A 72,089-nucleotide genomic window follows, 5' to 3' on the forward strand; every position below is an offset into this window, starting at 1 on the left:
ACAAAAAATAATGACATTTGAGCAAAATAATAACATTTCAGCATAATATATGACATTTCAGCAATAATTTATGACATTTCAACATAAATTTGTGACCTTTAAGCAAGAATAAACCAAAAAAATACAAACGAAAAAAAAAGTGAAACAAGAATTCAGCAAGATTCTAACAACATATAATCAAGATTCAACAATAAAAATAAAGAAGAACTCGATTCAACAATAATAAAAGAAAAAAAAAGAACTTACCTGAAGTCGATTGACTAGACAAGGAAGGAGGCTGCGCTGGTGAATGAGGTGGCGACGGCGAGCAAGATGCGACAGGGGATTCCATCAGAGAGGAAGCAATCGAGTCGATGGGAGAGTGCAATGTTTTTTTTTTTAGTGTCGGCCTAATTTTTCATTTTAGGTTTTAGGTTTGAAGAGGTTGGAAAAGGCAATACAAGTGGTGCCCCAAACAAAACACGCGCAATGTTTTTTACTCCAAAGATGTCCAAAAACAAACAACTACGATATGAAAAATGTTGCGCATATGCTGCGCCGCACAGCAATAAGTGGTCTGAAGAAGGGTTTATATATACGAACTACTTAAATGTTCAAAAAAACATATGTAAATTAATAATATATATATATATATATATATATATATATATATATATATATATATATGAGTTCAATTGAGAAAATAAAAAAGGTTAAGAATGGGGGAATCATTCTCAGCCACTTATTTAATCTAAGCATAAAAGACACAGTGGCAAACTTGTAAATATCGTAATAACCTTCAATCTCAAATACGTAACTATAGAGAATTCGATAACTGTTCGTTCATCATCAAAAATTTTCCTCCAACCTTCAATAATCATCCAGATTTCTTCAACTAAACCGGAATTTCTTCGCTGTTCATGAAATTGGAATCAGAGTTCTGGACTTGCAGTCATAGTCGACATTGGGGGACTTAGAATCGGTAATCACAGGTTCTGAATCGGATTTTCGGAAATCAAAATCAAATTGAGAAATCAATCAGAGATAGGATGTCGCATCTAAAGTCGAAATCGGAAGTATATGATGATTTGGAACTGATAACTTGATGTTTTTAACATTTTTAAAATAGTTAACTTGTTTGCACTCCAACTATTTGATGAAATGCATAAACTAAATTACCATGTTATATTCACATATGAATATGTTTTCTCACCTGAATCAGTATATGATTATTAAAAACACAAAACAAATATGCAAGTCTGTATTTTATTCATATGTGAATAACATATAAGAATTATATATATATATATATATATATATATATATATATATATATATATATATATATATATATATTTGTCAAAATACCTTCAATATTCATAAGTGAATATACCTTGTAATATTCATATGTGAATATATTGTGTAATATTCATAAGTGAATATATCATCTAATATTCACAAGTGAATATACTCTGTAATATTCACATGTGATATACCATGTAATACTATATAATATTCACATATGAAATATCATTTAATACTCATAAGTGAATAAATATACCATCTAATATTCACAAGTGAATTCATCGTTCAATATTAAAATATGAATATACTATGTTTATTATATGCTATATTCATATATGAATGATACTTAAATTATAAAAAAAAATCATACTTTTTATTCATAAGTGAATAACGAATGTACCGTAATAAAACCTGATGCATTGTTATTCATTTATGAATAACGATAGCTGAAAATATAAAAAAGTAATTTTTTTATTTTATCTTAAAACTATATCAATATGGATGTCTATTTATATAGAATAAAAAATCATGAATTTTGGTATATTTAAAAATCATTTTTTTGATAAAAATAGCTTATAAAAATTAAAAAAAACGAAAAAAATTATGTTTTTATATATATTAAGGTAATGATTAGCATAGTTTAAGGAAATATGTTATGTTGGAAAACACATGTGCATTTGTTTCCCATTTCCGCCGGTACGTTGGAGGCTTTTGCGGCAAAAATAAATGATTGACTGAGAATGATTCCCCCATTCTCAACCTTTTTTTTTTCTCAATTGAACTCTCTCTCTCTCCCTCTCTCTCTCTCTCTCTCTCTCTCTCTCTATATATATATATATATATATATATATATATATATATATATATATATATATATATATATATATATTATAAAAAGATAATAATTGTTTAAAATATATCATGATGACCACTTATAACATATTTAACATGTTAAGTTTTTCGAATATGAAATGTTTGTTCAAACCACCCCCAACACATGAAACGTTCATCATGAACACCTATAAATCAATAACCTTTGTTAACAAAAACGTCGATGACCACTTAAAAATTGGGATTCGATTGAATATTTTTTTCGACATTCAACTTATTATTTGTTGTTTTTGTAAGTTTGATGCGTTATACTTGATTATCCGATCTACACCATCATTTTAATTTTAGTTATGCAAATTTTTATTTTCAAACAATTTATTGTTTTGTTTATTTTAGGTCATTTTTTCTTACAACCCTAAAAGAAATAAAGAATCAAAATATTGATATGGTTAGAAAATTGTATGGTTTTAATTTCTTTATATTTATCTTTCAAATACTTATCTTGAATTAAGGACATAATGATCATTTAAGAATGTATCGATACAAAGGCTTATAGTTGATTCTTAATAATGAATTTGCTCTAAATGACTTTAAAGTTTGTTGATACTCTCATCTAGGTGTGTATGTGAGAGTTTTGTTCGGTTATTGGTTAAAACCGAACCACAACCATTATAATTGGTTAATGTATTTTGATAACCATTGGGTAACGGTTAATATTGATTTTCGTAATGATTTTAATCGGTTAATGGTTAATATCAGTTCATCATAATGGTGCAACATGACATAAAAATAAAAATAAAAACTCTATAAAAATTAAATAACATAAAGTTCATTGTTATAAAAAATGAATGATTATATATATATATATATATATATATATATATATATATATATATATATATATATATAGTTAGGTTCAAATGTTTTCACTATCTATTGTGTGCCCGTATTATTGATTGTGGACCAATCATTTTAATTATTTTAAGAAAGTAATTAATGCATATTAAATGTTGAAGATGTAATTAATACGTATTATATCTTCAACATTAATATGCATTAATTACTTTCTTAAAATAACTAAACTGATTGTTTCAGAATCAATCATACGGGCACACAATAGATAGTGAAAACAAAATAACCTAACCCTATATATATATATATATATATATATATATATATATATATATATATATATATATATATATACAGAGAGAGAGAGAGAGAGAGAGAGAGAAAAGATCAATAGAGAAAAAATTGAGGGAGAAAACCAATAAACATTTTATCTACAATGAGTTTAGTTATCAAATTTCACATGTGCATGTTAATGCATATATCTAAGAAGATTGCAAAAAAGAAAAAAAAATTTAAAAATTATATGTTTGTATATATGCATATATTTTTGAAAATATATGTATGCTTAAAAAAATATAAATATGCATTAAATAAGCATTTTTTTAAACCTTATTTTCGAAATATAAGGCATATTTTAATATATTTGATTTTTTTTTTTTAAAATTTAATTATTTATTTTTTTAAATCTTTGAAAATATTTCTTAAATTTCGAAATTAATATTTGAATTTTTTTTTTCAAAAAAATGCATTTTTAATGCATATTCATATATATATATATATATATATATATATATATATATATATATATATATATATATATATATATATATATATATATATATATATTTGTGTAAGTGAATTAAAAAATGCATTTTAAAAAACAACAATGAACTTTTAAAATATAACCACAAACAGTAATACACTTTCAAAATATAACCAAAAACAACAATACGTTTTGAAAATAGAACCAAAAACAACAATGAACTTTTAAAATAGAACCAAAAACAGCAATGTAGTTTCAAAATATAACCAAAAATAGCAATGCACTTTGAAAATAGCACTAAAAACAACAATGGACTTTCAAAATAGAACCAAAAACAACAATACACTTTAAAAATATAACCAAAATCAACAATACACTTTGAAAATAGAAGTAAAAATAGCAATGAACTTTTAAAATAGAACCAAAAACAACAATGCACTTTCAAAATATAACAAAAAACAACAATGCACTTTCAAAATATAACCAAAAACAGAAATGCACTTGTGAAAATATAACAAAAACAGCAAAAAACTTTCAAAATAGAACCAAAAACAACAATCCGTTTTCAAAATAAAACCAAAAACATTTCTTACATTTCGAAATTAATATTTCAAAAAAATTTAAAAATTGTATTTTTAATATATATATATATATATATATATATATATATATATATATATATATATATATATTGTATATGCATAATTTGAAAAAACATATGTAACATCCCAAAAATCAAGGTCAAAAATTTTACTTTTTTTAAATAAGTTATTATAAAACCATAAGTATAAAACATCCATAATAACATCTCATGTCAAAACAAAGTGTCAATAATCAAAACATGTTATCATAAAACAATATCAGAGTGCAACCCCAAAGATCTCAAATGCGGAAACATAGTGTGATGTGCTGCGATCGAGCCGACTCGTTTCTTTTGAAAACGAAGTACCTAAAACCAAAACTGAAAACCGTAAGCACGAATCTTAGTGAGTTCCCTAAATACCACATACCATACATATCAACATATTGCTAAGCATATATGGGTGCTGGCCTACACCTTCGGTCGCTTTCAACCGGATATTGTCTAACAGATAAACACATACTCGCATGCTTTCATACACAACCATGAGCCATACATTTATCATAATCAGTAAAGATGCTATGTACCAAACATAGTCTTGCCATTATGCTACAGGCCGCCATGTGGTTTTTCTTGCCAAGCTGGGGGCCACCCTCTCGGTCTCACAGACAAGTGCCAAGAGTCGCCTCCTGGTCTTCCATGCAAGAATCTCAAAGACAATTAGCATACATACTACTCTACTTAGCTAATCAGCATATAGTGTGTCAGGAGCCACCTCATGGTCTTTCATACATAATAGCATACAGTGTGCCAGGAGCCACCTCCTGGTCTTTCATATAATTGCCTAGGGCTAACCCCCGAGTCTTCCTACCATACATAAACTAATTGGGGCGGCATCGGTGCCTTAGACCCATACAAACAGTGAGGAGACTCACCTCACGCTGTTGAAGTCCTACGGATAAAGCTGTGGCTGCTGGCCGACAGATTCCTGGATATGTCAACATCAAAATAACACCCAATTAATAATTGGGCTCCAATACATAACCATAAGTCCATGCTTGGGGTAAAAGACTATTATACTCCAATCTTAGCTTGATCCAAGCCCAAGGCCCAATCCAAAGGCCCAACAGTCAACTATGAGTCAAAGCCCAACATATGACATTCTAATGGCCCAATATCATATAATAATTAAGGCCCAAACTATGGCCCATCTATGGCCCAATTTTCCAAATTGGGCCCAAACCCTCATATGGGCCTTATCCTAAGCCCATCAACATATTCTAGTCCATATGATTATTCTTGGATGGCCCATTAATAATCCAATTACCAAAGCCCAATGGAAAGCCCAACTCAAGGCCCATGTAAGATTAGGGTTTCACATAAAATGACAACTAGGGTTAAGTGTTTCTCATTTGACCCATTAAGGACTTAATTCATTAAGCTCATCATCTCTACTTGATAAGTCATATGGTGTCATTGGGTGTAATTCTCAACTCCCTTCCAATGGCCCAAAAGTGGGTCCCAATATGTCCAAGACCCATAAATCCAATATTAAGGTTTTTAAACCCTAATTAGGGTTTCCAACCCATCTTAGCCCAATAGGCCCAATAGCTAGGTCTTTTGATCAATTAGGGTTCATTAGGCCCATTAGTCACATGTTTGGGATTTTAGGCCAATTAGGGCTTCATTGGTCCCATTAGGGTTTCATTGGGCCCACTAGGGTTTATTGGGCCCATTAGGGTTTTAGTCCCTTTTGTTGGATTAGTGTCTAAGTCCATAACTATAATTGGTATGTACTTGACCCGATTGGCATGTTCAGTTTGGATTGCATGGCATCAGAACAATTTGGATAGACTTTTGTGAGAAAATGATAATTATAATTTGTTAATATATTATAATTTCTAATATATTAATATGAAATCATATTATTTAATTAGTATTGATCAAGAATTAATTTGGAATTAATATTGTGATCAAAAGGAAACTAATTAAATATATGAGGATTGATTGTGTAAATCATTCATTCTTATATATGTGGGCTTATGATCCATAAGTTCTTCATGTTGGGCTAAACCATGGAGTAACTCATGGATACTCCATGGAGGTTTTAACCCATGGAGCATGAAGAATATGGAAATACATAAGTTAGATGGTGTAACCCTAATAGCCACAATATATAAGGACCCCATGGCTCAAGAAATTGGCACTAGTGTGTGTACACATGAGGGCTAGCCAATTTGAGCATAAAAACCTTTTCTCTCAAATTATTCCATGATGTTGGTGATGTTGTGTGAACCATTTGAGGTGTCACACTTAAGGCACTAGGCTCTTAAGCTCCATGGAATCAATCTACATTAAAAAGGTATGTCTTCTATCTTGTTTATATTACCTAAGTATCAAAGATTGTATGCTAGTTAGGGTAATACCTTGGAAAGTTCAAGTTTGCATGTATAATAGAGAAAACATAGATCGAAGGTATTGAGGGTTGTATGTACACCATAGGAGTGTTATGTGACAACCGTCAAATTCTGGTCAATTCAAAGTCAAATAAAGTCAACAAGTCAAACCAGTCAACTCAACTAACCCTTGTGTACTAGGGCTTACGTTATGTAATTACTAAACAACTCGCTATTCTAATGAGAGATCATAAATCGAAAAGTGCGTACATCTAGATCTCCTTAACCTAAAACTGTGGTATGTGGCGAGCCAAACCGATAAAACAATGTTGCATACTCATCGGGAGTGTGTAAGATCCTTAAACAAGGCTTAACGGGGTTTACGGACCTTGCTTTGCGAAGCTGAACACTCAAAAAGGTCACAAATGAAACCTCTCTCAATCGTTTTCACTCTATCTCTCTTTATCGAGAATCTCTCCCAAATCTCCCCACGTATGTCAAATCTCTCTTAAATCTCTCTAAGTATGTGAAATCTCTCCCAAGACTCTCTTTGTATGAGAAATCTCTCCAAGAATATGAAATCTCTCCCAAATCTCTCTAAGTATGTGAAATCTCTCCCAAAACTCTCTTTGTATGAGAAATCTCTCCAAGAATATGAAATCTCTCCCAAATCTCTCTAAGTATGTGAAATCTCTCCCAAAACTCTCTTTGTATGAGAAATCTCTCCAAGAATGTGAAATCTCTCCCAAATCTCTCTCAAAAGTTCCCGTAACTTTTTGAAGTCATTCGGGTCATTCCGACCCTTAACCGGGTCAAAAACGGCTTGAAACGGGGTAAAAACGAGTAAAATAGGCTTAAGGACCCGAAACCCCTCTTAAGGAGCCGAAACCCATCTTAGGGCCAAAAGTCCTCTTAGGGACCGAACCCGAAGGCTGCTGAACCGAACCCGAAGCTACTGTTCATTCAGTCTATTTCGCTTCTGCTGACTTCGGGCCGAACCTGCCCTTCGCTTCCTTGCTGTCTCGCCTCGCTTCGGACCCAGCAACAGAAGGGACCGAACCTTCGGCCCCCTTCCGAGAAGTCTCGCTGTTAGCCTTTTTCTTTCCGGTTTTCGACTGCAACTTCATTTTAGCTTCGTTTTTAATTATTTTAACGCGGGATTTTCACCCAAAACTTTATTTTAACATATAAGGCCCCATATTTATTAATTATCCACATTTTTGGGGATAAACCTTATCCAAGAAGAGTGGGTGAAGTACAAGAGGTGGAGTGTTGACTTTCCTTTATTCTATGACACAAGCAACCACCATACCCACTCCATGACTAACCCACAGTCCTCCCCACCATACATTGTCACTTCCTTGTCCTTTTCACCTCACTCACAAGTCATTCCCACGTTTTAAGAGCTGGACATTCATCCTCTCTCCTCATTTTCTTTCACTTGCTCTCATTTCACCAAAAATACAACACAACTTTTCTCTCAAACTTTTTCTCTCTATTTCAAGACTCCAAGGCTGATTTTCAAGCTTTATTCTTCTTTTGGTAAGTATAATTCATCATCCTTGTGATTATTTCACTTTTTTCTACTCAAATCATAGATTGTTTACACAAATATCGTCATATTTGTTGTTAGCTCCTCAAATCTTCAAGCATCTCCCAAGTGTTCTTGAGTTGAACACTTATTTTCTCCATAATCCATCTAATGAAATCACTCAAGCTGAGTTCATACCCCTATATTTTCATGTTTTCTCAAGTTTTTAGGGGGGGGGGGGGGGGGGGAATACAAGTTAAAACACCAAGAACATAACTAAAACTTTTCTAACAGCTTTCATCAGAAACGTTGGACTCCATTCACGGACTGTTTTGGACAACTTAAAAATTTTAGTTTTCAAAACTCTTTTAGGTGCAAGTAGTTCCACTTCTTAGATTTAAAATGACTACTTGCACATCTCCACACGACTTTTCTACAATTTATGGTGATTTTTACAAAACAGCCTGTCTTTTCAAACACAAATCCGGACCAGTCTGTGAATATGAGCATTTTAATACAAGTTAAAGGCTTCCAAAAATCATGATAAAAATTATGAGTAAACTAGAAACATTTTAGGAACTCTCAGAATTTACGGATCTAGTTTTCGACTTCGTATGATTTTTCTAAAACAGTGCAGAAAGGTTAAGAGTTATTTAACAGCTTATAACTTTCAAAACACTTTGTAACATGTTGAGCAAAGTGTTAAATCTTTGATGACTTCATATATTACATATATTTTCTTGTAGTGGCATAATTATATAATAGAAAATACTTACTGAATTGTAAGAATCCTCCATCATAATCATTAGTACAAAGCAAAGCAAGATAAACATAGCTATATTGTACGTTACATTTGACTTACATAGAAAGGGTTCTTAAACACCACAAATAAACATACTAAACTATAAGAAGTATAGTTAGGTTGCATATACATTCTAAACATTTTGATAAACTATAATAGGTATAGTTTACGATCATTTACATTACAAAAGGTTTTCACACGAATGGGGTACATTCCAAAGTACCGGGTTTTTATATAAATGGGGTACATTCCAAAGTATCGGGTTTTCATATGAATGGGGTACATTCCAAAGTACCGGGTTTTCATATAAATGGGGTACATTCCAAAGTACCGGGTCTTCATATAAATGGGGTACATTCCAAAGTACCGGGTTTTCATATAAATGGGGTACATTCCAAAGTATCGGGTTTTCATATGAATGGGGTACATTCCAAAGTACCGGGTTCACATAAGATAGTTATTATGATATTAAAACTATATTTCATCTAGAATTGTTAGACTTTAACTATAATCGTTGAACGTATATGCTAGAGTCGTATAAGAATTTAGTCTCGATTGGCTTAGAATTGGTGGGGCCCCCCCTCATCTCCTGTTCCTCGTTGGGTTGTGGACCTAGGGCAGACCCACTATATTCAACATTTTATCTAACTTAAATCTTATATAACTTATATACACTGGACGATTATAGGGGAAATCTACGGGTCATTCTAGGGTTCATTAACACATCATCTAGGAATATTCTATTCACACTTAACTAAGAAAATATTGGATTTTCTGGAAATCAAACTCTATCGATTTTACAAGGAAAACGATTTCTTCCTCAAACAAAACTCTTATGAACTCACCAACTTAATTGTCGATACTTTTTCAAAACTACTTGTATTCTCAGGAAATCAGTGAAACAGGAAAACTTCAGCACTTTAAGGATGGGACATTAAACCGTCAACAATTTATTTTTGTCATCATAATGTAATTGATTTTGAAACATGTAAACATATACTTTGGTGTAACTTTTTCAATTATATTTATGATGGTTGTATTTACTTTGAGCACTATTATACATGTTGTTGTGATACTGTACATGAAGTCCTCCACCCCCGGACGTTTCCGCCATCCTTGGTTTGGGGGCGTGACATGTTAGAATACTCAAAACCCTTCAGTGGTATCAAAACCTAGGTTTGTTTTCATTTATACTTGATGCAAACTTGTTTTTCAAAACCAAAAACTGTCCAGACTGGAAAACTCGACGAGTTCTGGCAAAAAACTCGCCGAGTTCATGTGTTAAGACATGAACTTAACGAGTTCCTTGGGGAACTCGACAAGTTGTGCTTCCAATTTGTAGTTTTTCGTGTTTTTTAGCTGGAATTGGACTAAGAACATTACCCTAAGCTGTTTTTTAACTTGTAAACCTGTTTTTGATGTGGTAATGTTCATGCTAATCCGATTTCATAGATAATTTTCAATAGATTCATGTTTGGTATTAGTTTAATGGTTAGGCTAATTACATGAAAAGTGTTTGATTTGAATTATCTTGTTCTTTTGAGTTGATCTAGATTAGTAGAAAAGTTATGTGATAATACGTTTTCAATCCAAATTAATCTAAAAGTTGTTCATAATATGTGTTTTTGTAAGTTGTCCTCAAGTTATATGAAAAGTCACATTTATGATTATTAAAACTCATAAGATTTCCATAAGTTATGAAAAATGGAGAGTCTCATTTTTAAATGTTTTAAAGTCTTTCATAACTTGTCCTCAAGTTATGGAACTTGAAGAGTTTTTCCATTAAAACTACTTTAAACACAAAAGTTATGGAATTGAAAAGTTTTTGAATAGTTCAAAACTTGCCCTCAAGTTTTGAAGTTTGTAAAGTTTCCCCTCATGAATACTTTAATTCCAAGTTAAGCCCTTAGAATTTTAAAAGTTAAAATTCAACCCTTATACTTTATAGTATTATAAGTTAATAATATATATATATATATATATATATATATGTACGTATATATATATATATATATATATATATGTATGTATGTATGTATGTATGTATAAGAGCAAGTCAGCCTTAGCGTTAGTAGCCCTCATTCACGAAGTCGGTCTATAAGGGGGTATAAGGTTACTGCCTATAAAATGGCAGTTTAATGGGTGTCCACTCTCTCCCACCGCTTCCTTGACCGGTGGAGGGTCGTTAGCCGAACGGGTAGGAAAAGGACTATAATTCTTCCTTCATTAAAAGTATTAATGATAAATACTAAGTAACTAAACTATTATGAATTCTCATTCTTAGTTACTTAGGAAAATGTGAATTTGGTGCTAACCCATGAAATTACACTTTGCACTTTGCTTAAGTCGGTTAGTGGAGTGCGTGTGGTTAACCGGCACACTAGCTTAATTTAACAAGGTAGGTAAATGGTAACTTAATGTTTATCATAGTATCGGTGGAGCGCATGTGGTTAACCGACACATCGATTGAGGGGTTGTGACAACCGTCAAATTCTGGTAAAGTCAAAGTCAAATAAAGTCAACAAGTCAAACCGGTCAACTCAACCAACCCTTGTGTACTAGGGCTTACGTTAGGTAATTACTATACAACTCGCTATGCTAATGAGAAATCATCAATTGAAAAGTTCATATATCTAGATTTCATTAACCTAAAACTATGGTAAGTAACGAACCAAACCGATAAAACAATGTTGCATACTCATCGGGAGTGTGAAAGATCCTTAAACATGGCTTAACGGGGTTTACGAACCTTGCGTTGCGAAGCCAAACACTCAAAAAGGTCACAAAAGAAGCCTCTCCCAATCTCTTTCACTCTATCTCTCTCTATTTTAAATCTCTCTTAAATCTCTCCAAGTATGTGAAATCTCTCCCAAATCTCTCTAAGTATGAGAAATCTCTCTAAGTATGTGAAATATCTCCCAAATCTCTCTAAGTATGAGAAATCTCTCCCAAATCTCTCCAAGTATGTGAAATCTCTCCCAAATCTCTCTCAAAAGTTCCTTTAACTTTTTAAAATCATTCGGGACATCCCGACCCTTAACCGGGTCAAAAACCGCTTGAATCGGGGTAGAATAGGCTTAAGGACCCGAAACCCCTCTTATAGGGCCGAAGGTCCATGAAGGGACCGAACTGCTGAGCCGAAGCCCCAAGAACCGAACCTGCCTTTCGGACCGAGCCTCTCAAGGACCGAACCCGAAGGTCCTCTCGGACCCGAACCTCGCACGAACCGCACCCGAAGCCTTCGGTCCATTTCGCTCCAACTGCTTTCGGTCCATTTCTCCTTCGGGCCAACAGCAACAAGGACCGAACCTCGGCCCAGGCACCGAGGGGTCTCACAGGAAGCCTAAAATCACCCGGTTTTCGATTACGACTTCATTTTAGGCCTGTTTTTCATCATTTTAACGCGAGATTTTCATCCAAAACTTTATTTTAACATATAAGGCCCCATATTTATTAATTAATCATGTTTTTGGGGATAAATCTTATCCAAGAAGAGTGGGTGAAGTACAAAAGGTGGAGTGTTGACTTTTCTTTAGTTTATGACACAAGCAACCACCCACACCCACTTCGTGACCAGCCCACACCCCTCCCCACCATACCTAGTCACTTCCTTGTACTTTTCCATCAATCACCTGCCATTCTCACGTCCTAAGAACTGGACAACCCACCCCATCTCCCCACTTCACTCATTTTCCCTCATTTCCACCAAAAGATCAAACACTTTTCTCTCTCGATTTCGAGATTTCCAAGACATTTTTCAAGCTTTACTTCTACATTTGGTAAGTATCATCACCCTTCTTATGGTTATTGCACTTCCTTTTACTCAAAATCATAGAAATCTCACATAAACATCGTCACCTTCATGTTAGGTTCTCGATTCATCAAGGCATCTTCTTAGTGTTCTTGAGTTGAACACTTCCTTTCTTCAAACATCCATCCACTAAGAACACAAAAGGTGAGTTCATAACCCTACATTTTCATGTTTTCTTCAAGTTTTAGGGGGGGAATACAAGTTAAAACACCAAGAACACAACTAAACTCAAACAACAGCTTTCATAAGAAAAGTTTAGTCTTATTCACGGACTGTTTTGACTATCTTAAACTTAATATCGTTCAAAACTGTTTAGTATGCAAATATTTTAGGTTCATACCTTTAAAATGACTACTTGAACATCTCCATACGGTTTTTCTATAATTTATGGTGATTTTTACAAAACCGCCTATCATTTCAGAAATGAATTCGGACCATTATGTGAATCTGAACATTTTAACACAAGTTAAAGACTTCCAAAAATCATAATAAAAATTATGAATAAACTAGATACAATTTATGAACTCTCAGAATTTACGGATTCAGTTTTTGACTTTGTATGATTTTACTATGATTTTTCTAAAACAGCGCAGAAAGGTTAAAAACTAGTTAACGGCTTATAACTTTCATAACACTATGTATTATGTTGAGCAAAGTGTATAACAATAAGTTCTAAATATTGAATGTGTTTTCTTATTAGTTTATCATCATAAACTGAAATTTAGTCATTCATTATAAGATTTTTCATTCATTTAGAACACATATAATAAGCCATAATAAGCATAGTTTATGTATTCATAGTACTAATGTATTTTCATAAAAGAGTTCTTTTACATTACAAGCATTTTGGATAAACTATAATAGGTATAGTTTATGTATCATTTACATTTCAAACTTATTTACCAAAGGTTTTCAGTTGAGTTCACGTAAATCTGTTAATGAATAAATTTGTGAGACATTCCCTTCGTGTTACCTTCATGGTAACAAAGTCAAAAGTCCTGTAAATTGTAACCAGAGTCTCTTGTAGGCAGTGTTCTAAAAGGCGCGCCATGGCGTGCGCCAAGGCACGCCATGGCGTAAGGTGTGGCTTCGCCGTTACGAAAAGCTTCATAACGTTGTTGTTAGTCATGGCGCATGGCAAGGCGTGATATGGCGCACCATGGCGCGTTATGGCGTGTTATGGCGCACCATGGCGCGTTATGGCGTGTTATGGCGCGTGTTTTTTCGTTTGAGACACAGTTTTTTGCTCTTTGTTATGTCTTTTCAAATCGGAGATACAAGTATTGAGGTTTTTGTTAACTTTTTGTTATTAGTTATTGATCTAACACTTCTAAAAAGTAGTTATATTTAATATAAATTTATATTTATGTGGTAATATAATTTTAAATTAATACAAAATCGCCGCCTTATATCACGCCTTGAAAAACGTCATGGCTCGCCAAGGCTCGCCATGGCTCGTTAAGCTTGAGGCTTGGCCTTGCCGCCACGCCACGCCTCACGCCATTTAGAACCTTGCTTGTAGGGAGAGCGTGATAGTTGTGTATAGATCTATATTGGGTCTGACAAGCCCGCACCAGAGCTGTTTGCAACAGCTAGACCGGCAGGTCTGAGGTGACAATTGTCATTTAACGTGCGACGCCTGAAGAACGTCGTATTACGAGGCCGTCTGAGTCTTAGCATGGGTATAATACCTCACATATGGTATTAACAAATCATAAGATTTACGGGTTCTACTTTTAAATTAGCGAGTTATGTCGATTTAACTCATGGGAATTACTTTAAGTATGGAAAAATACTTGTACACTTTCATATCAAAAAGGGTTTTATGCCGATTTAAAATCACTTTCATATATTTAAGTATGGAAAAATAGTTGTTTATTCTCGGTCCTGGGATTTAGGACTACCTAACTCTTATAAGGAAAATATTGGATTTTCTTTGGAAACATATTTCTATTAAAACTACATTCATCTAGAATTGTTAGGCTTCGGCTATAATTGCTAAGTATATATGTTAGAGTTATATAAGAATCTATTCATAATCGACTTAGAATTGGTGGGCCCGTCTTTCTTCCTGTTCCTTGTTTGGTTGTGGACCTAGGGTAGACCCATTATATTTGACGGTTTATTTAATTTAAATTTTATATAACTTATATTCACTGGGTGATTATAGAAGGAATCTACGGGTCTTTCTAGGGTTCATTATTGCATAACATAGAAGCATTCATTTCACACTTAACAAAGAAAATATTGGGTTTTCTGGAAACATACTTTGTCGCTTTTACAAAGAAAACAGTTTCTTTCTCAAACAAAACTCTTATGAACTCACCAACTTAATTGTTGACACTTTTTCAAAACTACTTGTATTCTCAGGAAATCAGTGAAATAGGAAAACCAACAGCATTTTAAGGATGGGACGTTAAATCGTCAAACAATTCATTTTGTCATCATAATGTAATTGATTTTGAAACATGTAAACTTACTATGATGTAACTTTTTCAATTATATTTATGATGGTTGTATTTACTTTGAGCACTATTATACTCGTTGTTGCGATACTATACATGAAGTCCTCTACCCCCGGATGTTTCCGCTATCTTTGGTTTGGGGGTGTGACAGGGGTAAATATTAAGGGTACCAAGTATATTTGCATGGTTATTCACACCTTGTTTTGTGATCTTCGACATCCCAGTCACAAAATTTGGGAGGGCACAATCGAGATTGAAACATGCCATTGAAAAGCTTAATGAATCTCAAAAGATCTAGGAGTTTCAAATCCAATTAAAACCTAATAAATTATTTCATTTTTCATGGTGGAAATTGGTGAATCGTCATTCGCCTACCTTCAAATATTTTATAGCTTGGATTACGACATCCCTATTCCAAGTTATAAAATATTGTGTTGGGTCCTAGCCTTAATATTTCATATTGGGTGTTATATTAAGGACTTTAAATCAACTATCTTGAATATCTCCCAAAATATGTCTGGTTTAGACAATTATCATCTTTCCAAAACTCTTGGAACAAACTTTCCTAATGAAGATGATGTCCCGTGGTTGGATCATGGAAATCATACTTGAATTCCTCCACCTCCTCCAATTATTCTCCCTATCCCACAAGTTCAATGTCACTCAAGCCCTATTGGCAAGCAAGGTCTATGTGTGATCACATATTGGAGATGAAGTCACATATTGACAAGCCGGGAGAGTTGGGTGTCAAAGTCTTGAGAAAGTTGGATGTTCAATCACTTTCTAAGTCTCATAAAGAGTGTCCTTTGAGACTACTCTATAAAAGACTATGACATGACCCTTAATGATCTTATCTATTTTCTTGGTGTTGTTGAATCAGCAATGATTTGGAGCACTGGTAGAGCAAATTTGAGTAAGAATATCAACTTCCCAGACTTCCATGGACATTGACAATGGTAACACTGAATATCCAGAAAAGCTTTCTCTTCCCAATGGAAAGGGATCGGCCATAGTCAACTCGATTGACCAAATGGTAAAGAGAATGGCTAAGTCTGAGATAGTCACATGTACCATTACCAACGAGTCTATATGTTTCTATTGCCAAAAGGAAGGGGCATTGGTTGCAAAGCTACCCTAACTACTTGAAAGATCTGAGAGAAGGTCTAGTAAAAAAGCTTGACCTCTGCTTCAGGTAAGTCCACTATCTAACTGAATTAAGTTCCCAGCTGGAGATTCTTAATACATTTTGATGTATGGCAGGATCAAGCAAAAGGAAGGAAACTTAAAGAAAGAGTATGCTGAATCTAATCGCAAAGATGGATTTCAATCGCATGGTTTGAAGATTGGATTCTTGAGCTACTACTTAGGAGTTATGATAGACTGCTAGAAAATATGTAATAGCATAGTTTTCATTTAAAGTTGCACTGTAAGGAAAAAGTTTTCCTGCATTTTATAAATAAATAAAAATTTGATTTTATTTTAGTTTATATCTCCTTGCAATGGCTTTTATTGAAAATTGATATTTGTATGTTTCTAGCAAGAATGGAAATATGAATTTGATTCTTTCATTTGCGGTAGTGTCTAAATTTACCAAATAAGGAAAGATTTTCATCACCCAAGTTTCAATTGGACCGAAACTTGGAATCATGCAAGTTGTATAGTATGATGAATAAAAATCTTCATCTTTGGAAAATTAAGACTAATTCCTTGTTCACATGTATATGTGAGTCAAGTGAAGGACAAAGGGATCGAGTACACATTCTGGTCAAGTCCACCACAAAAGATCGATAAGACTATTCGTCATAATTTACTAAAGTTTAGTAAATGTGGTTATACTTACAAGTTTAAGTATAATTCTGAAGCATTGGAAAAGTTTTGATGTATGGCAGAACAAATCAGAAGAATCAAATTAGGCAGAGAGATAAAAGTTTCTCAAATCTGAAAAGATGGGAGAGTACTTTAGTATCATGTTTGTAATCATCTTAATGATTAAGAAACCATATCACAATGGGTTCTATAAGGACATCTTAGTGCATTCTTATGACTAATAAGAGGAATCGTGAAGTGTTGAAATAGTTAAATCAAGAAGATGAGTCATACTTTGTTCAAAACAAGTCTTAGAGTCATACTCCAATATTGTAATTTGAGTGACACATCTTAAAGAAGGTTTATTAACACTTGTCAAATGTAAGAGTAAAATGTGTTCTACTCTTGTTTATTTGAAATTGGTAAGTTGTAATGTTTTGGATAAAACAAAGACCAACTAAGGCCAACTGTGTGAAGTGTTTGTCTTGATAAAGAATCTGCACTATCTCTTGAATATTTGGCAAGAGAGTCTTATATGTCAAGAGGAAAGTGGGAGTCTTAAAGATCATGAAAGAATTTCAAGATCTAATCAAGAATAAAACCTGTAGTTTATCACTAGCACACGACTTGAGTTTTATAAACTATCGTGTTGACATATTCCTTTTTATGTGCCCATTCCAGTTGAAGTTGGCTTTGCATATGAGTTCTGAGAGTTCTCAATTGGTTGCATAACAACTTGGAATCAATGGCAGGCCCTTGTGCTGCTAGGTGGCAAGAAGTTAAGACTACACAAGTTCAATCCATAAGAGTTTGGATTTGTCATTAACCATGTATTGTGATTATGTTTTTGAAAAATTCACATGGATAGGAACACATACACCATAAAATCTAAGTGTCATGAGGTTTCTCTCTGATTCATGAAAATGATGGTGAGGAAACGCTTTCACTAAGTAGATTTTAAGTAGATAGCAAGTGTGATATTTTCATTCTCAAAGTCATTAGTGGAGCGTGTGTGGTTAATCGACACACTAACAAGGACATGTGAGGAATGGCAAAGGTCTAAACAATTGAGACTATGATTACGACATCCCTTTTCATCGTTCTGAAATTGTTTAGACACACAATGTATGATTTTGATAAAGTTTTATCAAAGCATCTCGTATCAAAAATCTAAACTTTGGTAAGCAAGTCAATAAAGTATTGATTTCTAGAAGTCCAACTGATTTCTGATTACATGTCAAAGCTAGTGGGAGCATAAGTGTTATGCTAATAATTCTCATGTTAGTGGGAGCATGATAATTATGATAAGTTGCAAGTTATCAATGTTAATTATAGAAAAAAAAAAGTTCAATTGGGAAAAGTTGTTGTGCTATAATTAAGGGAGAGGAAATTGTACTTCATTTCAAATCCAAAAGGTTAGATCATGAGATTTTAATTATCTTTAGTCAAGGATATATATATATATATATATATATATATATATATATATATATATATATATGAATTTTATGTTGAAATGGCTCAACATAAGGAAATTCTATATATGAGTCAATTATTTTGCGTTCTAAAATTCGATTATGATTACGACATCCCATTTCATGATCCGAATTATGAGAACTTGGCAAAAAGAAATAGAAATATTATAGCAAAAAGACTAGTCTAGTATCATGTGTTTATGTGAGATATCATGAATCGTGTCTCATATGCTTCGGATATAGGGTCGATTGCATGTGCTATAATATTCACCTTTTCTAAATTTTCCAAATGCTCAGGGCATTAAGGGGGGAAAAGGCTAGAATTGGATATGACTAAAATGATTAAGCAATTGTCGAGGACAATCTAAGATTTACCAAAGATTGGTTGCTCAAGGACAGTTGGAAATATAGTGTTAATTTTGGAAGGACCATATTGACATATTCTGAAAAGAGGCAGCCCTTTGTTAGAAGTGATAGTCAAAATGAGAATATGGAAATATTCCCATAGGTGGAAGTTATTCATTAAATCTGTGTAAGATTAGGAAACTTAATGCAAGAAGGATGTTTAAAGCAATGTACTTTGAATTTGAGACTTCGTTTCCATGGAATGATCTCCATTGGAATAATCTGTAATGTCTGTTCTTTGTGACTTTGTGCATAATCATTACAAGAGGATCAATGCATATAAGTTTAGAATCTAATAGATTTAGGTAAATGGCAGGAATTTGGAATTCTTGCATTTGCGGTAAGGATTTGTGATTGTCAAATGAGAATCATTGGAATTATGTTCAATCGATCTATTTCACAGAGTAAAGATCATAGACAAACTTAGTGTGCATACTTGGTGTATGGCATAACTAATGTTTCGACAAACATAGTGTGCATACTTGGTGTATGGCATGACTAGTGTTTAGAAAACATAATGTACATGCTTGGAGCATGGGACAACTATTGTTTTAATTCAAGTATAAAGTTGATAGTTTGAAACAGTATGCAATGAATGATGGGTAATCAATATGGTGATAAATAAAAGGTGTTCTATTTATATTCATAAGTTTTGAGACCATATTGGATTTGATTATTCTTGTGTTTCACTTTGCATGTTTTGACTTCCAGAATAACTAGGTCATTCTTCCTTAATAACTAAGTTATTCAAACCATCCACAGTCGGTCATATGTTGGAAGTAGATATGAATCAAGACTGTCATGAAGCTGGATTGTTGATGTCTAAGGTATGGGACATAACAAGAGTTGTTGCAACATTCATGAGTGTTCATAAGTTCTGAGTATTGGATTAAATCCACGCTCATTTGACTCACTTCATGAATTTTATCACGAGTGATCATGAGACGGTAATATCTTATATTCTTCAAACCTAGAGATATGAGTTGTTGCCTATGGGTGGAGTAGCACCGGTGACGGTGTCAATCGCCTGAAGATGACGTAAGTAGGTAAAGGAAGGAGATGACGTAGAAGCGGTGGCAGCGGACTCCGTTACAGCTTCAAGATTCGGTCTTGGCTACCCAAGGCATCCGACAACAACGTTGTGGTGGCGTTCGGTGGTTGAAGACCTCAACAGAGGTGGTGGTGCGACGCTGTAAGTGAAAGAAGGGGGAGAAGTGGTGGCCGATACTTAGGGGTTGGCGGTTGCAAACACACTCCTTAGGGTTAGGGTTAGGGTGAAGGTGGCGGGTTATAAACCCCGTCCACTTTAAAACTTTTGGCATAATTACAAGTCTAGTCCCTCCCCATAGGATCTTTTCGAACTCAATCCATATTTTACCATTTCAACCCCATCCATGTAAACCCCTTACAAATTAAGTCCCATATTTTACTAAGTGGCCCCTCCCTCTATAATTATTTTCAAATGAGGTCCATAATTAACTCTTTAGCCCCTGCTCTCATAAATCCTTTCATATTAGGTCTAATACTTACTAAACATCCCCCTGTCTTCATAATTATTTGCAACCTGAATCCGAATTTTACACTTTGAAACCCCAATCTCTAAAATTGTGACAATTAGCTCCTCGAGACCAACACCTTGCTATATAATAATTAATTTTAGGGCTACTCTACAATCATTAATTTATTTACTTATTTATTTACTAAATGGGGTGTTACAACATGTGCTTAGGCACATGCACATTTTTAAAAAACATGTGCGTATACATATGAATAAGTATATGCATATGATAATTACTTAAAATTTGAAATTAATACTCGAAAAAAGATTTTTTTTCACAAAAATGCATTTTTAATGCATATTTTTTTTTGTGCATATGCATATTTTTAAAAAACATGTGCATATACACATGCACATTTGAAAAAGACATAGTTAATGCCTCTATATGCCTAAGAGTAAGCATATGCATATGCATATGAATAAATATATGCATATGTATAAGAATAAGTATATGTACAATACAACTAAATACATATGGTTATGATCATGCTTATGTATATGCATATGAATAAAAATAATTATATGAAAAATGCATATGCATATAAATAAGTATATGCATGTCCATACGAATAACTATATGTATATGAATAAGTATATGCCTATGCATATGTTTATCAATATGCATATATATATATATATATATATATATATATATATATATATATATATATATATATATATGCATATGCATATGAATAAGAATAAGTATATACGACACATGCATATGAATAAACATATGCATATGCATAAGAATAAGTATGTTCATATGAGTAAGTATATACATATGCATATGAGTAAGTATATGCATATGCATTAAAGTAAGTATATGCATAAGAATAAGCATATAACATATTCTTATGTATATACATATGCATAAGAATATGTATATTCATAAGTATATGAATATGCATATTCATATTCATATAAATATGAATAATTGTATATGCATAAGACAATTAAATACATATGATTATGCTTAAGTATATGTATATGTATAAGAATATGTTTATGACATGTGCATATTCATAATTATAGGCATATACATATGCATATTCATAAGTATATGCATATGCATAAGTCTATTAATATGACATATGCATATGAATATGCATATAAATAAGAATAAGTATATGGCATATGCATATACATACGTATATTAATATGACATATGCATATAAATAAGAATAAGTATATGACATATGCATATGTATATGAATTATCATATGCATATGAATAAGCATATGCATATGCATAATAATAAGTATATGCATATGCATCTTAATAACCATATGCACATTCATAAGTAAATGCATATGCATATAAATAAGTATATAACATATGTATGTGCATAAGAATAAGGAATAAGAATAAGTATATGACATATTCATAAGTGTATGACATATGCATATACATATGTATATAAATAAGCATATACATATGCAACCATGATAGTGACAATGACATAAAGAGCAAGGTAATAGAAGAGTTTGATATATCAAAAGTAGTATCAACAACAGGGATGAAGAAGGTTAAAAATGGAACAACACTTGGATTTCTTATTTTTTAAATTTTTTAGTGTTTAAAATTTTTTAAGTTTTTTTTGTTCTGCGAAAATATTCCTTAAGTTTCGAAATTCACATATGAAAAAAGTTTTTTTTTCAAAAAAATACATTTTTAATGCATATTTTTAGTGAGCGCCTTGAATGGAATGAAGACTTTGTTTAATATGGTTGTTGGATAAGAATTTTTGTTTATCTCTAATTCAACTTTAAAATAACAGTTAGTAGTGTGTGTATGTTTTGTTAAAACTGAAGAACTTGAATTTTAGTTGGTCAACTTGGCTTCTAATTACTCAAGGGTGAATGATGAAGCAATATAAATCTTGCAAACTATGTTTTATGAAATATATAATTGACAAAAATACTATTGATTATACTTTTTTTACTTAATTTTGTAGATAATAGATGTACAATTAAAATCAAAGACAAGAGAAAGTTACAAATCTGGTTTCTATAGTGTACCCATTTTTTTAAAAAGTTTCCAAGGGTAAAATGGTCATTTTAAAAGACAAAATAAGCTTAATCATTTTAAAAATGGATCATCACTTGGATTTCATTAGATTAAAGACCAATACCACAAAACCACTCATAAATGTATAGTCATTGATTCATCGAGATTCAAGGCACATATTTTATTTGAAAATGTGAACTCAATATCTAAATTAGAGATTTTAACATCTAAATTGCTACATGACTCAACCAGTAGCATATAAACAGTAAGTTATACATGAGTGTATATCTTTTTAACTTAATGTCATATAAGTTTTTATCATATGTAACCTCAGCTTGTAAGGTCGGTGTCTTTCATTTCAAGGACACCAATTTCTTTCTTTGAGCACCTATTTCTTGTTAAACGAAATTGACCTTGTTAAAATTTCAACTATTTTTTGTTTCAAAAAACTCTATGATTATAAAAATGACAACCAAAAGTAAGGTTTTTCTCTTCAATAAAACTCTTTACTCTTTAATCTTTATAAAAAAGTGTCTATTACATTCCATGTATCTGTGTCTGTGATAGGAAAAACCATATGGAACAAAAAAAATGGAAGTTTATCAACATTCATATCATTTCTATATAATTGATGTATCCTGAAACATAATACTATATCAAAGTTAGGTTTATATCTAAATTCAAATTTGGTATTGATAAAAAAATATTAAAGATCATCAATTGAATATTAAACAGCTTGTGGGCTTCATCTTTGTTTAGGCATTTCATCAAATAGCTTGTGGGCTTCATCTTTGTTCCCCCCACTCGACATTGGCTAATATTAAACACTTATGAATAATCATATCAAACCCTTGAAGCCTAACTTCTGCTTGTTATAACCCACACATGATATAATTCAGAAATCTAACCTAATCAAATGTAAATTTTGAGAACCTGATATATTCAATGTAAATTTCAATAGTAGCTCACAAATGCAGATAAGAAACTTCAAAATTGTAACTTAATTGAGTGAGAATATAGTAGAATGAAGATGAAAATTCAAAATTTTGTATTTAATAAACATAAAAAAAGGCATAAATTGAAGATTTAAGCATTATAATCGAAGTTGAGATTGAGTTGAAAATCAAACCAGAGATGCAATCGGCGGATGGAGGAAAAGTCGTCGCCAAATGTTATCGCCAGAGGTGGAGTGGTCAGCTGGAAACACAAGACGTTACAGAGAGAAAGAATGAGAGTTGCAACGATGTAGTGCGTGTTGATCAAAACATAATAGGGGATGGGGGTGTGAGGCTGAAGGTTTTGTGAAACAAATAGGAAAAAAAAACAATGCATCAATCAAATGCATAAGATTTTTTTTAGATTGGTTTGTTGGTTCGCTCCCAAAAAAGGAGTTCGTTAATCGCTATTGATCTTTTTTCTATATATATATATATATATATATATATATATATATATATATATATATATATATATATATATATATATATATATATATATATATATATATATATATATATATATAGCCACACACACTTAGATTATTGTATTCTAACTAATTATTGTGTAGATATATGAATGATTGTGGGCCAATCATTTTACTTATTTTAATAAAGTGATTAATAGATATTACTGCATTAAATATAATTGAAAAATACCATCTAATTTAATTACAAGGGTATTTTAGTCAATTAATATAGATAATAAAGGAAAAATGCATATTTTAAGGGATCATAGATTCTATTACTTTTAAAAATCCGATTTACGAATTATAATTCTTTGGACATTCTGACAGAATATATGTTTATGAGTATATTCAAAAATAAAAATATTCTTGAACCATAAAATAATAAAAATATTCTTGAACATATTTCTTGATCATGACTTTAAAAACTTCTTGTAGAATAACAAATTCTTAAACCAACAATTGAAAAGTAAAAACAAAAACTACAATAATTCTTATAGAATACAGGTAAAATTCCTAAAAATTACATTTATTGTTCAAGAAAAAAAAAAACTAAAAAAAACTTTCAAATCGGGAAAGAAAACATCAAAATGTAACAAAGACACTAATACATTCTAAAAAAAATAATGTTGCTAAGAATCACTTTCAATTTTGTGGTCCGTTCTTCAAGCATAAACTTTTGTTAAAACAAATTCAATTGTAGTTTAGAATCCAATAATGCATTAGCAAATGAAAATTAAAAAACTAAATTCCTTTGGAAAAATATGGGGACTTGTGAATTGCACCAAAACCAATAACCAAGAATTGTAGAACATGCATAAATCAGTGAGAAAATATTCATATTCCATTCCAACATAACTGGAATTCGTGATTTCATTCCAATAGAACTGGAATTCCAGATTCAATTACCGTATGCATTCTGTTGGAAAATATCCAAGTAAAAAAATGCATAAATCAGTAAATCAGTAGAATAAGTGAAATATCCAAGTAAATCACTCTCGTTACAACAAAGAAGCAAACGAGTATTGAGTTCTCCAAAATAAAAATATTTAAAAATAACTGAAATATAGTTTATTAGTTAACAAGTTACTCTAAATGAACAAAATCCACTTTAAGCAAAAACATTTATAAATGTTCTTCCAGGTTGACGATTTGCAAGAGGTCCATGACATTCAAAAAGCTGCAAAATAATTATTAAATATAATAAGCATACAATCTGAGGCTTAGATATCAAAATAAAAATTAAGCAAAATACATATTAGGATTTGTAATCAAATGCAAAAATTAAGCACATTTCGCATATGTTATGACAAAAATATATACCATGGAATTAACAGCTTCAGATATGATGCGATTCTCAGATTTCCATTGCACATAATCAGTCCTGCTAAACTTGGTAAATCCCCTATAATTAACAATCATATTTTTTTTATAAAAAAACATTTCTTAATATTATAAAATCAAGAAAATTAATCAAATTTCTTAGCACGCTTGATATTATACTTACCATTTCTTGCTAACAATGATATTTTGTCGACTAGGTAACTTGAATTTAGCCCTTCTCAATGCCTCTTGAGCATTCTGACTATTCACATCTTTACATCGAACCAGAAAGAAGAACTTGACCAATGCTAACTATGACATCCCCAAAATGTCAGCCAGAAAAGACCGATTTTCATTTATGCTTTTAAAATAATTTCAGAGTAAATCCTTTTGATTTGAAAGAGTTGCGGAATTTGTTCCCAAAAACAAAACGTGATAAAATAATATTTACCAAAGCATTTCATAAAAGAAATGTATTTTCATTATATAATCAAAACTCGGTATGTCATGTTCCGATACAGACCATAAAGCAGAAACGATAACATTACAAGTCATTCAACAAATATATACATATATAGACTTGTAAACAAAACAACTTGATGGTTCATCCATCTTATGCCCTTGCGCCACTTTCTGTAATACAAATAAAACTGAGTGGGTCAGGCTTGGGAGCCTGGTGAGCATATAGGGTTTTCAACCCACAATAAATAATTAAATTAATTTTCGTCAACTAACAATAACACAATTACCCATTCCCGTTATTCTCACTTTATATCCCTAAAATAACTAACACAAGGGACCTAGTCTAAGAATATTTCATCGGGGCGACAACACATGCTTCGGGGGTTCCTCAGCAATATAAGTTAAATAAAGCAACCATGAGGGGGATGGAGTACAGCGAATGAACACCCAAGTTCATTAACACCTACAAGTGGCGAGCCTGCTAGTGTTCCACAAGACTATCTAGAAAAGTTTGTGGTCGTCATCTAAACTTCGCTAGATGACTGAATCAAAACAACAACGAGGCCTCTCATCTGTTTATTACACACCAACTATCTACCCATGTTCTACCCAACATATTAGTAGATAAAAATATACATTTTTATACATAGTTTAAAAACCTGTATAACATGCTTTAATCAATACATATTCCACATAACAGATGAGGCACACACACATAACACGTATTTCATAGAGAATAAATCAGATCTATGAGATAGAAGAGAGTGAATATACATTCACACATATAACAACAAAATATATACACATAGCACGTATTTTATATAAAATACTTCATAATATTATATTGGAAGAAAATAACTACACACTCACTTGATCAGAAGATGATCGGACAGCACTACGGCTTACAGTAGTAGTAATCCTCAGCAAATCTGGAAGATCTTCACAAAAATCGAACTTCTCGCGGGCAGAGCTTCGGCTCGGGAATCGCACTTCTCGGGATCTTCGGGGATTCGGGATATTTATTGCACGTAAATCGAGGTAAAACGGGAGAGAGAGGAGAGAAAATAGCAACCCTAAACGGCTGGCCCTTCAAATCTATTTATAAGGCAAATTTGGCCCTTGCCACGTCGTGGGCTTGGTCGTCACTGCATACGTCATCGCAAGTTGCATCTGGGGGACTTCCGAAGGTGTCAGAAGACTTGCCACATCGTGGTACTGCTTGCCACGTCATGGTCTCTGACACAGCTTTGGGGTTCGCGCCCCGAACTTCAGAAATTCATAACTTTTGCATACGAACTCCGTTTTCTATGTTCTTTATATCGACGCGAAGGTGAGATTATGCTCTACAACTCTCGTTTAGACTTCATTGGCTAATTTTTAATTTATTTTTAATATATTATAAGCATATTACTTATATAGTATTTTCAGTAGGCCGGGACAGGAAAACTCTGTTCGAAATTCGTAACTCCTTCATCTGAACTCCGTTTTCGTCTGACTTTTTATCGTTGAACTACTATCAATGAGATCTTCAATTCTCATTTAGAAATTTTTGGCTAAATATCACTCGATCTCTATTTCGAGTATTCGGGCTGCATACCGCTAAGTCGAAACTTCGAAAAAACATAACTTCCTCATACGAAGTCAGATTTAGGCGTTCTTTTTATCCACACTCTCGGTTTAAAGAACTCTACAACATTCGCTTAGATCACTAAGGCTAAATATCGCACTAACGTAAATTTCACTTTTTACGTCATTCAACGTTGCCGGTTCTGTCGCGAAACTTCGACAGGTCATAACTTCTTTGTTATAACTCGGATTTCGGCATTCTTTATATATTCGGAAACCTCGTTTCAACCACTACAACATTATCCATAGATATCGGCTTTATCTAACATTTCATTTTGACGCTTATTTTTATTCTTAATTAAATTAAGTCACACAATTAAGCACATAACACATAATACTTAAATATTTCATCATTAATACTTCAAAAAGAGTTACAAGGGTTAACCTAGACTATTACATCAATGATAATGCCTAGCCTGGAAACGCGGGCGTTACAATTCTCTCCCCCTTAGGATGATTCCGTCCCTGGAATCACACGTCAACAAACAAATGCGGATAGCGACTCAACATGTCACTCTCCGTTTCCCAACTGAGATTTGACCCATTCGTATGTTTCCAACGGACAAGCACTAATTCGACCATCTTGCGTCGAAGCTTCTTAGTCTTTCGGTCAACAATTGCCTCTGGTTCTTCAATTAACCTCTTGTTTTCATCAATTCTCAATTCAGAAATTAGAATTATATCAGGAATTTCTCCCGTGAACTTCCTCAAATAACACACATGAAAAGTGTTGTGAATTCCATTCAGTTCTTCGGGTAATTCGAGCTTGTAAGCTTGGTTCCCAATTCTCTGAAGAACTTTAAACGGTCCAATAAACCTTGGACTCAACTTTCCCCTTTTACCAAATCTTATAAGTCCCTTTGACGGCGAGACTTTAAGCAAAATCGAATCTCCAACCTCAAAAGTCATCTGTCTTCGCTTCTTGTCAGCATAGCTATTTTGACGATCATGAGCTGCTAACATTCTTTCTCTAATTATTTTCAACTTTTCAGCGATTTGATGGACCATCTCGGGACCCATAAACTGTTTTTCCCCAGCCTCAAGCCAACAAGACGGCGTACGATACTTTTGTCCGTACAAAGCTTGATAAGGTGCCATCTTTATGCTTGAGTGGAAACTATTATTGTAGGAAAATTCTACCAAAGGTAAATGTTCATCCCAATTACCTAAGAATTCCAGGGTACATGCTCTCAGCATATCTTCAAGTGTTTGTATTGTTCTTTCACTCTGAGCATCAGTCTGCGGATGGTAAGTTGTACTTAAACATAACTTGGTACCCATTTCCTCTTGTAGACTTTTCCAAAACCTTGAGGTGAAACGACTATCACGATCCGATACAAATCGTTAACGGAACACCGTGAAGCCTCACAATTTCCTTCACATAAGAATTCACGAGCTTTTCCATAGACCATTTCTCATTGGCTGCTATGAAATGTGCAATCTTAGTGAATCGATCAACGACCACCCAAATCATGTCGTGACCATTCTTGGTTCTGGGTATTTTAGTAACAAAATCCATTGCAATGTCTTCCCATTTGCCCATAGGCACAGGTAAAGGTTCTAAACTCCCATATGGTTTCTGATGTTGTGTCTTGACTCTCGCACAAGTCACACACTCGGCCACATACTTTGCAACATCAAGTTTCATCGTCGGCCACCAGTAGTAGGGTTTCAGGTCCCTATACATTTTAGTGCTACCATGATGAATCGAGTACATGGTTTTATGAGCTTCTTCCATCAGAAGATCCCTAATTCCTCCTGACTTAGGTACCCAAATACGATCTTGGAATACCTTCGGTCCATGACCGTTTGTACCAAACACCAACGTTTTGCCCAAACATTCCTCCTTTCGGTCATTCTTCTCAGAAGCTTCCTCTTGAGCTTTCTTTATACTCTCCACAATTGTCGAGACAACTTCTATTCTCAACGCTCTTGGCCTTTTTCTCTCAACATTGACTTTCCGACTGAGAGCATCAGCAACAACATTAGCTTTACTGGGATGGTAAAGTATCTCACAGTCGTAGTCCTTGAGTAACTCCAGCCAGCGTCATTGCCTCATATTCAATTCTTTCTGATTAAAGAGATATTGGAGACTCTTATGATCAGTGAAAAGTTTACACTTCGTGCCATAGAGGTAATGCCTCCATATTTTCAGAGCGAAAACTACCGCTGCCAACTCCAAATCATGAGTCGGGTAATTCTTTTCATGCTCCTTTAGCTGTCAAGACGCATATGCTATCACCTTCTCTCTTTGGGTCAAAACACAACCCAATCCAACCCCAGAGGCATCACTATAGACAATGAAGTCTTCAACTCCATCAGGTAGAGAAAGTATCGGTGCCTCGCATAGCTTCTTCTTTAGCTTCTCGAATGCTTCTTTATGCTTATCACTCCAAGCATAAGTAGCTCCTTTGTGGGTCAAAGCTGTTAATGGAGTAGTAATCGAAGAAAAGCCTTGGATAAACCTTCGGTAATATCCGGCTAATCCTAAAAAGCTTCGGATCTCCGTGGGACTTTTCGGTTGTTCCCACTTCATTACAGCTTCCATCTTTGCTGGATCAACCATTATCCCTTCTTGATTGACCACATGACCCAAGAATTGGACTTCTCGAATCCAAAAATCACATTTGGAGAACTGCGCATATAGTTTCTCCTTCTTCAAGACTTCTAACACTTCTCGCAAGTGTCTGCCATGCTCCTCTTAGCTTTTCGAGTAAATTAGAATGTCGTCTATGAATACTATCATAGATTTATCAAGGAATGGGTTACAAATCCGATTCATTAAATCCATGAATGCTGTCGGAGCATTGGTTAGTCCAAACGACATAACCAAAAACTCGTAGTGTCCATATCGTGTTCTGAATGCAGTCTTCTTTATATCTTGCTCTCTTACTTTCAACTGATGATATCCTGACCTAAGATCGATCTTCGAGAAATAGCTTGAACCTTGCAGTTGATCAAACAGGTCATCAATCCTTGGCAACGGGTATCTATTCTTTATTGTTGCCTTATTCAGCTCTCTGTAATCAAAGCACATTCTCATGCTTCCATCTTTCTTCTTCACGAATAACACCGGAGCTCCCGAGGGTGATGAACTAGGTCTAATGAAACCTTTGTCCAATAATGTAACGCCCGGGTTTCAGGGATAAGCATTTTTGTCAATGTAATAGTCTAGGTCAACTCTTGTAACTCTTTTTGAAGTAATAAAGATGAAATATTTGAGTATTATGTGAATTATGTGTGTTTATGTGTTTATTATTTAATTATAAATGTATAATTAATAAATAATAAAAATAAGCGTCAAAATTAAAGTGTGAGATAAGCCTGATATCTCTACATAAAGTTGTAGAAGATGTCTCAAGGTTTCCGTGCATATAAGGAACGCCGAAATCCGAGTTATAACGAAGAAGTTATGACCCGTCGAAGTTTCGCGACAGAACCGGCACGATACCGGGAAGCGTGAATAGTGAACTTACGATAGAGCGAGATTTAGCCTTAGCGATCTAAACGAAAGTCGTTGAGAGTAACGTAACGAGAAAAAGATGGGCGAAAACGGATGTCGGATGAAGAAGTTATGAGGATTTAACGGACCAATCATGTCCCGGCCCGTTAATAATATAAAATTTAGAATCGAGCCAAAACTAGCCGACGAATTCTAAACGAAAGTTGTAGAGTACGTTCCCACCTTCGCGTGGATATAAAGAACGTCAAAAACGGAGTTCGTATGAGAAAGTTACGAATTTTTAAAGTTGGAAAGTAAACTTGCGAAACTGATGCATGAAAGGATGACGTGGCCGAACTCCCAGCCGTCGGATGAAATCGCTTCGGATGGTGACACCAGGTGCGAGGGTTGCGCCCAGCGTAGCGAGAATACGCCTAGCGTCCGGAGAACGCCCCGCGTCCGAGGCCAAGTACGCCCCGCGTACTTCGGTTCTTATCCGTCCGATGGAGTGCAAGACAGCTGGTCCGAGGCTGGCAATCTTATCCGAGGAGTACGCCCAGCGTAATGTCCGAAGCCAGACCCTATAAATTGAGGTGCGAGGCTGCCATTTCTCTTCACCCCAAAACCTCTTCTTTCTCTCACTAGTTTCTCTCTCTAGCTCATCTAAACCCTCCTAAGCCCTAGGTAAAACCCTTAGCACCCTAGGGAAGCCCCGAGGCTCCCGGAGTCCCGAGAAAAAGGAGTTTTTCGGTTTCGAAACGCTGCTCCAATTAAGTCCCGGTTCTCGATAAAAATCGCTGTAAGTGTGCTACGCTTACGCAATTTTTAATATAGCTTTCAAATAATTATAGGAATGTTATTAGCTCCTTAAAATAATTATTTGGGCTATTATTATGAGTATTATTAACGCTTAATAATACTCGGACTAATTAATTTGTCGCGGTTATCGTTAAACTAAACCCTAGTGGTATCGATACTAGGTTTTATCGAAGGAATATCGTTTTGAGAGTATCGAAGCGCTGTCCGAGTGCTGAGTCACCACCTAATCAGGTGAGTGCATAGTTACTTTCAGCTTACACATAGATATGAAGTATTTTATAAATTACGTGCTATGTGTGCATATTATCTGATTACTTGCTATCTATGCTGGATGAACGTTGTTATACATGTTTTCAATGATTTAAATTGTATATGTATTTTATATCTACGAAAATGTTGGGGTAAAACATGGGTAGATGTAATAGGTGATGTGTGATAAAATGATGAGAGGCCTCGATGTTGATGTTGTTGTTTCTGTCATCTAGCGGAGTATGGATGACGACCACGGACTCTTCTAGACAGTCCAGTGGAACACTAGCAGCCTCGCAACCTGTAGGTGTTTGTGAACGATGTGTTCACCGGTGTACTCCATCCCCCACATGGTTGCCTTTAGGACATTTATTGCTGAGGAATCCCCTTAGCAGTAGTGTCCGTCCCGATGATGATCCGTAGGCTAGGTCCCTTATGATAGGTGTTTAGGGACGTAAAGTGAGGATAACGGGAACGGGTAATCGGGTTATTGTTGATTGATGAAATTAATAAACTTATTTATTGTGGGTTGAAAACCCTATGTGCTCACCAGGCTCCCAAGCCTGACCCACTCAGTTTTATGTATTACAGGTAGTGGTGCATGAGCATAGATGTGATGTTTTGGACGAGGGATTACGGATATAGGTCTGTAGATATGAAATAATGTAGTAAGGCTTATATTGTACTGTTTATGCTTTTGATCTGTACGAACATGACATCCCGAGTCTTTTAATGAAATACATTTCTATGGAAATGCTTTTGATAAATCTTTATCATATTTTTGTTTTGGGACAAATTCCGCAACACTTTCATTTAAAATGTAACTCTGATTTTTAAACAAAGCATAAACAAACCGGTCTTTTCTGGCTGTGATTTTGGGGATGTCACAAATAACTCCTGAAGTTGCATCATCAGCTCCTTCATCTCCGTCGGTGCTAATCGATAAGGTGCTTTTGCTATTGGCATGGTTGCTGGTAGCAAGTCTATTCTGAACTCCACTTGTCTATCAGGTGGTAATCCAGGAAGATCTTCGGAAAATACTTCCGGATAATCACACACCACTGGTATACTCTGTATCACCTTCTTTTCCTTCTTAGCATCGATCACGAATGCTAGATATGATGTACACCCCTTGGTCAAACACTTTCTGGCTTTCATTAGAGAAATGATTCCAAAATTTACTCTGTGTTCGTCCCCATACACCATAAACGAATCTTTCCCAGGCGGGTTTACTTTAACTATCTTCTTCTTGCACAATATCTCGGCGTCATTGGCACTAAGCCAATCCATTCCCAACACGATGTCGAAACCATTAAGTTCGATAGGTAATAATTCCTCATGAAACTTATTCCCATTAAGGTCGATTAAGATGTTTTCATACGATGGCTAATAGGTACAAACTTGCCACTAGCTACTTCGACTAATAAAGCATTATCTAGTTTATCAATAGGCAAGGCTAGTTTTCTACCAAACGCATGCGAAATAAAGGAGTAGTTGGCTCCAGAATCAAACAAAATTTGAGCAAGTAATTCATTTATGAGAAAGGTACCTGAAGAGACATCAGCTTCATCTTTCGCAGCCTCAAGTGTCATCTGGAAGGCACTCGCCTTCGGCTTTGGTGGAATGTTGGGCTTAGCTGCCTCCTTCTTCTTCGGACAGTCTCTCAAAATGTGCTCCTCTTCATTACAACCAAAACATATCCTTTTGTTGTTCGGACACTCATTGGCAAAATGTCCAATTTTTCCACACTTGTAGCAGGTTACATCCTCACTACACTTCCCAAAGTGCTTTTTCTTACACTTATCACACCATTTTGCTTCGCCGCCTTTTCCTCCACCAAACTTTTTCGAATAAGATTTCGAAAATTTGCTTTTCTTACTGGAACTAGATGTTCCTTCAAACTTTCTCTTCTCACCAACCTCAACCTTGTCGGTGGTTCTCCCCTTAATCATGTTCTTAACAGACTTGGCAGCCCAAATAGTCGCCTCTAGAGTAGGTGCCTGACGAACTGGCACTACGTACTCCCATGAGAGTCCCTTTGCATATCGGTCAACCTTTGTCAACTCATCTGGAACGATGCGCAAAGCAAACTCCATCTTATCGGTAAAGTTATTAGTGTATTCATCAACTGACATGCCGCCTTTCGTAAATGTCATAAACTTGTTCTCTAATTCCAACAGATTTTGAGCCGAGCAGAACTTGCGCTTGAATTGCGCCAAGAACTCCGCCCATGACAACTACAGTGGCTCATTAGGGCTTAAAGTCTTCCCTAGAGTGCTCCACCAACAAACGGCTCCACCTCGGAACTCACGCACTGCGTAGGTAGTCTGCAACTTGCCTCTGCAGCCACAAGTCATAAAGGCCAATTCCATCTCCGAGATCCAATCCATAACTCCGATCGGATCCTCCTTTCTAGTGAAGGTCGATGGTTTGCAAGTCAGAAAGTCCTTATACTTGCATCCAATTCCATCATTCCTTCTATCCTGGTTGTTCTGCCTATCTATCGGTGGGTTAGCTTGACCAACAGACCCACTGAAGTTTCCACCTTATGAGTGCCCTTCATTTAATTCGGGCTCTTCCACATGAATCGACAGTTCTTCACGATTCTATTGAAGCAACCGCCTAGTCTCCTCCATTTGATGATCTAACATTGTTTGAATCATCATTTTTACACCAGCCATTGTTATTGGCTCAGGTGCTACTGCTACGACAAGTATTTGCTCAATCACTGGTGGTTGATTCCTGTTTGCATCAGCATTTCCAACTCAACTTCTTGTTCTCACCATTTTTGATCTACACACCGAATAAGGTGAAATTAGATCCTCAATCACGATAGATATTCAAATCATCCTTATCACTCCGAAATGTTTACATGCTAGTTCTAATATCGTAGACGTACGCTTAGAATCCTACACACATAAGGTTTCTAGATCCGGTCGGCAACAGACCATAGATCCGAACAAATAATATCATATAAGGCAACATATGACATTTAGCACATAAAAACATTTTAGGCAACTTTCCTAAAATAAACTAGTGCTCGTGTCTAAAACATAACAGACACACATCTCAAAATTTCACTTAGCATTTTAAGTTTAAGTCTAGAAATCACACAAATTCCTAGTTCACTTAAACTAATGCTCTGATACCAACTGTGACATCCCCAAAACCTCTGCCAGAAAAGACCGATTTTCATTTATGCTTTTAAAATAATTTCAGAGTAAATCCTTTTGATTTGAAAGAGTTGCGGAATTTGTTCCCAAAAACAAAACGTGATAAAATAATATTTACCAAAGCATTTCATAAAAGAAATGTATTTTCATTATATAATCAAAACTCGGGATGTCATGTTCCGATACAGACCATAAAGCATAAACGATAACATTACAAGTCATTCAACAAATATATACATATATAGACTTGTAAACAAAACAACTTGATGGTTCATCCATCTTATGTCCTTGCGCCACTTCCTGTAATACAAATAAAACTGAGTGGGTCAGGCTTGGGAGCCTGGTGAGCATATAGGGTTTTCAACCCACAATAAATAATTAAATTAATTTTCGTCAACCAACAATAACACAATTACACATTCCCGTTATTCTCACTTTATATCCCTAAAATAACTAACACAAGGGACCTAGTCTAAGAATATTTCATCGGGGCGACAACACATGCTTCGGGGGTTCCTCAGCAATATAAGTCAAATAAAGCAACCATGAGGGGGATGGAGTACAGCGAATGAACACCCAAGTTCATTAACACCTACAGGTGGCGAGCCTGCTAGTGTTCCACAAGACTATCTAGAAAAGTTTTTGGTCGTCATCTAAACTTCGCTAGATGACTGAATCAAAACAACAACGAGGCCTCTCATCTGTTTATTACACACCAACTATCTACCCATGTTCTACCCAACATATTAGTAGATAAAAATATACATTTTTATACATAGTTTAAAAACCTGTATAACATGCTTTAATCAATACATATTCCACATAACAGATGAGGCACACACACATAACACGTATTTCATAGAGAATAAATCAGATCTATGAGATAGAAGAGAGTGAATATACATTCACACATATAACAACAAAATATATACACATAGCACGTATTTTATATAAAATACTTCATAATATTGTATTGGAAGAAAATAACTACACACTCACTTGATCAGAAGATGATCGGACAGCACTACGGCTTATAGTAGTAGTAATCCTCAGCAAATCTGGAAGATCTTCACAAAAATCGAACTTCTCGCGGGCAGAGCTTCGGCTTGGGAATCACACTTCTCGGGATCTTCGGGGCTTCGGGACTTGCTTCGGGATATTTATTGTACGTAAATCGAGGTAAAACGGGAGAGAGAGGAGAGAAAATAGCAACCCTAAACGGCTGACCCTTCAAATCTATTTATAGGGCAAATTTGGCCCTTGCCATGTCGTGGCACCCTTTTTCCACATCGTGGGCTTGGTCGTCACTGCATACGTCATCGCAAGTTGCATCTGGGGGACTCCTGAAGGTGTCAGAAGACTTGCCACGTTGTGGCACTGCTTGCCACGTCGTGGTCTCTGACACAGCTTTGGGGTTCGCGCCTCGAACTTCAGAAATTCATAACTTTCGCATACGAAATCCGTTTTCGACGTTCTTTATATCGACGCGAAGGTGAGATTATGCTCTACCACTCTCATTTAGACTTCATTGGCTAATTTTGAAATGATTTTTAATATATATTATAAGTATATTACTTATATAGTATTTTTAGTAGGTCGGAACAGGAAAACTCTGTTCGAAATTCATAACTCCTTCATCTGAACTCAGTTTTTGTCTGTCTTTTTATCGTTGGACTACTATCAATGAGATCTTCAATTCTCATTTAGAAATTTTTGGCTAAATATCACTCGATCTCTATTTCGAGTATTCGGGCTGCATACCGCTAAGTCGAAACTTCGAAAAAACATAACTTCCTCATACGAAGTCAGATTTAGGCGTTCTTTTTATGCACGCTCTCGGTTTAAAGAACTCTACAACATTCGCTTAGATCACTAAGGCTAAATATCGCACTAACGTAAATTTCACTTTTTACGTCATTCAGCGTTGCCGGTTCTGTCGCGAAACTTCGACAGGTCATAACTTCTTCGTTATAACTCGGATTTCGGCATTCTTTATATATTCGGAAACCTCGTTTCAACCACTACAACATTATCCATAGATATCGGCTTTATCTAATATTTCATTTTGACGCTTATTTTTATTCTTAATTAAATTAAGTCACACAATTAAGCACATAACACATAATACTTAAATATTTCATCATTAATACTTCAAAAAGAGTTACAAGGGTTAACCTAGACTATTACATCAATGATAACGTCTAGCCTGGAAACGCGGGCGTTACACTAACACGAACACATACTCCCTGTGGTTTACCAAAAGCACCCATCATGCCTGTTTGAAGCCTATTAGCACCAGCACATGACAACATCTTGTTGATTCGTAACACATGGAAAGGATGGACCCCAACACTCAAATGGAAAGCATCTTTTCCTGCAAAATTTGTCATGTATTTGTTGCAGGCAATTCAAGCAGCTTCAAGTGCTTCACTCGAGACATTCTCTTTATCCCAACTCACTAAATGGACATAGAAGGGGAACTCATCGACTCCTTTCTTCTTCATTTATGCCTTCAATCTTCCTATACCTCTCGCACTCGTTCCGGAATCTTTTTACCATCAAATGGGTCTGACATTCTGGTCGCTGGATTTCTTTTCGGGTTGGTAAAAAAAAGTTCACGTCCTCTCTCAAGATGACCCGAAGGATAGACCCGTCGATGAATCTCCTGATGATCCCTCTTCCGTCACCGATTGGGACGAATTCGGTGAATCAGACGCCGATTGAGGGTGGAGATGTTTTACCGACGACCATAACAGCAAATGGCGGTTGGAGATCGGCGGCAACAACAAACGATGGTGGTGGCGTTCTTCTTTGGGCGTTGGTCGATGGAACTCTCCGTGTGTAATACCTCTCCCTCTGTCATTGAGTGACTTCTAGGCTTTGTGTTGCTGGATGATGGGGATGAAGAGGTGAAGGGGAAGACAGCGGCAACAAAAGCAGCTCCGACTAAGAGGGATATAGATTTAACCTGGTGATTTTAAGGAGACATATATTATATCTGTTTTGGAGCTAGGGTTAGGGAGGATCATTAGTAATTTTGAATGGAACAGAATACAATGATTGTTGATTGTTTTAAAAGGGATAAAAGTAAGTCAAAGTAATTACCATAATTATAGGAGTGTATTTGTAGAAATTATTTATCAAATTACTAAATTACCCTCATTTATTTGTTTGATTATTTATTTATTTTTTAAATTTTTATTGGTCCACAATCAACCATACATTCACACAATAATTAGTTAGAATATCTGAACCTACCTCTCTCTCTCTCTCTCTCTCTCTCTCTCTCTATATATATATATATATATATATATATATATATATATATATATATATATATATTAATTGAAAATTACTTATCCTTTTTAAATACAAATAATTACCCTTTAAAATTTCAATTCATAATATAATTACATATCACATATTTAATATTATATTATATTAAAAATATTTATTAATATTATTGGTTTGGTTCGGTTTATAATGAAAACCATAACCGAACCATATGTATTCTGTTAATCAATATGAGAAATCCCATCATATCTTTTAGTAATGGATTGGTTATATTAGTTTAATTGCTTATTGTTAAGGTTTTCGGTTAATATGTTAACCCTTACTCTCATGGACAAAACCAATCATCTAAGTTCAACTTCATGTTATTTTTAATAGACAACACGAATAATTCTCTACATATAAATTGCATCTTCTACATTATTTCATAAGGCTGGAAGTGATTTATTCCCTGTAACATTGGTCTATAAGTCAACCCGTTTTAATTTCTTCATGTAAAGATTAACAAATAAAATAATTCTGAAAGTCAGTAATGAGCTAAAAAAAATCTTCGATAAGCATAACCAATTTGTTGGATTATGAGGCGTCTATCAGTCTATCACCACAACATTAATAACTGAAACGATTTTTTTTTTTTTTTTCATATTTTACTATGTTGCAAATATATTGATATAGTTTAGAAAAATATATCGTTTAAATACGGTTTAAAAAAATCATATATTGTTATGACTATATTATTCCAAATTGTTTAAATTAATACATTCCTAAATGGTTAGATAAAGATTATCTTTTGTTTTTGTTTTTGTTTTTTTTGTTTTTTGTTTTTGTGTTTTTTTTGTTTTTTGTGTTTTTTTTTTTGATGGATACACTTCTATGTACTCTTCCGATACCAAATGGGTAAAAAAATTATATCTTGGTATTTGAAAAAATCATTTCGTGAATACCTTCCTAACTATATCAATATATGATAGTTCAAATCGTATTTAAATGATACAGATTTTTGTTGGTTCGTAGATAGTGCAACCAAATAATGCATATAACAATAATTACCTTGATATCAAATCTTTATTGATAAAATAATTTGTGAATTACATGGAGAATATACTTAGACACGCCTTAAAATAAACTAACGCTTGGAACTCTCTTTTGTGAATCACACAAAGCTCTCATTAATAAACTCACACAAGTAATAAACATATTATTACCAAAGGGCTTCTAGCCTAGCGGTATCAGGTGGTGTCTTCCCTCTTTGAGGTCGAGGGTTCAAGTCTCATCGTGGACATAGGTGAAATTAGGTGGTATTAGTGTAGGAGTAGATTAGATTTGTCGGTTAAAAAAAAACATAAACATATTATTAAAATAACATAAATACTAATATGACAAATATAATCAATCCCACACAAACAAGGATACATGTGTGAAAGCCTATTAATGCAAATAATTTCCCATGCAAAAGTATTTTGCCTCACGATTAATAAATACTACAAATAATACAAATGTGAAAGCCTATTAATGCAAATAATTTCCCATGCAAAAGTATTCAAATATAATCAATCCCACACAAACAAGGATACATGTGTGAAAGCCTATTAATGCAAATAATTTCCCATGCAAAAGTATTTTGCCTCACGATTAATAAATACTACAAATAATACAAATGAACTACATACAATATTGGGATGCGGGATGCCTAACTAAATACCAAAAGAGAATACAAACTATATATAATACATATATACGTCTAACAGCCCCCCGCAGTCGAAATGAGAGGTCGAGAACGAACGTTCAGACTGGATGTGAAGTCAAGAAACAGAGTAGACGGTAACCCCTTGGTAAAAATGTCAGCGTATTGGGATGAAGAGGGGACATGTAAAACACAAATTTGTCCCAAGGTCACCTTATCACGCACAAAATGGATGTCGATCTCAATATGTTTAGTGCGTTGATGCCGAACAGGATTGGTGGACAGGTAAATGACACTGATATTGTCACAGTAACCAAGAGTAGCTGTTAGCGGTGGATAAAAGAGCTCCCAGAGTAAGTTACGAAGCCATCTGGTCTCGGCAACAACATTTGCAACACCACGATATTCGACTTCAGCACTCAACCTGGAAATGGTACTATGGCGTTTGGATTCTTTCCAAGGAAGACACAATACATGGATATGGATCTTTTAGAGGAGGGACATCCTGCCCAGTCTGCATCAGAGTATGCAACAAGAACACGAGCAGGAGAAGCATACAGCTGTAAGCCATGATCAAGAGTGCCACACACATATAGAAGGATCCGCTTGAGAGCTGAAAAATAAGGTTCGTGGGGATCATGCATATATAGGCACACATGTTGAACTATATAAGAGATATCCGGCCGAGTGAAAGTCTAGTATTGAAGGGCACCTGCAAGACTGTGATATAATGTCGGATCAGCAACAGGAGGGCCTGAGCCATCAAATTTGGTAGACGTTTTGGCTGGAGTTCGAACGGGTTTGCAGTTAGACATTTTAGCACGGTCTAGAATCTTTGTTGCATATTTTAGTTGAGAGAGAAACATGCCATGAAGATCTCAAACGACCGATAAACCAAGAAAATAATTGAGAGCACCCAAATCAATCATGGAGAACTCGACATGTGATAATTTGATGTTAAAGATCTGTGGATGAAGCAGCCAACACAATATCATCAACATAAAGTAAAAGATAGGCAATGTGACTCCCGTTATTGTAGATGAATAAAGAAGTATCAAATTTTCTATTGGTGAAGCCGAACTGAGTAATATATTGAGCAAATATGTGGTACCATGCACGTGGATCCTGCTTGAGGTCATAAAAAGACAGATGTAATAGACAAACATGATCTGGTGCAGAGGGGTCTCGGAAACCCGGCGGCTGTTGCATATAAACTGTTTCTTGTAGATGGCTGTGAAGAATGGCGTTCTCCACGTCCAACTGATGAACCATCCAGTGATGAGAGACTGCAATGCTGAGAACGGTTCGAATAGTTGCAGGTTTAACAACTGGACTAAAAGTTTCATCACAATCAATGTCGGGATGCTGACTGCGTCTATTGGAGACCAAACATGCCTTGTATCGAGCTAGAGAACCATCTTCATTGAGTTTCTTTTTAAACAACCAAATACAGTTAACCACATTAGCATTTTGGGGCCGAGGTACAAGTACCCAAGAAGAATAAAGCAAGAGGAGAACGTCGGCCGAACTTAGGAATAGGCTAGGGTTGAGAGAATAAGCTCTAATACCATGTTAATGAAAATAATTTCCCATGCAAGATAATTGCGCCTCTCACGGTTAATAAATACTACAAATAATACAAATGGGCTGCCTAACTAAATATGTAACATCTCATTTATTAAATAAACAAATAGTGGCCCTTAATTTGTAATAAGATACCAGTGTGTGTCAAAAGGAGCTAAATGACATAATTCCTAGAAATTGGGGTCTTTATTGTAGTAAATTTTGGGAAGCAAGGGCTAAAGAGTAAAATGGGGACTTAAATTGTAATGTTTAGAGAAGGAAGGGTTGAAGCAAGGGCAGCAGATCCCATAAGAACTCTGCAGTTAAGCGTGCTCGGGCGGGAGTAGTACCAGGATGGGTGACCCGTGGGAAGTCCTTGTGCCGAGTGGCCCAAAGCGGAAAATATTGTGATACGTGCCAGAGGGGGATGTTACTAATGGTATCAGAGCCAGGGCACGGGTCGATGTGTTCGACGGGGACGTCGAAACCTATAATGGGGGTGAAAGTGGGTTAGATCTGATCCCACATCGACTGGGAAGGAGAACTAAGCATTCCTTATAAGGGGTGTGGATACCTTCCCTATCACAACGCATTTTAAATTCGTGAGGGCAGCAAATCCCATAAGAACTATGCAGTTAAGCAGGCTCGGGCGGGAGTAGTACCAGGATGGGTGACCCCCTGGGAAGTCCTCGTGCTGAGTGGCCCAAAGCGGACAATATTGTGATACGTGCCAGAGGGGGATGTTACAAATGGAAAGTGGGTTAGATCTGATCCCACATCGGCTGGGAAGGAGAACTAAGCATTCCTTATAAGGGGTGTGGATACCTTCCCTATCATAACGCGTTTTAAAGCCGTGAGGGCAGCAGATCCCATAAGAACTCTGCAGTTAAGCGTGCTCGGGCGGGAGTAGTACCAAGATGGGTGACCCCCTTGGAAGTCCTTGATGGGTTTTTGTCATAAGACATCCTATGTGCTCATACAAACCCTAATGCTTGGATCTAGGTTTCTCTATTGTACATGCTTTGAATCCAAGACTATAAACCCTAATTCTAGCATATGGAAATCAATATTAACATATAATAAGGTTTAAGATATTACCTTGATTGTTATGTAGCAATAACAATCTAATTAATCAATATTAACATATAATAAGGTTTAAGATATTACCTTGATTGTTATGTAGCAATAACAATCTAATTCCTCCTTGAATTGACCTTGGAAAGCTGAGAGTCACAAGTGTCACTCCTCTAATGGCTTACAAACACCATAAGCAAGTGGAGAAGGTATAAAGAGAGAGGAGAGAGGTTAGAATTCGTCCTTAGGACTTCTTGGGAAGGGTTGGACGAATTCCTATGCCTTAGGGGGGTTATATAGGTGTAAAGATTAGGGTTTTAGTCCTTATCCTTATCTAGTTGCTTGTCCACCAAGAAACCATAAGATAAGTCCTAGAAATCCTTATCCTAGTCGAATTCTAAGAGATTTACACCTCAAATTCGTTCACCATATATATAAGATAATCCTTTCCTTATTTTGTAACTATCACATAATTACAATTCAGCCCCTCTAGTTTAATTAATTACACTTGATCACAAAATTAATTCTTAATTAATTATTGACCAATATTAATTAAACAAATATGATTTCTCCTTTAATATATTATTCTTATAACATATTAATAAATCATAATAACCTCTCTCTCTATTTATTTCTCCAATCAAGTTGCTTTGGTGAAGGCAACCCAAAAGGACCATGCACCATCGGGTCAAGTACATACCAAAATAGTTATGGACTTAGACACTAATCCAACAGTCTCCCACTTGGATAAGTCTAACAACTATTCTGCGTATGACTTCGGATCCCGATCTGCAATCGTAGCTTTCCAAAGCCGCTGTCAACTCTGATCATATCAAATACGTGTGTCCTTAGATAAGGGATCATATATTCCTCCATTATAGATATCATATGAGATATGATTTCAAATCATTCTCTTTGTACTATATCTCGATTTCCGATTTATGACGACTGACTAATTGAACAAATCAAATTAGCCCTAGCTCGGCCGAGCATTTACGTTTGTCATCACTAAACCATCGAGGGGCCCAAAGATATCGCTTTTATCCTACTTTGGATAAAAGGAACGGATAAACTTTGATACAATGCTTGCTTGTACTCACGCACCAAATCACGCACAACAATATGTTTTATAACACCAAGTTACTGGTGAGTTTACATATTATCAATCTGCAACCGATTTGCAAGATACAACTCACACATCTCGGTCTCAAGAATATAAGATCTTATCGTCTCACCAAACACTCGTGATACAATTCATAGAGTGATCCAAGTGAGCGTGGGTTTAATCCAATGCTCAAATCATATTCATAAGCACTCATGAACGTTGCAGCAAACATTTGCTTATGTCTAATACTTTTCTAGACATTCCACACACCAATTCACGACAGTCTTCATTCATATCTACTTCTAACATATGAGCGACTGTGGCCCGTTCGAATAATTCGATTATTCTTAATAAACTCAATTATTCTGGAAGTCAAAACATGCAAATGTGAAACACAAGAATAATACTAATCCCATATGGCCTCAACCCTTTGAGCATAAATAAAACACCTTTTATTTATCAACATATTGATTACTCATTATTTGTAGTTTCGGGTAATCAACTTCTTACTTGAATTCCAACACTTGTCTCATGCTCCTAGCATGCACACAATGTTTACCTATGGTTCTTACTTTGTGAAATAGATCACATTGAACACATTTCCAATCCTTCTCATTTCACAACTCCAAATCCGTTTTTCATAAGTTAAAGAATATCAAATTCTTGCTACTTATAGAATATGCTAGATTCTAACATTCTATGCAACTATCCTTTCGTAATGTCACTGCACCAAAGTCACAAAGACTATTGCCAATGATATTACAAAGTCCTCTATCGGAGATTGTTACAAGACAATCCCATAGACGTGATGTCTCTCACTCAAAGTACATTCTTTGAACATGTTGGATTAATGTCTAAGTCCATAACTATAATTGGTAAGACTTGAACCGACCCGGCATGGTCCATTTGGGTTGCATGGCATCATGCACTTGGATAGACTAAATGAGAGAAATAAGACACTTATGGTTATTAATATATTATAAGTTCTAGTATATTAATAATAAGAATAATAAGATTATTTAATTAGTATTGATTAAGAATTAATCTAGGATTAATTAAGTGATCAAAAGAAGACTAATTAAATATATGGGTTGATTGTGTAAATCATCCATACTTGTATAGTGGGCTAATGCTCCATGGATAATCAAGTTGGGCTAAAACCCATAGGATGGTCCATGGATGCTCCATGGTGTATTTGTACCCATGGATCATGGAAATGAAAGGCCATGACAATTAGGGTTTACATGGTGTAACCCTAACTATATAAGCATCTTATTCTTGACCAAAATCGGCCACTAGTGTGTGAAGTAAAAGGGCTAGCCGATTTTCATGAGTGTAGTTTTCTCTCAAGTCATTCCATGTGTATTTGGTGTTGTGTGAACCATTTGAGGTGTCACACTTGGGGCACTTGGCACTCAAGCTTCATGAAGACTTTCTACACCAAAGAGGTATGTATTCTATCTTGCTATAGTTATTGTTTTGTATGCTAGATTAGGATAATACCTTGGAAGTTCTTATTTGCATGTATAATAGAGAAAACATAGATCCAAGGTATTTAGGGTTGCATGTACACTTAGGAGTGTTAGAATGCTCAAAACCCAACAGAACATCCTTTTGCATAGAAGTTTCTAATCTAGTCATAGATTTCTCAATATTCAATTCCCAATATGGACACACTTCCATATGTTCCATATGACAACTCATTCTTAATAGAATCTTATCTATTTGTAATGATGTCGATATGGTCCATCCAATATGGAAACATTTCCATATTTTCCAATACTATACTTCCAACTACTCACAAGCGACCAATCCTCGTCGAACTTGGATTGTCCTTTGATAGTTGTTTAATTATTTTAGTCTAAACCGATTCTAGTCCTTTTTCCCTCTAAATGTGCTCGACATTTGGAAAATTTTAGAATGGTCAAACATTAAAGCATTTACAATCGATCTTATACCCGAAGCGTATGGGACACGACGCATAATGTTTTATTTGCTATGTTCTCAAAATTCGAATAGTGAAGAGGGATGCCGTAATCATAATCGAAATTTTAAGAACACACTTTATACCTTTGACTAAATTTTATTAACATTTCTCAACCTAAACCTTTAGATTTGAAATGAAGCATAATATTCTCTCCCTTAATTATAGCAAAACAACTCTTCAACTATTGCGACTTTGCAAAGTATGACTCTTGTTTTCTATAATTAATATTGCTAACCTTGCAATACTTTCCTTAATAATCATATAATCATAACTTTTATGCTCCCACTATCTTGATGATTATTATAAAACATAACACTTATGCTCCCACTAGCTTCGACATGTATTCATAAACATCTTAACTTTCAGAAAACAATACTTATTGAATTTCTTAAGTTCATTTTTTTAATACTTAGTGCTTTGATAATCTTTTATCAATGTTTCTTGATATTATACACATTTGCCTTCGATAGTTCATATGTGTGTCTAAACAATTAAGACTAATTGCCAAACCTCACAATTCAAATTATGGAAAGGGATGCCGTAACCATAATTGAATTCGAGAATGCAATTTTACAATCACTATCTTCTTAAAATCTGTCTTAGTGAAAGCATTTCCTCACAATCATTTTCATGAAGGAGGAAATCTTATGACACTTAGATTTAAACAGTGTATTTGTTCCTATCCATGTGAATTTGTCAAAACCAAGGTTTATGACAAATTTAAACTCTTATGGATCGAACTTTCTTGATCTCGATTTCTTGCCTTTATGGTAGCACAGCTACCCACCATGTCTTCCAAGTAGTTAAGCAGCTCACCCTTTCCTATCAATGTACCTTTCATTGATTAAGGTGCTTTGCCTTTTATGCGTTCAAAATGAGAACTCATAGAACTCACATGCATAATTAACTCGATTGGATTGGCATAGAATCAAAATAATGTCAACATGATAGGTTGTAAACCTCAACTCGTGTGCTAGTGATGATCGATAAGGTTTATTTGATTTTGTTCTTGAAACCTTTCAAGACTATTAAGACTCTCACTGACTCCTTGACATATATGATTCTCTTGTCAAAAACCATTTCTTGACAAACAAATATTCAAGAGTTAGTGTAGCTTTTATCAAAACACTTCATAAATTGATCCTAGTTGGTCTTTGTCTTATCCAAGACATCACAACTTTCCACATTTAATGAAAGTTACAAACCTTCTTAATACCTTTCACTCAATGTCACAATCTTAACTTTAAGACTTGTTATTGGAACGAAGTATGATTGACTTATTGATTTAACCATTTCTTCAATTCTTGATTCCTCTTCTTAGACATATAATTGTAGTAAGACTCACTTAGAGGATCAATTGAGGTATGGTTCTTAATCATTAAGACCTATCATAAAGCATAAAAGGTACTCTCCCATCTTCTTAGAATGGAGAAACTTTTATCTTTCTGCCTACTTGATTCTTCTTATTCGTTCTGCTATTGATCTAAACCCTTTAATCAATTCATAATTACACTTAATCTTGTAAGTATAATCATATTTACTAAACCTTTAGTAAATCATGACGAATATCATTGTTACTCTTATGGTGGTCTTGATCAACACGCAACTTTGTGTACTCGATCTCCTAGTCCTTCACTTGACTCTTTGTCAACAAATTAGTCTAATTTCCAAATATGAAATTTCTCATTCATCGTGCAATCAAGTTGCATGATTCCAAGTTTATGTGCAATTTAAACTTGGGCGATGAGAAACTCTCCATATTTGGTAAATTCTCGACTTTCCATAACATAATAAGAACCAAATTCATTATTGCTAATAATAGAAACATTTTAACATCAATTTTTCATACACGCCATTGTAAGGATAAATAAATAAAATTTAAAATCGAAATTTATTTTATTGCGGAAAAATTTGTCCTTACAATGCAATTCATTGAAAAACTTATGCTAATACATCTTTCTTATCAATCTAATTCTAACTCTAAGTAGTAGTTCAAGAATCTAATCTTCGATAAACGCGATCGAAATCCATTCCTTCACAGTTAGATTCTGCTCACTTCTTCCCTTAAGCTCCCTTTCTTTTCTTCGATCCTACAAAACATCAATTGTAATCTTATTACATTATGTATTAAGAATCTAGAATAGAAGCTTAAAAGAGTTAGTAAATGGATTTTACCTATATTAGAGCCATACGTTTCGACTCTCCCATCTCTTAGATCTCTTAGGTAAATGGGGCAGCTTCGTCTCCAATGCCCCTTCTCTTGGCAATAAAAGCAAATCGACTCTTTTGGAACAGGACATGGAACTACTTCAGACATCGCCTTTCTCTTATGATCAAACTTTTCGATCATAGCATGTCTTTCGTTGCTATTGTCTATATCCATAGAGGTCTCGAAGGCAGATTCACCAATCAGCTTTGCTTTTCTATTGCGCCAAATCATTGCAGATTCAGCAGCAATAAGCATATAGGTGAGATCTATAAGGGTCACGTCGTAGTTCATCATATAGTACTCTCTTACGAACTCACTATATGAGCTGGGAAGTGACTGACGAACCCAATCAACAGCCATTTCCTCACAGACAACGGATCCCAACATTCTTAACTTATCAATGTGTGACTTCATCCCTAGGACGTGTGCACACACGGACTTTCCTTCTTTATGTTTACTTGCCAAAAGGGCTTGAGTGATCTTGAACTTTTCAAGCCTTTGAACTTGTGGGTTAGGGAGAATAATTGGAGGAGGTAGAGGAAGTGAAGCATGATTTCTTGTTCCTCGATCGAATCGTGGAATATCATCTTCATGTGGAATGCTTGTTCCACGGGATTTGAGAAGACCATAGTTGTCGAACTTTGACATCTACAAAACGGGAGAAAAACGAATTCAAGTTAGTTGATAGATTGAGTCCTTGGTAGATCACCCAAATGAAATTCCAAGGCTAGGACCCAACACAATACGCTACAACCTAGAAAAGGGATGCCGTAATCTAGTTGCAGAATATTTGAAGGTAAGTGAATGACGATTCACTATTTTCCACCATGAAAAACGAAAAATAAATTTAAGTTTTAAATCTATGAAAACTCCTAGATCCTTTGAGATTCATTGAACTTTCAATGGCATGTTTGAATCTCGATATGCCCCTCTTGTTTGTGACTGGGATGCCGAGGATCACAAAGCGGGTGTGAATAACCATGAAAACTTACATGGTGCCCTCACATGTTACAGTCACCTATTCGATGTGCCGGTAAACCACACACGCTCCACTGAACTATGACAAACATTGAGTCACCCTTTGCTACCTTTGCTTAGACCCATTTAGTGTGCCGGTTAACCACACACGCTCCACTAACGTCTTCGCAAGGGCACAAAGTGTAATTTCATGGAATTGCATCAATTCACTTTTGCCTAAGTAACTAAGATTGGGAATTTTATGAAAACATTTAGTTACTTTAGTAATTCATTATACTTATAATGGAAGGTTTCGTCCTATCCTACCCGTTCGGCTAACGACCCTCCACTAGTCAAGAGTGCGGTGGGTAAGAGTGGATACCCATTCAATCGCCATTTTATAGGCAATTTCGTTAAACACCCCTTATAGACTAGCTTCGTGAATGACGCCTACTAACGGTAAGACTGACTTTTACTCATACATATATATAATGTTAGACTTTTAATGTTATATATATAGTATAGGGTGTATTTTAACACTTTTAAAATACTAGGTGGTCTAATTTAACAATTATACTTTTAATTCAATTAAATTGTAAACCTAAACTTCTATGGATTTACTAAACCTCTTTTAATTATACACCTTAATTAATTAATAAAACCATAAGGGTGTAATGTGAACTTTTTCAAAACAATACTAGAGTTTTAGAATTTAACATTCCTAATTAAACTTTTAATCAACTTTTAAATTCCAAAACTCGAGGGCAAGTTTTGAAACATTTCAACACATTAGGGTTTAGATTTAAATATGCATCAAAATTAAACTATTTAATCAAAATTTAAATTCCAAAACTTGAGGGCAAGTTTTGAAACCTTTTTCAAAACATTAGGGTTTCAACTATTTAAATTTCAAAACAACAAAACTTTTGGGGTTCAAATTTAAACTATAAAACCTAAAGGGCCAAATATAAAACTTTTCACAACAACAAGGATCAAATAACAAATAATTCAAATTAACATTTAATCACATAATTATCCATATTTGATGATTTCTTTAATGATTTCTTGCAAAACAATTTATCAATTTACTCAAAATAATTAATCAATTATCTTATAAGGAAACAATTATCTTATTAATTGATAAATATCTTCAATTAGATCAAAATTATAGTCAAATATATCATATAATCGAATTAATAATGATCTAACATGATAAGGTAACTATCCATAAGCAAAAACAGCAAGAAATCCCGAAGTACCCTCCTTCTGACGAGTTGACTCGTCGAGTCAGCCTTGGACTCGTCGAGTCACCTTGGACTCGGCGAGTTCAGCCATGGACTCGGCGAGTCCAGCCTCCAGAATGCAAAAAATCGAATTTTTCAGTTACAACAAGCATCAATACAATAGAAACCAATCAAAGCTCTGATACCACTGATGGGTTTTGGTCATAAGACATCCTATGTGCTCATACAAACCCTAATGCTTGGATCTAGGTTTCTCTATTGTACATGCTTTGAATCCAAGACTATAAACCCTAATTCTAGCATATGGAAATCAATATTAACATATAATAAGGTTTAAGATATTACCTTGATTGTTATGTAGCAATAACAATCTAATTCCTCCTTGAATTGACCTTGGAAAGCTGAGAGTCACAAGTGTCACTCCTCTAATGGCTTACAAACACCATAAGCAAGTGGAGAAGGTATAAAGAGAGAGGAGAGAGGTTAGAATTCGTCCTTAGGACTTCTTGGGAAGGGTTGGACGAATTCCTATGCCTTAGGGGGGTTATATAGGTGTAAAGATTAGGGTTTTAGTCCTTATCCTTATCTAGTTGCTTGTCCACCAAGCAACCATAAGATAAGTCCTAGAAATCCTTATCCTAGTCGAATTCTAAGAGATTTACACCTCAAATTCGTTCACCATATATATAAGATAATCCTCACCTTATTTTGTAACTATCACATAATTACAATTCAGCCCCTCTAGTTTAATTAATTACACTTGATCACAAAATTAATTCTTAATTAATTATTGACCAATATTAATTAAACAAATATGATTTCTCCTTTAATATATTATTCTTATAACATATTAATAAATCATAATAACCTCTCTCTCTATTTATTTCTCCAATCAAGTTGCTTTGGTGAAGGCAACCCAAAAGGACCATGCACCATCGGGTCAAGTACATACCAAAATAGTTATGGACTTAGACACTAATCCAACAGTCCTCGTGCCGAGTGACCCAAAGCGGACAATATTGTGATACGTGACAGAGGGGATGTTACAAATGGTATCAGAGCCAGGGCACGAGTCGATGTATTCGACGGGGATGTCGAACCCTATAATGGGGGGTGAAAGAGGGTTATATCTGATCCCACATCGGCTGGGAAGGAGAACTAAGCATTCCTTATAAGGGGTGTGGATACCTTCCCTATCACAACGCGTTTTAAAGCCGTGAGGGCAGCAGATCCCATAAGAACTCTGCAGTTAAGTGTGCTCGGGCGGGAGTAGTACCAGGATGGGTGACCCCCTGGGAAGTCCTTGTACCGAGTGGCCCAAAGCGGACAATATTGTGATACGTGCCAAAGGGGGTGTTACAACTCCCTTTCCCTGTTCCTCTTGTTGCTACACCTCAGCTCATGACCGCCAACGCTTCACCCACCGCAGTTGAAGACGGGGACCGCCTTGGAGCGTTATGGCAACATTCGATCGGAAGAAGCCACTTACGGATGTCGTTGCTGCTGTTTCTGGTGGGAGTCGCCCACCTCTTCTTCTCCTATTCCATTGTCGTTCGTCGGTGCTACGTCCCAGCTCAGTCCGCCGCCGTTAACGCCGACTGTAGAGTTGATGTTGTCGCCGTATCAAACCATCGCCACCGCTGTACGCCACCAGGTGGGTGGCTGGGTTTATTTTGCGAACGGAAGGCGTGTTTGTGTGCTTCTTCCGCTAGTGTGCATGACGCATGTGTGGTTGCTTGGCCAGATTTCATGAGAAAAGCCACCACCACCACCGTGAGGTGGTGGCTGTCACCTTCAACCACCGCCTGCCACCACAAGGGTGGCTCTGTGTGTGTGTGTGTGTGTGTTCATTTGGATATTGTATTGTATTATTGTATTTTGGTCGGAATAATTAAGGAAATATGTCAACACCACCGTGAGGTGGTAGCCGCCACCGTGATCCGTCGTTGACCACCACTACCCGAGGTGGTAGTGGGTGGTTCTCGACTTATTATTAACGTTAATTAACCTAAAAATTTAACGAATGGACTAATTGGAATGCGATTTGGGTTGGAAACCCTAATTAGGGTTTAGAAAACCCTAATTTTGGATATGTTAATTTGGAATTTTTGGGACCTACATGTTTGGACCATTGGATTGGAATTATGAATTAATCTCGACCACATTGTATGTTGACCTAGTAGAGTGATGGGCTTTATGGATTAAGTCCTTAATGGGTTAAGTAGGAACACTTAACTCTAATTGTCATTTTATGTGAAAACCCTAATTTTGCTTGGGCCTTAAGTTGGGTCTTTCTATTGGTCTTTGGTGATTGGGCTACTGATGGGCCATCCAAGAACAAGTATATGGACTAGAATATTTGGATGGACTTTAGGGTAAGGCTCATGTGAGGGGTTTGGTCCCCATTTCGAAAATTGGATCATAAATGGGCAATAACTAGGCCTGGATGATTATGAGATATTGGACCATCAGAATGCTAAATGTTTGGACTAGAATAAATGGTTAGGCCTTAAGGTAAGACCATGTAGAGGTTCAGGCCCATTTTAGAAAATTTGGCCATATGTTGGGGTTTGGTCCATTGTTTGACTTTTGGGCCTTTGGAGTGTGAGCTTGGGCCTTGGGCTTGAATCAAGCTAGGTTGGGGGTAAAGTAGTCTTTTTACCCAAACATGGACTTATGGTTATGTTTTGGAACCCAATCATTAATTGGGTGCTGTTTTGATGTTGACAGTTCGGGAATCTGTCATCCAACAGCTAGAATTTCGTTCAATGGACTTCAACAGAGTGAGGTGAGTTACCTTCCTATAGAAGTGGGTCGAAGGCACCAATGCCGACCCAGTAGTAGTTGTTTATATTTAGATGATTGTATTTGTGATAATTTTCTGATATGCCATTATCTGTTACGATTTATGTGCTAGTATGCTATGATATTATGTGATAGTGGTAGGGTGAAATAGACCCCGTATTTGGTCGATAAGACCGAAGGGGTAGGTCGGGCACCCAGATATGTTTGGTAGTATGATTATGTATGCTATTATGTGGTAGTGGTAGGGGTAAAATAGTCCCCGGTTATCGGTCGAAATGACCGAAGGGGTAGGCCAGCACCCAGATATGTTAGGCAGTATGTGATTTATGTGTATATGCTAGGGTACTATGTGGTAGTGGTAGGGGTGAAATAGTCCCCAGTTATCGGTTGAAAGAGACTGAAGGGGTAGGCCAGCACCCTGATATGCTAGGGAGTTACCGATTGAAAGAGACCGAAAGGGTAGGCCAGCACCCTGACATGATAGGGAGTTACCGGTTGAAAGAGACGGAAAGGTTAGGCCAGCACCCTGATATGCTAGGCAGTTACCGGTTAAAAAAGACTGAAAGGGTAGGCCAGCACCCGAATATGTTAGTCGGTTACCGGTTGAAAGAGACCGGAGGGGTAGCCCAGCACCCGGATATGCTAGGCAGTATGTGTATTATATGGTATGTGGTATGATGGGGGAACTCACTAAGCTTCGTGCTTACGATTTTCAGTTTTGGTTCAGGTACTTCTTCTTCAAAAGGAAAGGAGCCAGTATGATCGCAACGCATCACACTATGTTTTCCGCACATGAGATCTTTGGGATTATACTCTGATATTGTTTCATTATGACATTTTTAATTATTGACATACTAGTTTTTGATATGGGATCACACTATGGATGTTTTTATACTATTGGTTTTATAATAACTTAATTAAAAATGAAACTTTTGGTCTTGAATTTTGGGATGTTACAAAATACCAAAAGAGAATACAAGCTATATATATAATACATATATACGTCTAACAAAGCCAATGTGGGACTAGCCCACTTGGTAGAGGCTTTGTCTTTTAGATTGGAAGTCTCAAGTTCTATTTCAGGCATTGACGGTTTCATGATAATAACTGTTTTCGTGATAGTAACTGCTAACCATTAATCCCGTCGATCAGAAAAAAGATACATGTGTGACAATCGTGAATCTAGCAAGTCTTATCCCTATTTTCACATTTGTATCTTCAACAAAATTTAACTTTAATAGGTTCAAGTTTTCATATATACATTGAACCACCTCTTAGTGAATAAGGTGTTGTTTGTTTATGTCTGTAGATCTTTTTGATTTCTTCTATCTGCATCGTGTTGATCATGCATATACATTAGCCTTTGCAGACTGTTTTTTTAAGATTGCAGACCTAAAAACGTATGCACATCCTCTTCCTGGCGCAGACATGGACCAAAGTCTTCTAACCTTTTTAGACATCTTCAAGCTAAAGAACATATATATCTTTGTTTTTTTTTTTTAAAAAAAAACTTAGATTTAGTCAAACTATATATATTATAAAAAAAAAACAATACTTCAAGAAAAAATGTTTAACGACACAAACATGGCCTTTATGACAAATTTAGAAATGAACATTAATGATTGTAGGAGTTGTTTATATAGATATGAAAAAAAAATCTTAATATTGTCTTATATTTTTTTATATCAAATTTTATAAAACATTATTTAATATAATATTATCCATTTTTAGAAAAAATAATTATGACCAATTTTTAATTGATATAAATGAAAAAGTAAAATGAAAATTTGAATTTTGAATTTTAAAATCAAAGTTTGTTTTCATCAATTTTATGTGTTAAATTCTTTGATCACAAATTCTTTAATTCGTACCATTTTATTTCCACTTTTTATAAAATAACACATAAAATTTGATATGTATTAGTTAATTGTCTATAATAAAGTCATAAAAGTATTGAAAATCTCTTTTATGTTTTAAAAAAATAAGTTTATTTATATTTTATTTTATTTTAACAATCTATAGATGTTAAACAACAAACGTTTTTTTAAACTGTAAATGTTTGATCCACCTCTTATACTACAGAGGTCTGCATAAGCTACTCAGTTGTCTAAGTTAGACTAGAGTGACTCACATTGTCAAGCTCACTCAACCTAGGCATCATTTTTTTTTTCTCATTTTAAATAGTTTGTTTTTTATAATAGTTCTTAGTTCATTGGTGAATTCGAAGATTTTAAATAACCGCTAACCAATTATAATATTAATTCAAATTTTGACCTGATCAACATGTGATAGCATTTTAAATAGTTGTTTACCTTCTGATGACATGTTTTTTACAGATGTTTTTTTAACTTTTTAAATAGTTCCTTACCCAAAATCCAACATTAACTTTAACTAATATAATGACAAAACAAAAAAGAATTATATATGTTATAAGAAGCCAAACTATCCTTTTCCTTCACCAATTTATTGTCAAAAGAGAAGTGCTTACAAGATTTTTCTCTTTCTCTCTCTCTAGAGGATATCATGGATTGTCATGTTCCTATCATTCATGACCAGACTTAGCGGTCAAACCAAATACCGCGTTTTCTTCAATCTTTATAAAAACCATAAATAATTATAAAATATAAAACATAAAACATATTCTATTCTAAAAAAAAAATTCTCATCCACTAATAAATTTAAACCTTTCTTTTATCTTGTTATTTAGAAAATCCTAGAAATTAATAGGCTTTCAATTAAAATCCGTATGCTAACTACGGATCAATATATAATTTCATCTATATCTATATTCTATGACTATCTACATAATATCTATAGAAGCTATATTATATACAAAACAAAAAAGATAGAAAATTAGAGTATACTGTATAATTTATCTACTCATTAAGCCAATCTAGACTAAATGACTCTTCTGCCACTTTAACACAAAGATCAGTCAACTCTTTCCCCATTTCTTTCCACTCCCATGAAATCTCTTCATCACAAATCACCCTTCTCAATGATCTCAACCACTTAATCGATCTTGGCAACCTCTTAATCCTCGGGCATTCCCTCATATCTATCTCCTTCAAACTCACACACCCACCTATTTCCTCATTCAGACATTCAAGATTCAGACACTGAGAAACATCAATATAATCCAACCATACCAAATTCTTGATTCCACACGGAAGCTTTTTCAGCTTTGGACACGCGTACACTCTCAAAATCCTTAAAAAAATCAGCTTCCCGATATCAAAAGGAAGCTCCTCAAGACTCTCACAGCTTGTAATGCTTAAAACCCGTAACGTTTTCACCTGACAAATGCTCGAGGGTAGTTTCGTCATTTCGGTACAGTGGTCCATTGTGAGGTGGGAGAGGTGTGGGAATATATGGGAGAGGTCTAGTTCTGATTCCTCTCTTAGGTTTATCTTGCAGAGGAGAAAAGAGATTTTTTCTAGGTTTGTGAAGGGTATTATCGTCTTTGGTAGTTCAGGAATTGTGATTTTTTCCATCCAGATGCTTCTTAAGTGGGAGGATTTACCTAACACCCATAAGTTTAGAACCTCTGCGGTTTTTGTGTCGTAGTTTATTACAACTAAAGCTCTAAGTTTTGGCATGTTTTCAATGAATGGAGGAAGGAAATAATCAGTTGAATCAAAATTCAAGATCAAGACTTCAGCTTTAGGAAATTCCATTTTTGACCAATCCGTTTCTTTCATTTCACCTAATCATTTCAAGAATTTGGTATAAGTAATGTAAACCCTTGTAATTTAATTTGAAAATTATGTGTTCTTTTTACCTGTATGAATTGAAACAATTCTTGCAAGAAATTGCTGATCGATGTTCCTCTCCCATTCTTTGGGTAACCCTTTTTCTCTTCTTGCCATAACAAGTCTTCTTCTGTTGTTAACACTCTCAAAGCTGCTCATATGAATAGCAAGGTCTCTTAACACATCATGTTGACACACTGAGATCTCACAGTGGCTACTATATATATCTCCAGCCCTGAAATGTTTTTTTTTGTATTAAAGATCAATTAAATAACCGGAAATGAATTAACTTTCTTGTATATATATATATATTATATATATACCTTTCTTCTTTCAAAAGGGTGAGAAGATTTTTGTTTGAGAGCTCGAGAATAATGGCAAAAGCTTCTTCATCATCGATGTCATGAAGCTCAGTCCATATATTGATAAGAACATCTAGAGGGATCTTTTTGTCTTCTGGGAAAGAACCCAAATCAAGAAAGCAGTTTCTCACTTTTTCTGAGAGGTAATCGATGCTGAGTTTCATCCTGTTGAGCAACTCGATTTCATGGGAATCGCATATTGGTTGGGCTCTTGATAATCTGCTGTTGGCACCTCTCCAGTACATTTCAGGCTGATCTCTTAGTGAAGCTCCGATCACTTTCAGAGCCAATGGAAGCCCTTTGCATTTCTCCACAACCTATTAAACCCAGGACTCCATTAACAAAGGGTTCACATATTTATTGATTAAACAAACAAGAAACAAGTTATACCTGTTTGATCAGATTCTCATCAGATCCAGGAGGTATTGAGGTTGTTCCGAAAGCAGTGTGACAGAAAAGGGAGATTGCTTCTTCTTCTCTTAGCAATTCTAACTCATAGGTTGAGTTGAGAACTTTAGATGGAAACTTGATGCGCGAAACCACAAGAGTTTTGCAACCAGGAACATTGAAGATAAGCTGGTGGAGAACTTGATCTGACCAAACATCGTCCAAAACTACCAGGGTGGGTGTCACTGTGTTCCGATGGTTATATTGATTAAGTGGCCATTGGGGGGATATGTCAGAATTCCCATTGAGTTTGCTTCTTGAAAGAAACCCCCAAATATCTTGCCTTAGTTGCTGTACATTCGGAGACTGGGATACAGTCAGGAACAAGATCTCATTATTAAAGTAACCTGAAACAGAAACACCACAGAAGCATTTCGTCGAACACTTTAGAGGCAGCAAAAAAAGGAAAAGAAAGTTAGGAGCGAAGGAGTTCAGAAGTTAACGTACTTCGTACTTCATCGTCTCTGCAAATTTCTCTGGCTAAAGTAGTTTTACCACTGCCGCCAATTCCATTGATCCCGATAACAACCAAATCATCTGTATCGAGAAGCATACCTTTAACTTTCCTCTTCCCCAGCTCCATTCCAACCTTTTCCAAACCACCCTCATATTGCTCCTCCTCGTTCATATTATTCATCGCCTCCTCCAACCACCATCCTTCACCGCCTCCTCCGATTTTCATGGACCCAAGCCGCTGCTCCAGCCTCCGAGCGGAGCCCTCAAGTCGATCAAACCGCTCAGTGGTCTCGAATCTCACGTGATGCACGTCAGCGAGGACGTGAGCCTGAAGCGGACCCTGTAAGAACCTCGATATCTTCTTCTCGACCTTCTCCATCTTCCGCGACAACTGTAGGTTCTTGTAGACGTTCCAACGGCTGGAGACGAGGACTTTTCCAGCGAGTTCGAGGCCGTCGCGGAGAGCTCTGGAGAGAGAATCGAGCTGCATCTGACGTGTCGGGGTTAACTCCACGCCGGAGTACTTGATTTCTTCGATGATGGGAAGGAGTTCTTCGATGGAAAGTTTAAGCTGCTCGGCGCTGGGCTTGCAGAGGCAGGCCTTTCTTGTAATGGTTATTAACATTTTAAGAAGCTCGGTGGCAATCTCTCCGGCAAAGAAGTCCGTGACCGCCATTTTATTTGTCCACCGGAGCCGGTGCGTTTTGCAGAGAAGGAAGAGGTTGAGTAATTGTGTTGTTTATACGAAGCGAGAGTGGAGATGGGTCATGTGAGTATGTGACGTTAATGTCAACTAATGGTATTCAAATTACTCTTCTACCCTTATGCCCTTGTTCTTCTTTTCTTTTCTTTTTTTTCTCTTTTTTTTTTCAAATATCTTTTACCAACTTTTTATCCAACAGAAGCGTTTTATCCGAAACTGTTTAAAAATATCTAAATAAAAAATTTAATCTAATTTTTTTTTTAACTAGTAAATATAATATATTCTTAAAATAATACTTAATTCCACCTATATTCACAACTTTGACTTTAAAAAGAAACGACATCACCTGATATCGTTGGACTATTTAGCCTTTTAGTAAAAAAAAATAATCTAATTTGTTCTAAAATTCATATTAGTATCTAAACTTTTTTAATTTCTTAGTTTAAATTTTTTGTAAAATTTATAGAAAAATCTCATTATTTTAGGAAATTAACGATTAATTCTTAAATTTAATTTGTTAAAAGAAAAGCTAAGAAACCGATAAATTTCTTCACTTTAACCTCCTTTGATATGTTCAATAGGTTATGAGACAAAATCGTTAATTTTTTCAAAATTTTGTAATTTTTTTAAAGAATTTTCTCAAAAATTTGTATATAATGTATAAATGTATTTTTATGTAAATTTTTAAGTATTTTTAGATATTTTTGTATATTTTTTAGTTTTTTAAGTTTTTTATATAGTTTTTTAATATATTTTACATGTATAAACATATTTTGTATGTATTTATATGATTTTATAAGTATTTTTATGTATTTTGGTATATTTTCATGTATTTATTTATTTTTTAAGTTTTTTTATGTAGTTTTTCACATATTTTTATGTAATTTAAATATATAAGAGTATTTTTTTATATATTTATATGAATCCTTTGAGTATTATCGTATTTTTTTTTTTTACATATTTATTATTTTTTATTTCAATTTTTATGCGCACGCACACACACACACACACGCGTATATATATATATATATATATATATATATATATATATATATATATATATATATATATATATATATATATATATATATATATATATAACTTAAAAATAAAAAATACATAAATACGTAAAAATATATAAATTTACATAAAAATACATTTATACATTATATACAAATTTTGAGAAAATCTTTAGAAAATTCTCATTATTTTTTAAAAAATTAACGATTTTATCTCATAACCTCGTGAACATTTCAAAAGGATTTATCTTAGTTTTTATAAAAATGTTTTCAGAACAAAAGGTATAATTTTCATTTTTCAATGTTGATGGAAAATCTATTATCAAAATAATCATGATTTTTTAGGTAGTCTTGAGATTTTTGTAGTAGTGACATTTAAAATTCAAAATTTTTTATCAACTTTACACCTTCATAATTTTTCATAAAACTTCGTTTTAGGAGTTTTTTTATTGTATTGTTTGGAACAATGACTTTCATTGACTTATTATAATCCAAGTTTGGATGTCGGGGAAATCATATATATATATATATATTTTTAATTCCAAAGTAAGTTATTCGGTGAATATATGAAAAAAAAAAAAAAAAAAAAAAAAAAAACTCAAATTTGATCGTTCATAATTTTTGCATATGAACTTTGTTTTAATTAGATTTTCATTGTGTTCTTTGTAAGAAAGACTTTACTTGGACATATTACACCCATAATTTGGATGTCGAGATGTCATATTTTTTTATCTCCAAAGTAGGCTATTCGGTGAAAATTATAAAAATATAAAAAACTTTATAACTCTTACACACAAAGTTCGTAACAATCATCAGACTTCTCCCAATCACAAAGGTGACCTACAAAAATCTCAAAAAATAAGACTTTAAAATAATTATAGACTACCTAAATTTAACAGGTGTTTGACTTGTGATTTTTTTTATAATTTTTTAATAAAAGAAATTCACAGGCCGCATAGATTTTCACATGTCGTAATCTATGAACATCTTAAAAACAATCGCATGCCACCTAGATTTTCGCAAATGGTGACTTGTGAAAATTATAGCTATTATGGTCATTTTTCATTTTTTTTGCTATTTTGTGAAAAAAACTTTAGAAGCAACTGTTAGGTTATTTTCTTTAAAATTGATTGAGTTTTCAATTTTCACTTTAAAATAACAGAGAAAGTGTTTGGGTGGGGGTATAGGTGGACAAGGGTGGTATGGGTGTAGGTGTGGGTGTAAGTAGGGTTGGGTGTTGATGGATGTGTAGGGGTGTTGGTGGGAAGGTGTGCGTTTAAGGTGAGCATTATATTGTTTAAACTGCAAAATCATCCGAACCAAACCTTATTAGGTTTTAGGGCTTCGGTTAATCAGGTAACAGTTTAGTTTGTGAGTTAAATGAGAGGATTTAATCGGTTTGTGTTTCGGGTGTCATTTTGGCAATACTTATTCAGGGCTTGTCGAAAACCATATAATACTTCTATAATATATATATATATATATATATATATATATATATATATATATATATATATATATATATATATATGGTCAGATTCATCGTTCTCGTTGCCTCTCTTCATCTTTCGTTCACTCTTAGTCTTAAAAGGTGCATCTCACTAAATGGATCTCAGTTCTTCTCATTTCTCACTGACAAAGAGTCAAATACTCAATCAACCTTTAGTGCATGGTCGCTGCTCCACTTACACTGCTTTGCTCATAGAGACCTCATCGGTCGACACTCTGCTGACACCCTCAAAGACCTCACATTCATGAACATCAATATTCGGCTTTGAGTGTTCTTCTAACATCGTTGACCTTCGGGGGTATATGTGATCCTGAGAATTGTGTACTCGAATCCGTACTCGAATCAAGGAGGGTCAAGATGGAACCTAGAAACTTGGAGAGTGTGTGAGGCCTTTTGGGGGTATATGTGATCCTGACAATTGTGTTATTATTTTCAGAATGGTGGTCACACGTCATGGAGCAAGGGGATCAGGATCTGGTTTAGGATCGGGTTCGGGAGCGGGCTCCGAGCATGTCGATGATGGGTTATGCGAGTTTATCGCGTCTGAGATTACGAGAGGTATCCTTGAGGCGACCCCGATCATTTTCGGGTCGATCAAGGAAGGGATTATCGAGCTGATGGAGGATCGCCTCCGAGAATTCTGGAGTGATCTGGCGTCTAGCCAGGTGGGTACACGCACACTGTCCTTTAAGGACTTCCGTGGGAGTGGTGTGTCGGATTTTCATGGGGTGAAGGACCCCATTGCTGCTAGGAGGTGGATCGCAGACATCGAGTCTGCTCAGCTGACGTGCTTCTGCCCGGAAGGGTCGAAGGTCTGTTTCGCTGCAGGTTGTCTGAGGGATAGAGCCAGAGACTGGTGGGAGTTGATTGGCGATACGTTGGGAGCCCCAGCCATTGAGGCTATGTCATGGTCAAATTTCGTGACCCGATTCAGGGATGAGTTTGCACCAGCTGTGGAGCTTCAGCAGCTGGCCAGAGAGTTCTTGAATATGAGATAGACTATGGAGACTGTGGCGGAGATCATTGTCAAGTTCCGGGAGAGGGCCTTGTTGGTACTCTAGTATGCGGGGGATAAGGATATGAGGAGGACCCGATACCATGACATGCTACGAGCTGATATTCGGAAGCATGTTAGTTTCTCTGCTTGCCATACCCTAGAGTCCATGATTGCCAGGGCTAAGGAGAGAGAGATTGATTTGGAGCACATATGGAAGAGGAAGGTCGTTGAGGGGCAGGCGATGGGGGCTTCGGGGAAGAAGCCCAAGGGATCCGACGGTAGGCTGAAAGGCCAGTCAGGGCGGGACCGCTGTGGGAAATACGGTCGGTCACATGAGGGAGTTTGTCGCACTGGGTCGGGTTCAGGCTGCTATAAGTGCGGCAAGGTGGGGCATTTTGGCAAAGATTGTACTGCCCCTGCTTCTGCGATTTAGACATCAGACCTGATTTGCTTCCATTGCAATAAGAGGGGCCATAAAAAAGGCCAATTGTCCCAGGTTGGCAGCAGCAGCAGCAGCGCCGGCAGTGGCGCCAGCGTCAGCGACAGCACGGGTTATGGATGGCCGGAAGGTCAAGTCGGAGACTCTAGTGGTTCGGACCCGAGCATTTCAGCTGACAGCCGAGGAGGCACGCGCTGCACCCATGTGGTGACGGGTATGATTCTTTTCCTCTGATTTATTTGTATGATGTTATAATATTGATATGTGCTTTGTGTATATGCGTTTAGGATCGTTCCATGTGAACGGTATCCCAATTCAAGTGTTGTTTGATTCGGGTGCTACCCGATCATTTGTCTCTCTTGCGCTTAGCAAGAAGTTTCCTAAGTCTTCGGGCATGTTGGACTACCCTCTAGAGGTCGAGATCGCAGACGACCGATCAGTGCGAGCATCGGAGGTCTACCAAGATTGTGTTTTGAGGCTGTTCGAGGAACCTTACCTGGTAGACGTGGCTCCCATACCGTTGCGGGGGAACAAGGTTATTATAGGCATGGATTGGTTGAGCCCCAATGGGGCAGTGATAGATTGTGCACATCAGCTGGTACGGATCAGGACCCCAAGTGGGGGAGAGTTGGTTGTTCAGGGCGAGAGGCCACAGCGAGGACCAGTTGTATGTTCATCAGCGAGAGCTAGGCGCTACCTTCAGCAGGGTTGCGCAGGGTATATCGCGTATGTTATGGACACCCGGGAGGCGGGTAAGGCGACAGTGGGTGATGTACCCGTGGTGCGGGAGTTTATGGATGTATTCCCCGAGGATTTTCCTGGGATACCTCCGGAGAGGCAAGTGGAGTTTAGGATCGACCTAGTCCTTGGTGCGGCTCCGATAGCCAAGGCGCCGTATCGGTTGGCTCCTCCTAAGATGCAGGAGTTGTCTACACAGCTGCAGGAGCTGTTAGATAAGGGATTCATTAGATCGATCAATTCACCCTAGGGAGCCCCGATTCTGTTTGTGAAAAAGAAGGACGGGTCGCATCGGATGTGTATAGACTACCGAGAGCTGAATAAGGTAACGGTGAAGAACCGTTACCCATTCCCGAGGATCGATGACCTCTTCAACCAGCTTCAGGGAGCATCTTGGTTCTCCAAGATTGATTTGCGATCAGGGTATCATCAGATGAGAGTCAGAGAGGAGGATGTGCAAAACACTTCTTTTCGGATACATTATGGTCATTACGAGTTTGTGGTGATGCCTTTCGGGCTCACCAATGCTCCTGCCGCGTTCATGGATCTCATGAATCGCGTGTGCCGGCCGATGTTGGATCGGTCCTTGATTGTTTTCATTGACAATATCTTGGTTTATTCCAAGACGCGAGAGCAGCACGAGGAGCACTTGCGTGAGGTTCTGAGTACTTTGAGGAGGAAGAGCTTGTATGCTAAGTTCTCCAAGTGAGAGTTCTGGTTGCGTGAGGTGCAGTTTCTGGGGCACCTTGTCAACCAGGACGGGATATCAGTGGATCCGGCCAAGGTAGAGTCCGTGATGAGATGGGAGGTCCCGAGGTCTCCATCCGAGATTCGGAGCTTCCTGGGATTGGCGGGCTACTATCATAGATTCATTCAGGACTTCTCCAAGATAGTCGTACCCTTGACCAGGCTGACGAGGAAAGCCGTGGTTTTTCGTTAGGGGCCCGAGTAGCAGGCCGCATTCGAGACGTTGAGACAGAGATTGTGCGAGGCGCCAATCTTAGCCCCACCAAAGGGCATGGAGGATTTTGTTGTGTACTGCGATGCGTCCATCTCGGGTTTGGGCGTAGTGTTGATGCAGAGAGGGCATGTTATCGCTTACGCTTCGAGGCAGCTGAAGCCTCACGAGGCGAACTACCCGACGCATGATTTGGAGTTGGGGGCTGTTGTGTTCGCCCTCAAGATTTGGTGTCATTACCTCTATGGGGTTCGTTGTACCAATCACACGGACCACAATAGCCTGAGGTATCTCATGGACCAGCCGAATCTGAACATGAGGCAGGGTAGGTGGCTTGACGTGGTAAAGGATTATGATTGTGAGATCCTTTACCATCTGGGGAAAGCCAATGTGGTGGCTGACGCGCTTAGCCGCAAGACAACGTCGATCCGAGATATCTGCCTAAGGATGACAGTGGTGATTACGCTGCTAAAGCGGATTCGGGAGGCTCAGCAGGAGGCTATGAAGGAGGAACATCGGAAGAGTGAGCGAATTGTGGGGCAGGTTTCCTCCTTCGACTATGATAGCCGAGGGTTATTGACTCTTCACCATAGGGTGTGGGTCCCTTACAATGGAGGCGTGCGCCAGGTTCTGATGGAGGAGGCGCACAAATCCCGGTTCTCCATTCATCCCGGGGAAATGAAGATGTATAGGGATCTTCGTCTGGACTATTGGTGGCCCTACATGAAGCGGGATGTGGCATGGTACGTGGAGCGGTGCTTAACCTGCAGGAAGGTCAAGGCCGAGCATCAGAGACCGCACGAAAAGATACAGTTGTTGGATATTCCGCTATGGAAATGGGAAGACATCACGATGGATTTTATCACCAAGCTTCCCAGGACCGCGCGGGGAGTGGATTCGATCTGGGTCATCGTCGATCGGTTGACCATGAGCGCCCACTTTATCCCGATTCAGGAGAGCATCTCGGCCGAGAAATTGGCCGATATCTATATTAGGGAGGTGGTGGCGCGGCACAAAGTGCTAGTTTCGGTAATTTTAGATAGGGATGTGCGGTTCACATCCAGGTTTTGGAAGAAATTCCACGACGAGTTGGGTACTCGTCTGCATTTCAGCACCACCTTTCACCCGCAGACGGATGGCCAAAGCGAGCGGACCATCCAGACTCTAGAGGACATGCTGCGGGCATGTGTTTTAGACTTCGGAGGTAGCTGGGATACTTACCTTCCGTTGGCGGAGTTCTCTTATAATAATAGCTATCATGCGAGTATCGACCGTCCTCCCTTCGAAATGGTGTATGGGAGGAGGTGTAGGACCCCGATATGTTGGGGCGAGGTTGGCCAAAGGGTCATGGGGAGCACCGATGTAGTGTTCAAGACGACAGAGAAGATTCAGCAGGTCCAGAGCAGGCTTCAGACTGCTCAGAGTCGGCAGAAAAGTTATGCCGATAAGCGTCGATCAGACCTGGAGTTCCAGGTCGGGGATATGGTTCTCCTGAAAGTGTCTCCTTGGAAGGGCGTCATCTGATTCATGAAGCGGGGCAAGTTGGGTCCCAGGTTTATTGGACCGTTTAGGGTTCTAGCCCGGGTGGGCAAGGTGGCGTACTGGTTGGATCTTTCAGCCGAACTCATTCAGATCCACAACACTTTCCACTTCTCTCAGCTGCGGAAGTGCCTGATGGACGACTCGGCGGTGATACCCTTGGAGGACATTTAGGTTGATGACAACCTGAATTACATCGAGCTACCTGTAGCGATCCTTTACCGGAAGTCGAAGGATCTGAGGAACAAAAGAGTGGAACTCGTGAAGGTGCAATGGCAGCACCGGAAGGGGTCGGAGTGGACGTGGGAGCCGGTGGATGAAATGATGGAGCACTACCCTGAGCTGTTTCAGGAGCGAGCAGCAGACTTCGAGGACGAAGTCTAAAATAAGTGGGGGGGATTTGTAGCACCTGGTTCTTGGTACGTATTCTTGTATTTAATTCTTTTATCGATTTGCAATTTTGGTCTTGGACTCGGCGAGTCGAAGGAGTGACTCGTCGAGTAGAAGCGGGATGAGACGCGGAGTTTAAGTTGTGGAATCAGCGAGTCGGGTCCCGGACTTGGCGAGTAGCCGATGTCTGGACAAAAACCCTAATCCAGGGGTTTGCACCCTATTTAAACGACCTTATGGAGCCTCCATCACTCCTTTATGCTCCCAAACACCCCTCACTGAAACCCTAGCCGTTTTTGAAGCAATCTAAGCCTTGTTGGTGGATTTTGGTGTTTGTGATCTTATGGAAGGAAGGAGAGAAACTTGAGGAAGCAAGTAGAGATCAAGGGAACCTGAGTTTGTGCACCTTCTTCAGCTCATTGAAGGTAAAAAGTTGTGACCTTGCTCATTCATTTGTTAGATCCCTCTTTGGGGAGGTTTAGGGCTTTTATGAGCCATTTTTGGTGGCCAACCATGTTTGCAAACATGGTTGGGGGTTAAAGCTTTTGAATCACATCATGAAAGGAGTCACTAGGCAGATTTGGGTTGCTTTTGCATCCATGAAAGGTCCCATGTGCCATATGAGCTTGGTTTATGTCCTTTTGAGCTCAAAGTCCCATGCAAGCACGTAAAGTTTGTAACTTTACGTGCTAGATCGATTGTAGGAGCTTGGATCTATCTTTTGATCAAAGGATGTTCATCATAAAGCAAGGATTTAGGGAATGGACGTGACCAAATCGGCCATTCCATTCTTGGACTCGGCGAGTCTAGGGGGTTCTGTCCCATTCTGTTGAGGGTCGAAAGGACCCAGTTGTGTGTGGAATGGTTTAAGGGGATCTCCGGGGAGTGACCCAACATTCTGGACTAAGCCATTGATATGAAAGTTCATGGGACTCGGCGGCGAGTCCAAGGCAATCTTCATAGAACTCGACGATTTGTTCATACAACTCGGCGAGTCGAGGACAGAACGTGTTCATCGGATGAAGATTAACTCGACGAGTCGGATGAAGGACCATTGAGTATCAGTTAGGAAGTGAAATCGTTGAGTCAATGCCTAACTCGACGAGTAGAGACAGGAGTAAGTTCAATCGACTGGAGATGGACTCGGCGAGTTGGCAAGCCAACTCGGCGAGCCGGGTCAACTGGAAGTTGGCTTTGACTTTGAATTAACTTTGGTTTGGAATCGGTTAGGGGTAAAATAGTCATTTTACCCTGGGAATAGTATCAATGTCTGATTAAGTGTTTTATGGAAATATAGCCGGGGGATCACCGGAGTAGCTGTCAGACATTTGTGAATCAACTTTTCAGCAGCCAACCTTTTGAGGTGAGTTGCCTTCTAGTAGGGGTGGGTCTAAGGCCACAATGTCGGCCCACCAAGTAGGAGTATTTTAGAAGATGATTGTCTTTTTGATAATTATCTTGGTATGGATATGTGTTTGGTTATGAGATATATCTGTATGATATGTTACATATATGATAGGGATAGTTTTCCCTTGACAGTTGTAACACCCAAAGTTTTGAAGACCAAGAAAGGAAAGAAAACCCTAAGTTTAGGGGTCGACTCGGCGAGTCCAAGGAGGGACTCGGCGAGTCCGAGCGGGATCCGGGCCGAGGAGTAAGTGACCGACTCGGCGAGTAGGCCAAGGTGACTCGGCGAGTCTAGTCTGTGCATGGAAAACCCTAAATTCGGGACTTAGAGCCTATATAAACGTCTTAATCTTCTTCCTAGGGTTCCTTACTGCCTCTTAAGCCCTGGATATCAAACCCTAGCCGTCATATCCTTTGATCGAGCCATTTGTTGCCTTGGAAGGTGCATTAAAGCTTGGAGAAGGAAGAAGGAACTTGGAGGAGCAAGGAGGGACTATAGATCTGGAGTTTGTGGAGCCTTTCTGAGATATTGAAGGTAATAAGTCGTCTCTCTCTCCTTTAGGTCTTCTATGGTTGTGAGATTTGGGGCTTTTAAGCCATGTTTTGACACCCATTTGAGTTAGAAGCCGGATCTGGAGTTGCTACTTCAGATCCAAGTGTGTTATGGACTAGAGAAGCATAAAGTATCAGCCCTTGAGTCAATGTTGAAGCCCCTTGGCCTTAAACCCTAGTTTATGGTGTATTTTGCTTAGATCTCTTTCTCTACACGTAAAGTTTGCAACTTTACGTGGGGGATAGGCTTGGGAAGGGTAGATCTACAGTTTGGAGTCCATGCATGACTCGAAAGTCCTCTGCATGTATGTAGATCTGAATGGACTCGGCGAGTAGCTTGAAGATGAGGAGGAACTCGACGAGTGGGATGAACAGCTCGTCGAGTCGGATGAAGTTGGGCATGAACTCGGCGAGTTGGAAGAACAACTCGGCGAGTTGGATGAAGATTATCTTGGACTCAACGAGTCTGTTCTTGGACTCGGCGAGTCAAGTCGCGAAACCCCAAACCCTTCGAGTTTAGACTCGGGTCAGTGAGTCGATTAGAGACTCGGTGAGTTGGACAGGACAGGATTCGGGAATCGGTAGACTCGGCGAGTCATGGACTGACTCGGCGAGTAGAGTCGCGAATGGAAGGACTCTGGACTTATGAACTCGGCGAGTCAGTAGGGTGACTCGACGAGTAGGGTTGACCTGGAAGGTTGACTTTGACCAGGACTTTGACTTTGACCTGAGTTGACTTGGTTGTCTTTCGGGGGGTCAGTTAGACTCAGTGTTGCTTTGACATTGGTAGCTCGGGGAGTGAGTGGAGCAGGAGTTCAAAGAGTTGTCGGTCAGCAGCCAGAGGTTATCCGCAGAGTTCAGCAGTACGAGGTGAGTCTCCTCACTGTTTGAATGGGTCTAAGGCACCAATGCCGGCTCATTTAGTATATGCATGAAAGACCAGGGGGCGGCTCCTGGCACACAGTATGTTATTATGTATGATAGGAAGACCCCGGGGGTTAGCCCTAGGCAATATGCATGAAAGACCAGGGGGTGGCTCCTGGCACTCAGCATGTTATTATGTATGATAGGAAGACCCGGGGGTTAGCCCTAGGCAATATGTATGAAAGACCAGGAGGTGGCTCCTGGCGCATCGTATGCTATTATGTATGACAGGAAGACCCGGGGGTTAGCCCTAGGCAATATGTATGAAAGACCAGGAGGTGGCTCCTGGCGCATTGTATGCTATTATATATATGAAAGACCAGGAGGTGGCTTCTGGCACACTGTATGCTGTTTAGCTAAGTAGAGTAGTATGCACGGTTGTCTTTGTGATACTTGCATAAAAGACCAGGGGGTGGCCCTTGGCACATGTCTGTAAGACCAGGGGTGGCCCTTGGCACTTGTCTGTAAGACCCAGGGAGCGGCCCAGGCTTGACCAAGAAGACCATGCGCGGCCCGTGGCATAATGGCAAGACTATGTTTGGCACATAGTACCTTAATTGATTATGGATAAGTCTGTTATGTATAGCTCTTGGCTATGAATGGTTGTATGGTATGTGGTATCTGGGGAACTCACTAAGCTTCGTGCTTACAACTTTTAGTTTTGGTTTCAGGTACTTCCGGTAGTGGACGATGGAGCTCGGGATGATCGCATGGCACACACCATAGATTAGTCAGCTTGGGAATGTTTTACTCTGATAATGAACATGTGTTTTGAAAACTAGTACTCTGTTTATGTTTTGAAATGATGATTTTACTTTAAGTAATATTTTATTAAAAGAAATTTTTAGTCTTGAATTTTGGGACGTTACAACAGTGGTCCTTAAGACCGAAGGGTAGTTCAGTACTCGGATATGCCTGATTGTATGCTTATTTCTTGTTGTATGCTAGTAGTAGGGGGTGGAATAGACCCCAGTTACTGGTTGAAAGATACCGATGATGATTACTGGTTGAAAGATATCAATGATGATTATCGGTTGTAAGATACCGATGATGACTACCGGTTGAAAGATATCGATGATGATTACTGGTTTAAAGATACCGATGATATTGTATGGTATGTGGTATGATGGGGGAACTCACTAAGCTTTGTGCTTATGGTTTCAGTTTTTGGTTTCAGGTACCTCTTCGTCTAAGGGGAAGGAGCTGGCGACGTAGCATGACATCACACACACATATGATTTTACACACGAAGTTTTCTGGGATTGTACTCTGATATGATATTTGTTTATGACGTGGGTTTCGAAAATGATACATTGTTTTATGAAATGACGTGTTTGCATAGTATTTTCTAATGAATGCTTTTATGAAATAAATAATTAAAATAAAATTTTTAGGCTTGAATTTTGGGATGTTACATAACTTCTTGTTGGGGAGCATCAACATAACAACCATCCACGTTATTAAGAAACGTATCAACATCATCATCACCAACGTACTTGTAATTTTCAGGATCCACATAGTGAATATGTGATTACCTCACATTAACATTTTCAGCAACATTATGAAACTGAGGTATACTAAGAGTTATGAAAGTACCTATTGGATTGTTGCTCCTTTTATCGCTGCGTAAGTTAACAACCGACTCATTTACACTCTCGCCACCCTCTGTAACCGCATCACCTTCATCAGCCCCCACAAATACTTTGACAACCCTTCCTCCAATCGATTTGATTACGTTGATCAACATTCTAACATCCATGTCTTTAACTATGACTATATAATGATCCAATTCAAGATGATGGAAACGAAGACTAATTTTATATTTGTCTAACAAACCGTTTTCATTCTCACCAAAGATACAAAATCATTATAACTAATATACTTATAAAATATCAAAGCGAATTCAAAAATACCTCAATGTGGACATACATATTTAAGATATTTTTTCCACCTCCCACCAGTTATAACGTAAACCAAATTTTGTTCATTTTATTCGAGAGGTTTTAAAAATAATTTCCAAAAAATAACAAGTGATCACTTTTTGCAAAATTTTATATATAGTAAGGTTGTTTTGTAGTCAAACCCTATCAATTTCGTAGTCAAAATAATTAAAAAAAACACAAAATCGTAGGTGAAATGAAGAGGAAATAGTTCATCTGCGATTTTAGTCAGAGATGGTAGATATTTATATGGAAAAAAACTAAAAGAAAAAAAAACCACCTACGAACGTACAAGTCGTTAAAGCACATCCGTACTTTATCAACTTGTACGTTTGCAGGTGGAATGCTATAATCGCAGATGGGCTTAATCCATCTGCGATTTTCATGGCTATATTTGTATTTTTTTTTTTTTTGCTATTTTCCACAAAGTAATTAAGGGATTAGACTATATTTGTAATTTTCTCTTATTAAAAATATGATTTTCTAAATGTTTGCTTTGGGCGATTTCCATGAATTTTTAAATCCATTTTTATTATTCTTATTATTTTGAATTATCCATTTTTTTCGTTCTTTTCGATTTTTATCATTATTTTTTTTATTTTCAATTTGAATAATTCTTAGAATTCTCTTTTATATATTCTTTAAGAATTTAACCTTCATTTATTCTTTAAGAATTTATGGTTCACGGAAAAACAATATCAAATTCAAATCTAATCTTATTTTTAGCAATTTCATATTTATATAAGTTTTTGATAAATCATACAATGAAAATCATTACTATCCTTAACTGTAACGGAGTCCACCTAAGCTTCCACAATCCCTTTGTCCTTCATTTGACATTTTCTCCTTCAACACCTATATAACTATTCCATTTTCCTGTTATTTAATCTACTAGGGCTATGTATGCATAAG

The 72,089-nt window shown here is 36.5% G+C and overlaps 1 protein-coding gene and 1 pseudogene across 1 annotated transcript; both read right to left on the bottom strand.

Moving 5' to 3' along the window:
• Positions 1-25,142: 25,142 nt before the first annotated feature.
• LOC111876307 (60S ribosomal protein L10-like) lies at positions 25,143-37,629 on the bottom strand (annotated as a pseudogene).
• Positions 37,630-55,717: 18,088 nt separating this feature from the next.
• LOC111876232 (probable disease resistance protein At4g33300) lies at positions 55,718-58,815 on the bottom strand. Its single transcript, XM_052769136.1, has 5 exons — positions 58,053-58,815; positions 57,549-57,952; positions 57,120-57,475; positions 56,826-57,031; positions 55,718-56,750 (listed from the first exon to the last, which is right to left on the bottom strand). The coding sequence occupies exons 1-5, from the start codon at positions 58,735-58,737 to the stop codon at positions 55,921-55,923; spliced, it is 2,481 nt and encodes an 826-aa protein (XP_052625096.1). The 5' UTR covers positions 58,738-58,815; the 3' UTR covers positions 55,718-55,920.
• Between the last annotated feature and the right edge of the window lie 13,274 nt (positions 58,816-72,089).

Source organism: Lactuca sativa, chromosome 1, assembly GCF_002870075.4.
Source record: "Lactuca sativa cultivar Salinas chromosome 1, Lsat_Salinas_v11, whole genome shotgun sequence".
NCBI lineage: Eukaryota > Viridiplantae > Streptophyta > Magnoliopsida > Asterales > Asteraceae > Lactuca > Lactuca sativa.

What these genes read in the sequence shown, in the direction of transcription:
- LOC111876232 (XM_052769136.1), bottom strand. Translation starts at nt 58,737, where the DNA reads ATGGCGGTCACGGACTTCTTTGCCGGAGAGATTGCCACCGAGCTTCTT. An exon ending in CAGAGACGATGAAGTACGAA is followed by an intron (nt 57,953 to 58,052) that starts GTACGTTAACTT and finishes TTTCTGTTTCAG; the next exon opens with GTTACTTTAATAATGAGATC. An exon ending in AATTGTTTCAATTCATACAG is followed by an intron (nt 56,751 to 56,825) that starts GTAAAAAGAACA and finishes TGAAATGATTAG; the next exon opens with GTGAAATGAAAGAAACGGAT.